Here is a 72089-nt window from a genome sequence, read left to right on the forward strand (position 1 = left end):
TGATGATCATATATACCTCCAGACAACACAGTACCTCACTAACTACTGACACTACACAAGAGAAGTTCCTATTTAGCAGAAATGGAAAATACTCCAATATATCCAAGAAAGACCTGATAGCTGTAGTAAATATATAACAAAACTAGATACCGGTTTTCGATTAGGATCTGATTTACCTTTATCTTATGCATGTGTGTTATATCGTTTTACTGTTTGGTCCTCTGTTGAGAGGTGTGCTCTCTCCCCCTTGTGGACTATTTATTTTAAAGAATATGGAAACCTCTCCAACATGTGTGAACCACAAGGGAAACAGGTGTTCACTTCAGAGAGAGGAAGAGGTCCAAGTGTCCCTCAGAGTAGTTGTAAACCGCCCTCTAGTGGGTGAAGTGGGTTCAATATTCTCAGGCTGTTCCTGTTTTTGTGAAACAATATCAGTATCATAAATCTCAACCGTATAAAAACCTGGTATGAATTAAAAATGTTATGCATGATATTAATCCATGTATTCTAGCCATCAAGCTAAGTAACTGTTGGATTGGCATGGATGTATTCCAGGTCAGGATTCGTAATCATATCAAGTGAACTAGTCTTTTTTGTTTTTGCATAATTACAGGAAAAAGCATCCACAACTGCAAAATGTGGTAAAACACTTCAATATAATAAAATTGACAACTATTGTGAAGGGGGTTTGCACTCTTGAATCCAGATTTTTCAAGCAGTAGTGTCACACAGGTGTGTACAATAAGATCAATAGTCAAATCTGATTTTAAAAAATGCACACTGACACAAAAAATGCACAAAAGAAAGACACAAAAACATCCCTTCAGATGCAAAACGTAGCAGTTTAAGTTCAAAAGGTAACAAAATGTGAAAGGACATGACAAATGTTTTTATTTTTTAACATTTTTTAACATTTTGTCAGTTTTTGCACATTTACTTAATTTGTTTTTGCAACTTTTTTGTCAATATGCATTTTGTTCTGACATGCGACCAAAATAAATGAATGAATTGTGGGGTCCATGCAAAAATATTTTTAGATTGCACAATTTGGTACGGTATATTGATTTCTGTAGTTGAGTTTTTATGATTCTCACACTTAATTGATATAAACTAACCTTGTGTCAAAATCAGCACAAAATTAAAGCTTTAATATAACGTAAAAAGGTAATCTCATTTTTGGTAGACAAACTATAAAAAAAACCTATTTTTTTCATCTATATTTTAGTTACAATTAAAGGGAAGAGAATATTATACTGTTGTTTTGGAACTAATTCTTGTGTGCCTGTAGGTGGCAGCAGAGGGCAACCAATTGCTACAAGGTTTGTTATTGCGTCCATCTAAGGATGAGGTCATCCTAGTGCACCACGCCAGCCTGGACCAGCCTGTCCTGACAACTACAGTCAGAACAGTGAGCAGCACCTACAGTATCCAAACCAAGAGTGTTACATAAGATACTGTGTTTGTACCAAGCAGCAAAAGTACAAAAACACCGGAGTAAATATAACCTCTCATTATTCTTAAGGAGAGAGAGTGTGTGTGTGTGTGTGTGTGTGTGTGTGTGTGTGTGTGTGTGTGTGTGTGTGTGTGTGTGTGTGTGTGTGTGTGTGTGTGTGTGTGTGTGTGTGTGTGTGTGTGTGTGTGTGTGTGTGTGTGTGTCATTAAAAAGCGTTTCAAGTCGGTAGCAAAGTCTATCCCACCATAACAGAAAAATCAATCACGCCCTATACCATGGTCCCTAATCCAATCAGAGCATTATGCTGTTTGGGGGAAACATCAGGCACAAACAGAGATGGCCGCCCCGCTTTGTGATTGTCTTAATTGGATGATTCCTGCTGGCTTAGAGAGGTGGTCGCAGTCTCCACCCTCTCTGGATCACAGTCTTGATACCCCATGCTGATGGAGAGAAGATGGGAAACCATTCACCTTTTGTCTCTTTCTCATTGTCTTATCAGTTAAAATAGGAACAGAAATGGAAAAAAAAAAAATAGCCAGGACTATTGTACGTTTTGCTTTTACATTAAATGTAGGCGTAAACACTGATGAAATCAAGTTTTGAGAGAGCAAAGTTGACAATACCAGTATGTTAAATACTTGAATGGAACTCTTATGTTATGTTGCTCCAAGCTGAAAGAGGTTTTAGAGTGTTGGGATGAATGTGTCCTATTTGAAGAAAAAAAAAAGAGTGTGAATGTACATGAATGAATGTAATCTTGTGCAACACTATTGTGGCCCTCAAAGGCACATCTAGGGTGAAGCAGGCTTATCTTGGTGCAGAATAAATTGACCAAATGCCAGACATAGGTAGGGTATTGCGGGGACACTTATTTAGTGCCACATGACATAGATAAACACATGTTAAACTTTGTCATGCAAGTCAATGTTGTGGTCTATACAAAGAAACTTAAAAGCATCCAAACAGTCTATAGTGTTCAGAAAAAAATAATGGTGTGCTCATTGGGGATGCACTCAATAAACAAATGCTAGTGTTCTTGAAGAAAATGGGTTGAAATTTTCAAAAACCCTAAACCAAAGCAATTTACTTGAGACTGAAGCAATGTGGATTTTTTTAAGCTGTTATGAGTTACATGGCTTGGTCATGAGACAATTAAATTAACAGTTTCAACCTTTGCAGGTCATCTAATAATGGGTTAAACCAAAACAAATGCAATGCTTTACTGAATGATGACCAATAGCAAAATATCAAATACACTTAAATGTATCTTTAATTGTACTAAGAATGTACTCAATTCAGATATTCTAAAGGTTTAGCATTATTTAAAGTAATTTGAAGATAGAAAAATATCTCTGTCTAATACAATTGGCTTCATACAGTATTTCACACACTCAGACACCTTAACCTTCCTCTGTACATCCAGTGAGCAGTTAACTCTATAGTTCTCTGCAGGAGGCAAACTGCTGCATCAGGTATTCTCTTTGATGTGAAGGGAACAAAAACCATCACACAATATGTGGTACGTGTACAGACTATCTGCCTGTAATCCTTTACAGTACAGACTCCAGACTGCTGCTGTAAATGAGGGTGTGTGTATGTGCTGTACCAACCTGCCTGGTTAAATGTGTCAATGAACAAACACAGTTAAACAATAATGTCTGACCTTTTTAGAGAGCATGTGTGTCAGCTTGGTGACTGTGAGTACTGTGATGAAGATCCTCCCCCCCCCCAAAAAAAAACCAAAACAAACAAACAACACAGGCATAATATACACATATTTAGTTATGTTTTAGCAGGGAATAAACTACAATACAAGACATGTAATTCTTGCCCAAAACAATAACAATATCCTATATATAGAATACTATATTATTGTGATGTCAAATCAAAAATAAAATATGCATTTAAGTGCCATTATATACACACAATAAATCCATGCAGTAAAATTGAAGTGATATCTTGTTATGGTCAGCTGTGAACGCGCATTCCTGCACAGAAATCGCGAGCACGCGCAGCTGGAAGCGCACCTTGCACGGCAGTGAGCCCTCGAAACAAAGAAGACGTGGACGAGGCTGTTTTGATCCAGAGGAGGAAGGTGGGGGAGAAGGAGAAGGTGGAGGAAGAGGATGGAGGTCCAGAACATCACTTACAGGATGAAGAACCATCTAGGAATTCTCCCCTTATCTCTAATAAACGGGATGACGTCATCCTGAATGAGGTGGAACAGGCTCCAGAAAGGGGCGTGGCCTGAGCGCTGTGACAGACGTGATTGACAACCTGGTCTGCTGATTAAAGGCACAATCGGCCGTTCCAATGAAGCAACAAGAGGATGATGTGAATAAAAAATATATATGGATGTTAAAGCTAAAATCAGAGCACATGATATTATGTTTCAAATGGTTTTATTGTGAAGCACCACGATGTCAATAACATAGCCTATAATGTCATATAACGCTTATTATGCTAAGTATAATTTCTATAGGCCTAAAACTACAATACAAAGTAAACATTTCGTACAAATAGACCAAATGTCATCATGAAACATAGATTAATATTGTATTGTAATATCTGTCAGTAAGTTTATGTTGATATTATGTTTTAACTCTTATTTACAATACTGTTATTTATAATATGTCTACAGTGGTTTCTACAGTGGTTTGAATTACTGAGGCAACACTTTTGATTAGATCTGCAAAAACCTTATTGCACACATTATTTCTTTAAAGGTTTTGGATGATGACCGTAGGTCTTTTTTGAAGCCACAATTTATTTTTCCAACACTGCATTAACTGTTAAAAAATCTGCTTTAGAGGTGAAACAATTACTATATGCTAGGTGATTAGTTGATTTGCACTATTTTGATAATCAGCTAATCATTTCAGTCATTTTTTAAGAAAAATGTCCAAAACTCAAACCCAAAGTCGTTGTTGCCTGTCAGATGTGTGTATTTGCTAGTTTTCTTTGTCTTCTATGATATTAAACTAAATATATTTTCATTTTGGACTGTTGGTCGGCAAAAAACAAGCAATTTGAATTGGTCAACTTTGGCTCTACAAAACTGTGATGGATTATTTTCTTAATACTTATAATGAAAGAAAATGTTAGTTACAGCCTTCAGCAGCTTCTTTTTTTTAAAGTCACAATTAATGGATTCTAACATAGTAGAAACCTGTAGCACACCTGTAGTGCCAGTTATACCAAGATGTGTCCTGCAAACACACATTTTACTTGGCTGTGACAGTAAAAAATATTTCTAAAATGAATGCACTACTCGACTTTAATGGTTCTGCCTTTCTTTTTCTGGTGTGTCCCTTTATATTTCTGTGCCTGGCTGTCACTAACATGCCAGGACGTGTCCCAGCTTCCACCTGCGCACAGACCGCTCCGTGCTGTTGGACTGTAGTGTCTCTTTAAAAGGCGATTCCATGCACAGGATCCAGGGGGCTGGTCCTTGATCTACTTGCATGCGCGTGTTTGTGTATAGTGTATGTGTGTAAGTGAGCGTGTGTGTGTTTGTGCAGCGCTGTGTGGAGAGCAAGTCGAGATACAGTAGTAACCCAGAGTGAGGTGGCAGTCTTATTCCACATCGACACTGACTTGACCTGCATACATCCTATCTTTCTCTATATCGCAGAGCGGACTTGAGGAGTGAAAGAGGAAAGAGTCAAGATGGCATCTGAAAGTGGCCGTGGACAATCCGGGATCTAGTCTATTCTTTTTTTTTTTGGTACCACAGAGCACAAGTGACTAGCCGTGCAAGGTATTTCATTTAAAGTGTTGAGAGCGGATTTCTTTCCCACAGAGATGAGGTTTGAGCACTTTCTCCTCAGTCATTGATCTCCAGTGGGTGGATTCAGACAAAGCCTTGCACCAAGACGGGATTTTGTGCAGAGCTCTTAATGATAAGCAAGTAGTGTTTATAATGAAGAACGCTCAGAGACGCGAATAGCTTCATTTAAAGGTTTTGTTATTTCTAAGAAGTAGGCTTGTGTATTGTTGCTTCATTAACAGAAATGGGTTAAACTACACACTCAGCCGCTGTATTGTATGTGTTAGGTTGTTATAACTTGGCTCTAACCGACGTGTTGTCTTTATTTTTTTCTGTCTTTATGTCCTCAACAGGCGTTAATAACTAAGTTGCTCGTGGCCCTGTTAGGATTTCGCTGGTGTGGAATAGCAACAAAGGAGGGGAGCGCGCATTAATGGGACGCGACTTTGACAGCTCCTCATTTCTTGTCTTGTAACTTTATTACCTGGCAGCGGGGGCGAGATTGTGACTGGAGTAGGAGATAATGGCTGAGGCTCCTCTTTCCGACTTGGATGTGGTCATCGACCCGGATTTCGAGCCCCAGAAGCGGCCCAGATCTTGCACCTGGCCGCTGCCACGACCAGACTCGAACGCGGTGAAACCGGAGAGCAATGACACAGATATTATACCTGAGGAAGAGGATGATGAAGAAGACGATAATGCCACCCAAACGGCCATCGGTGTCAATGGCTCTGGCTTGGCGACAGAGGACCAGAGCAGCAACAGCCCCGTGGCCGATGGAGCGCTCTCCTCCCCCGGCCAGGAGAGCGGAGGCTCCCCGCTCTCCGCACACTCCCCGACGGCCACCTCTGGCGCGGTGACCAGCAGCAGCTTGGCTGCCCAGCAGACCCCGAGGAAAGCATCATCTCGCCGTAACGCCTGGGGGAATCTCTCCTACGCCGACCTGATAACCAAAGCCATTGAGAGCGCGCCGGACAAGAGACTGACACTGTCTCAAATTTATGACTGGATGGTGAGATCCATCCCCTACTTCAAAGACAAAGGCGACAGCAACAGCTCTGCAGGATGGAAGGTAAGAGTCGCCCCACTCACCCACCCAGCCCCCCTCCTTCCTCTATCAAAACAAAAACAAAAAGCATGTGGCTTGTAAACCCACTGACTTACACACACAGACTGGCACACGCACACATTTAGCAGTCGCGTTTTTACGAGCGTCTATTTGGAAAGTCTGGCTCTCATTATACCTCTCATTATCATTCAATGGAAATTACAGATCAGTCTTAAAAACGTAGAGAAAATGAGAAAAAAATAATCACATCAGGGAGGCATTTAAGATCATTAATCTCTTTAAGCGTGGGGTTTGGTGACCTACACATAATTATCTCATAAATTGACCAAAACGTGACATTTTATTGCCAGACCTTTTTAAAGACAATACTGTTGCGGAGTTTTCATTGAAATCGCATCAGATGCATTTTCTTTATCTTTTTTATTTGACATTTCTGATCAGTTATGTGTATACTATTCCTCCACATGGCTGGAATTTATGCAACCATAAACGTTGTAACCGGTTTGTCTAGAAACACTGTGGCCTATTGTGAGTGACGCAACTCGTTTATGACTCTCTGAGAATGATAAAATTACATAACAGTTTACTGAACAGCAGCTAATCTGTTAATAGAACAAGGAGCTGGATGTAAACAAAACGATTTAACAATACTGATGTGTGGAAAAGTTTGAATCCTGAAACTTCTCCTAAAGGTATACAAAAAAAACTATGTGGTACACTCACAGTAGTCTTTTTGTGGTTGTGAATAGTGAGATTATAGTCATATAATGTTTTTTGTTTTTATATTTAGAGGCACAATTTGCATCATGCTACTGTAACCACAGTGGTATTGCCCTGTTTCCATTTGTTATGTAAACCTTGGCAGGGATCTATCTCTTGGGTCAGGTAGGCAACTGCCAACGTTGCTAATCCTGCCATGGGGGAATTACATAACTACTGGGTTGCCATGAGTTTAGGTGAGCTGTTAAAGGTAAATCTTTTTGCTAAAGGCAGCTATCTGGTCACCCATAAGACATATGGGACCCACGAAGAGATGGGGAAGGAGTTAGGCACAGAAGGTCAGAGAGCAGAGATTATCAATTTTTAGAGGCTGAGGGACCAGTCCCATGGTGCGTGGAGCCTGTAGGCCATATTTTGTCAGGGCTTCTCAAGTTTTGCTATGTGATATGCTTCAGTGAAGAGCAAAGAGGGAGGTTGTGTGTGTAGCCCCACCAAGTCAAGGCCAAGTTCACCATCAACATGCAGGGCTGTTACTCCTGGAATTTTGAGCATGAGGGCCAGGCTGTCTGTGGTTTAGTGTTACGCATGGCCTGTCAATAAATCTGCAGCTCACAGCCAATGCCTTTTTTAGTTTCTTACAAGAGACTCTTTTCATTACGGACTCTAGTTGTTTCTTCTTCAAACACAGAATTGTGGCAACACATATCACAAATAAGTAAATGGACTGTATTTATATAGCACTTTTCTAGTCTTAACGACTACTCAAAGCGCTTTACATTCACACAGATTCATACGTTGTGGCCGAGGCTGCCATACAAGGTGCCACCTGCTCATCAGATGAACATTCACACACATTTTCACTCCGATGGGAGCAATTCGGGGGTTCAGTGTCTTGCCCAAGGACACTTCAACATAGGAGATACAGTTTAGATAAAGCACATTTACGGAGACTTTTCTTTAGGATGATAGATCTCTGGAGGTCCGAACTGACAAATGGGTTCCTCAGCATTAAGGCCTGAACATGTCACAAGCTGCACTTAGGTTTTAGTAAAACACTGAAACCAAAGACAGCCTGCAGAGCCAGGTGTTCAGAAGACTACCTTGGTACAGGCCCTTTTTCAGAGCCCCTTCGCTCTCCATTTCACTCTCAGAGACTCTTAGGTTTCACCCCCACACAGAGCCGGGTTTGAACACCTACAGTTTCATGCAGCCAGTGCACCTTTGTTGAGGAGATTTGCTGAGCAAATCCTAGTAATCCCCCTGGGTTTCTCTCCCAGGTTCCCACTTACGTCATTCTATTTCATATATTTGTCAGTTAACCATTAGCCCTGGTAAAAGTAGGTTAAGACAGCCAAGCATACCACTAGGACATCTTTTATCACCGGAGATTGTCTTTAACCAAGAGAAGACACTGCACAAGCTTTTAATAGTAACAGAATGTTTGGTCATTTACTTGTTCTTACACAATGAAGAACTCAGTGTACACTATGTCAAAAATGGTTTAACCTTTGATTTTACTTTCTTAAAAATCATTTTAAGGGCTAAGTATTGAACATGCTGTCAACAATCATCAAATGTCTGCTCAGATTTAGGGCTGCAACTAATGATTTAGATCTGAAGCCCAAGATGACATCCTCAAATGTCCTGTTTTGTTCTCAGAGGAGTGAAGAAACCAGAAAATATTCACATTAAAGAAGCTGGAATCAGAGTATTTTTCAAACCGATTAATTGATTAGAAGAGAAGCTTTGGTATGGCGGGGTAGTGACGTGCATCTCAAAATAGCGCCTGTAAACACACCTATAACACTCTGAGTGTGTGTGTGTTTTTTCACCTGTGTGTCTTTGCATAATCGAAAGCTTAGGTGTGTGTGTGTGTGTGTGTGTGTGTGTGTGTGTGTGTGTGTGTGTGTGTGTGTGTTTGTGTGTGTGTGTGTGTGTGTGTGTGTGTGTGTGTGTGTGTGTGTGTGTGTGTGTGAATATTTCTGGCTGCAGTGAACCTTGTGCTCTAGTGTTACTTAACCCTGCTGTAACCAGCTCCCTGTTCCCAGCAGCTGCCCTTTACAGGCCCAGACCTGGTTATGTCACAATGACACTCCACATAAACACACACACAAGTCTGATATTCTCATTTAAGGTCATTATGTTTTAACGGCCTGACACACATTCACAGTACATACAGTTCTTTCTATCTCCAATTTAAGGTGATCCTTAAAGTTTTTAAACTTGGTACACATTCCCACACAGAAAGACATGCTTAGACATATATAGTGCATTCGCCCAGTCATGTTCAGGCTTATCACCAGGGTACATGACCGTGAGCCTCTCCTGAAGGTCTTAATGTATATGTGGGTCTGAAATTAGCTTAACTCATTAGAATTCATTCATGAGATTACTTACTTACGGGTTGCAACGATTCGTGATTGTCAACAGGAAGTTGTTGTTTAACATGTACATTAGTCATTATGTCCTTGTTTACTTGATGGCTATTTGCAGCAGCTCAACCCACGAACCAGTGAGTCACACTAGTGTTAAACACACCTTTTCTCATTTGATCTACCGCTTTACAAAGAGACCAAGGGCAGAGGTTCATACATGGCACAACCATCACACGCACAGATACATACAAAGAGGCTACTGTGCTACTCTACGCACATTCCACCATCTTACTTTGTCTAGACGCGTATAGAAAGCAGGCCCCCATAAGCCCGCTGGGCATGTTGATTATCATTTTAATGGCCTAGCATTCTGAAAGTGTTGATTCTTTTAGGCTGAAATAATGTATTCTTCCAATCAGAGCAGGACGGGGTTGACGAAAGAGAAGGGGCTGCGAAAGATAACAAAAAAACATTCATCCTTTCATTGGCTGTCCATCAATGCAGAGTGGGGTGAGCTTTATGTGTGATAAGATCCTGCTGTCAGTTATGAATATCCCTGCATGGGACATGGCTACTGGTGGCTGGAAATTAAACTTGTAATCATTACCAAAGGTTTACACAAGATGACTGGCCAGAAAGGAAATTCTTATAATACTGAAGAAAATAAAAATAAATAAAAATAAGCTGGAAAAAATGGGCTGTTTGTGTGAATTTGTGTGTGCACTCAGGTACTCAGAACACAATCAGGAGGCCCCTCAGATGGAGCTGGCACTTTGCCAAGCTGAAGGAACTGAAGCAAAAAGGCAATAAAAAGGGGAGTGGAGGAGGGGGGGGGACAGTAGAAGGAGGAGCTGAGGGAGTAAATTAACAAGCTTTGCTCTAAATTTGGTGTATTACAACTGCCCTCGGGCTGTGATTCCCAATGGAGGGGATTGTGGGTGTGTGAGGCTAAAAGGTCGATGGGTTATGGGAACACACCAGCTCCAGACACCCCTCCAAGTCTGAATAGTGTCACCCTGAGCAGTCAGCCTCTGTGTGGAGGCAAACCCCTAGGCTCTGTTCTAGTTCTATTTCCAATCAATGAACACATTTTTCTTTAGATGCCTGAGGAGTTTCATTGTATCAAGATTTTAAATCTGAAAATTGCCTCATAAAACCTCAAACCTGAGCATTACACCTATATGTGATTGTTGAGCATTTCATTCTGAAACATTTTACATTAATGTTCAGCTATAACAGCCTCCACTCTTCTTTGAAGGCGTTCCACGTGATTTTGTGAACCTGGCTGCAGAGATTTGCTCCCAAGAGCATTAGTGATTAGCATTAGATCAATACAACTCTCAGGGACGTGCACAGACATTTGGAGGAGCTATTGCTCTAATCTGGAAAAAAGGCAAAAGTCTCCTAGAGAAACATTAGATTTCTGAATAAGTTCTATAATGTACCTTTAAATTAAGAATACTATTGGACGCAGCATCTATCTTTTTCCTTATCCCGCTTTTACTGACATGGCCCTTTTATAGGAACACTCACCACCCTCATTATGTAGCCTTCTGATTTGTTGAGTGATGCTCCGCATGCTCTCCCTCACTCTCTGGTCTGGAGCCTTGTGGTAGGCCTCATCTTGAATAGAATTATTAGAATCTGAATAAAGTATACTGCACTTTTCACTGCTAAAAAACTGAACACTGACACTAGTGCTGCCAGTTGACATTTAGACTGTGGCTGCACTCAATGATTCTGGTTGAGATAACTAATGTTATGATTTGGCACCATAAATAATATTTAGTAAAAGTATTTTACTCGATCCCCAGGTTCTCAAATGCTCTGTGAACTGGAGCTTTTGATATACATAAAATAATAACTAATTCACAATGCTATACACAGCACAAACACAATTTACTGTGTATTTATTATTAAATGAAACATTTGTTTTTAATGAGTTATTTCCCTACTCCAACTTAAAGAAAATGCTTCTGATAAAATAGGTCTACATCACATGAAATGAATAATGTAGGATGGTTGCTTGACATTATCAAATGCTTCTCTCACAGCTGGCCTGCTGGCAGTTTTAATCCAGCTCTGCAAAGTTGCAGATCTTTTAGCTGCTTCTTTGAGCTTCAGTCATCTTTGTTGTGAAAGCATGCTTAAGCACACAAAACTAACATTAGGCTATACATTTTTTTTTAATGGAAAGTTTATTACATTAACCAATTGGGACATTAATTTATCATCTCATAACAAAATAAGGCGCCTTTCACTTTCACTAACGTCACATCTGATTGTTGGTTGAAAACTCATGTAACATATTGACTGTAAACAACTTATTACCTAGTATGATTCCAGAGCCCAAACCATCCCATCCCTGAGCTTCTCTCTTCTCTACAGAACGCACACTAATGTAACAGACGTAACGTTGTTACGTAAGCCTGCGGCTGCAACATAGGCTGTCATTAGCTTTGGTTGATAACGTAGCATTTTACGTTAATATAAGGCCATGCTGCGCAACGTGATGCAAACGTTACAAGCTGAAGCTGCAGCTGGAGCTGTATTTTTTGATTACTATTCACAAGGCATTTGTCATAATCTCCATAACTCTAAAAACTCATGTGAAGGCAGAAGGGCTTGGCTGTCCATCTTTCATATGCGGTGCTCTGTGTGAGAATATAAACAAAGTCACGTGACTGGGCCAGAGGGCATCGCTGAGGGCAAGATTGGATGATATAGCGATTTAATTTCATTTAACTTTAGTAATGATGGGAGTATTATCATATTGATGCAGCCACCACAGCAAAAAAAAAGAAAGAAAGAAAAGTTTATTTAGGCTCTTTCACCAGAGGGGCAGCTAAGCCAATCAGGGCAAACGGGCAGTTGCCCAGGCAACAATAGCCCGTACCTGTGCACGTCCCTGACAACTCTCATGTCTCTATGGTAACTATGAAGCCAGCAGCCAGTTAGCTTAGCTTAGCACAAAGACTGTAAATAGGGGGAACTAGCTAGCCTGCTCTGTCTGAAGATGAAAACATCTGCCTGCCAGCACCTCCAAAGCTCACTAATGAACACACCATATCTCTTTGTGTAATCTGCACAATAACAGAAGTGTAAAAACTACATTGGCCATAGTGTCAGCACATTCTCTCTTTTTTTCTTTATACCCCTCTATCTCCTTTCTCTCTTTTTCACTATCCTACGGTCTGTCCATCTGTTTATGTGTGAAGTGGACACATAATTTGTCAAATTTTCTGTCCTAAGTAGTCCAGGCATTGGAACGTGCAGACATACAATGATCTAGATGACTAATCTGTTTTAAAGTCTCCTGTGTGTTTGTATTTGTATCTACAAGTAAGAAAAGCATATTTGTGTCTCTCTCATTAGTTTTCCAAGCATTTCCTGCATCCTCACCATCCCAACCATGTCACACTCCCTCCGCACGATCTGTTCTCCTCAAAGACACTTCTCAATTATTCAATGCGTTCGGGATGAATTCAGATCACAGTATTAATTTTAAAGAGCCAGTTCTTGGCTAAAGGCTAACCCTCTTTTACTGTTTCTGTCTCTCTTTCATCACTCTAATTCCTCTTTTTTACTCCCCTCTCTTCCAATCTCTCCCTCTCACATCATCCCTCATTATTTTCCTGCCAGCTCCCTCATTTGTCTAGATGTAAAACACTGTTGTGAGCAAAAAACAAGCTGTCCCCCTGTAGCTTGCGCCTGCTCCTCTGAAGCACAACTCTTGAAATCGGTTGTGGGCTCTAATTAATGGAGATCAATCTTGGGCCTCTGCTCTTGTTACACTCCATACTCCCTTGACTCCTTGTCTTTTTGTGGCCATCATGGCAACACTGCAGCATTGAGACATTATGCCAAGCTGTTGTTGTTGTTGTTGTTGTTGTTGTTGTTGTTAAAATATGCAGATTGTAAAAGAAATCAATGGTCTCAAAACCTTGATGTGGTCCAGCTGGGCTGAGCTGTTTGCAGAAATCCCAGAGTTCGAGGCAGATCTTAGAAATGACTTACAATTGCTCTACTGTACATGATGATGATAGTTAAGACCATACGGGTCACAGGATTTATATGTTGTGTTTTGTGTGTGTCTGAATGTGACAGACACACGCACACAGCAAAAGAGAAACCAGGTGCCTGCACATGCCTCGTCCTTAATAGCATTTTAAAATACAAACAATTATGTCTCACACACTGATAACACACTAATCTTGGGGGCTAGATTTAAACTGGCCTCAAGGACAGTGAGTGTATGCTTTTGAAAGACATACAGTAACTTAAATGAATAGTTTGAAAATTTTAAAAATGTGCTTTTCTGCTTTCTTGCAGAGAGTTAGATGAGAAGATACCAATCTCATGTCATTATGGTCAATATGAAGTGATAGCCTGGGGGGGGTAGCTTAGCACAAAGACTGGAAACAGGTCTGTTCAAAGGTATGTGCCCTCATAAAACCACATGTTGATTTTGTTACATTTGGATAGAGTTAGAATAGTTGTTTCCCTCTGTGTCCAGTCTTTATGCAATATTATGCTAAGCTAACTGGCTGCAGGCAGTAGCTTTATATTAACTATTAACTAAACATAATTCATATTGTATTTTGAGGCAGTAGTGGAGAGGCATATCAGCTACTTTAATAGTCACTGTGCTTCATTTCAAATCCAGTAAGCAAAAATTCTGCAGGAATAATATTACATTTTGTAATATTCAGTTTATCAGTGATAGTGAGCCTGACTGCTTATGCTGAGGCTGTAATTTTCCGCAGCCCGCATGATAAAAAAATTATAGGTGGACTTTTCCCAGAAGATGGACTTTAACTTCATTAGGGGTTTTCCGACCGGAGGGATTTTTGCAGTTCTTAGAACTAAACGTTCCTAGAACACTTTTTTCGTCGTGTTCGAACAGGAAAAGTTTGGGGATTTTTAAGTTCCTTTGGCCGCAGTAGCATACTTCTTTAGCTCCTACTTCAGAGCAGGGTCTTTTCCCTTTTCCAAGGTGTACTTGATTGGTCGAACTTATAAGTCACGCCCACTGCCAACTCAGAACTTGCAGACAGAGCAACAACCAACAACGGGACATTTTTTCACCATCTTATTCATCATTAAATTCACTTCTGACAACGTTTTAGGCGAGAAATTAACTGTTTAGATTTCGAATATAGGCAGTCTTGCGAAAATTGATGCCGAATTGACAATTTGCTTCAAAGTTTTTGGAGTTGAGAAGCTCCATGAAGTGAGGCGACAGCCAGCAAGCGCCTGCCCCGGCCTCTAGCTCGTCGCTCGGCCAGTCATGCTCAGACACCTCACTGTAAGCTGGAAGTCTCTCAGACCGCTCTTGTAAATAAGAGGCTTTTATTTAGCCGTTGACGGTTCGTCGACTGTTGTTTAAATATCACAACACATGTTCATCATAAGATTAACTTTTTAGTCTTTTCGGAGTTAAACTCCACAAGCGTGTCCTGCGGCTCGCCGGCCTTCACACACACACACACACACACACACACACACACACACACACACACACACACACACACACACACACACACACACACACACACACGTCCACAGCGCAGCAGGCAGAGGCGGAGTCTGTTCCGAGTATAATAAAGCCACGTCCGTGTTGAGAAAAACATTACATGAATTACTACGAGGCACAACAGGAACATTCCGACGGCCTCCTCCATGCTGCTGCGTTGTTGTTGTATGTGGCGCTAAGGTCTAGTGACGATGCTATAAAGACCGTTGCCGTGCTTGCGTCACTCCCTTACCCCTCCTACCAGTCCCTATGGCCACTTGGCCAGTGGGAATGCAAACAGAAAAAAAGATTTTGGGGGAGAATAGTTCTTAGAACTGCTTAGAAGTGTACTTTTCCTCTAAAAAGTACAAGTACTATCCGGTCGGAAAGCACCCGTTACTGTACAAAACTAGAGCAGAACTATCATGTTTCAGTATCTTTTCAGAGCCTGTTGAATCACCAACATTTCTGATCCTCAAAGCACCCTCACACTGCAAAACAATTGCTTAGTAGTTTACACAACATGAGATTACACTCATCTTTTCCAACTGATGCTGCATGAAACTAGTGTTCGAGCCAGATAACCGCATCAAAGCACACTGCTGAATTTGCAAGAATTCATCAAGAGCTGGTGGATGGAAATACTGGTAGGTAGGCAAGAAATGCATTGTATTTCCCTAGAAACACAAAACAAAAAAGAAAATGTACAGGAAGTAGAAGTCTCTTTTTAACATCAAGGACAAACCCATAACATACCAGCTCAGTATGGGAGAGCAGAGGACTATGGTGGTTTGTCTTGTAGGTAGAACCAGTCTTTGACTGGAGCACCAGGGCTAATCCTCCCGGCTCCAGGCTTGCTGTTCTGTAGTTGACCCTGAACTTTGACCTCACTGGAGAAAGATAAAGCAAAGAACGGTTTTCTATAGTAGGTTCAAACAAATTACAAGAGGCAGAAAGTTTAAGTGACAGGGAGACTACAGAAATACCAGTCTGACTGGAAAATCATGTTGTGGACATGTCGCTCTGCCACTGGAAAAATAAAGAAAGCATCTATGAAACCTGCAATTGCACAAAAAGTGGGGTCAAAGTGGGAGGCTCTGTGGTTTCAGGGTTGCTGGTTACCAAAGATTGGAGGCAAACTATCTTGCGTTAAAGTTATACTGAGGTCACTGATCTATTGATCTCTAACACTACTGTATGTAAGATATTTTATGAGTTACGAGCAGCTTTAACAGTAAAGGGACTGATGAATTACCAGCATTATGTCTATAGTATGTTGTACCATCAGTGATCACGTGGCCCTGAGTTCTAGGGACTTTCTTATACAATAAATATGTAGATTGTCAAAGAATAGTTTGACATTTTGGGAAACAGGCTTATGTGTTTTCCTGTAAAGAATTAGATGAGCAGATAGATGCAACTCTCACGTGTGCCATAAATATGTGGCTGCAGCCAGCAGCCGGTTAGCTTAGCTTAGTATAAAGATTGGAAACAGGGAAACAGTTAGCTTAGCTCTGGTCAAAGATAACAAACTCCACCCAGCAGCCCCTCTAGAGCTCACATGTTATATCTTATTTGTTTAATCCATACAAAAACTGAAGTGTAAAACCAACAAGCTGTGGTTTTACAGAAGGTTATGTACCTGTCATCCAGCAACTAGCCGATACTCCAGGAAGTTATTGGTCCCTAAAGTGTGTGTGTGTGTGTGTGTGTGTGTGTGTGTGTGTGTGTGTGTGTGTGTGTGTGTTCATATGGCATAGAGGCATGCAAACTTGTGTTAACAGGGCAAGGGAGGGGGGTTGTTACCATAGACTGTGAAAGAAATGGACACAGCGACGCCATACACTTTGACAGAGACCAGTGAAGTCAATTAGAAGCACTTTTCCGGTGATGGCTGAGTGTACTGCGCAGCTGCTGCGCAGCCTCAAACTGAGCTTGATGATGTAGATGTGACATGAGCAACCTGTCTGAAATTTGTCTTCTGGTAGCTGTGCCAAGAGAAATCTGAATCATTCTGAATCTTGCAGAGACAGAGAGCGTGAGTAGGAGCTGTCCATGAGCGTAGGAGTAGGAGCAAAACGTTGCTGAAATATTTTGTTCCGATGCTTTCATGGACTCTCCATGCGCTTCTCCCTTGACTGTATGCCTCCACGTCCCCACGATTGTCTGCGAGCTTCTCCTGACTATATGTAAATTTCTCTACTGTGCGACAGAAAGTCGCGTGGTTATGACACAATCGTTAGCCTATTTTTACAAAAACAGCTGCTACGGGGCCATAATGTGAGATACAAGGTAATGGAGCCTTTTATACATTGTCTTGTTTCTTTAGAAAACAATGGACAAATAGAGTCTTTAAACGTAAAAGTTATTTGCTGTCAAAGTGATGCTAAAATGAATGGCAGTCAATGGAATGCTAGCAGGGGGGGGGGGCTCACAGTTTGGGTGACAGCTGATAATGGAGCGACCCACTGAACAGATCTCTCCTCCCCCTTTCCTTACACACACACACGTACACACTTAAGCACACACATACAATCAGACTGCACATAACCGTTCTGGCCTTGCTTCTCAGTTTCTCAGATAACCACATTGCTGAAGTGGGCCCCTTGCCTCTCTGCCACCTCCTCCTCTGTAATCGACTCTGCACCACCATACACACCATCATACCATACACACCCGCTGTGTGTGTTTCTCAGCCATATTTTCACAAGTCATTAATAGTGTGTATATTTTATGAGGCAGGAGTTATTAAATAAATATGCTTTTGTTTATTTTGGGAGATGTAGAAGCAGGTGAAGATCTGAGCATCTCCCTCTCTGTCCTCTGTCATCATCCGAACTCTGTCAACAGTCAACAGCGCGTGGCAAATTTGAAGAGATTGTCACTGAATTTGGCTCACCAATGCGACTCTTGGCTTTTAAACTTTAATTTGTTTTCTTCTGAGCCTGTCTCTTTAAATTACACCACTCCACCTATCTGGCAACTCTGCAAAGGACAGCCTGAGCTATTGTTCCTGATTAACATTTAATTGACTACAATAAAGCTTTCTTTGTCAGAGGAGGGAGGCAGAAGAAGAGAGGTGGGGGGCGGGGGTGAAAGTGATGTGCTACTGACATATGATGGAGGAAATGTAAATCATAAAGGCTTTTTTTGGGGCTTTTTTGGCTAATTCAAAGTAGAGATAAATGGGGCGACCTCTGGCGCCCCATGTATGCGTAGTCCTTCGCAAAGGCCTGGTTTGAATAAATGCTTAATAGTTTTGTCAATAAGTAAAATACTGAATGCCCATCTCAGTTTCCCACAGTCCAAGGGGGACCTCATCAAATGTCCAACCAACAATCCAAAATCCAAAAATATTCAGTTTACAATGATACAAGAAAGCAGAGACAAGCAGCACATCCTAACATTTCTGGAATTAACAAATATTAAAACAATTAATCAATTATATTTTTTTTGTTCAAACAACAATGTTAAACCTAAAGATACTTTTTACAGTTCAGAGGCTAGAACCATCAAATTACTTACTTATTACTTAAACCATTCATTGATTATCAAAGATTTCATGTTCATGGTTTTAACCTGATTTCCATAGTTGTTTTGCAAAAAGCTCGAAGAGTTTTTACATACTCTTTAGACTCCAGAGTTACAGGTGGAAGCTCTTCAACCACAGAGATGACACTCCCAGATTTGATAAGCAAAGATTGAGAGTGCCATCAAGCAGCCAGCCTGTCAGCCACCTGTTCAACCCACAGGCTTTCTATCTGGACACACAGGATTCTCTTTGTCTCTGTGAAATCCTATAGGTCAGAGTCACACATACAAAGCATGTCAGTTTCTGGTATGAATTACACAGCTCGAGATGTGTTGCTGTACACATGCTGGGCTCCAATGTTCCACATCCTCCATGCATCATTAAAACTAAGGAATTCTGTTTTTAGTTCCTTCTGGGAATCTGATAAGAGTTCCCATAATTTTCCTATGGCGATTTGTCTGCACAAAATACAGTCTCCTACTCAGATGTTTGCATGTAGCTGGCGTTTCGCAGTCCATTGTGTTAGTCGGCATCAAGGTCCCACACACACACCAGCCTCTTAGCACTAATCCCACGCTTCATGGCCCACAACTGGCCCTGGACTTCTAAGATTGTATGTATGTGTGTGTGTGTACGTGTGTGTGTGCGTGCGTGTGCATGTGTGGAGGCGGGTTACTGTGGGATGAAGGCAAGCCATTGTTGAGCCTGCTTTAGCCACTAAACACCGAAACAGAAAGTCGAGGCTGATGGAAGAAGCTACATCAAAGAGCGTGTGTGTCTTTATGTGTTCATTTCTGGGAAAAATCCCTTTTTTTTATCTTGTGCGATTTATGATTTCCACATGTATCAAATGTGAAAATGTCACTGCTTGCACAGAGGCTAACTGCGAGGGTACAGTGAAAACACACGAAGGGGTGGAATTTCAATTAGACTATTTTTCTTTCTCAAATCACTCTTTAAAAGCTGGCAACCATCTGCTCTGGGGCGCTGCAAGTTGAAAACAAGATCTGAGATCCATTGCATGCACTCATCATCTTTTATCTTTTGGTTCAGTCATGCGATACACTTTTCATACCTTATACTTTTCACATAAAGTCAACGTCATGTAAAATATCTCAACATCTACTTGATAGATTGGTAAATATTTTTGTACTGACATTTGTGCCAGACGATGAATCCTAATGATTTAGGTGACTTTCCCTCTAGTGTTACCATGATGTTGACATTGTGGTTTTGAGTTAAACGTCTCAACAACTATTGGATGGATGGCCATGAAATTTGGTACTACATTCATGTTCCCTACAGCATGAATTATAATAACTTTGGTAAGCGATTTATGTCTAATCTAGAACCATCATAAGGTCAAAATTTCAGCATTGGCATTTAGCTTAAAGCACCACTGTTCTTACAGTTTTTCTCAATCACTTTGGCACATTTACTGAAACAAACTTACAATTGTCAAAACTCTAAGTACAATCCTCACACCACGTGGTATATTGAGCACATCACTATGTGACCTGCAAAAGGTGATTATCAAAAAAATGAACTCCTGTTTCAAATGTAAATTAATCCATCAATGAATAAATCATTGCCATCAAAACAAAAGGTTCCTTTATCATTGCTTAGATCAAGACAGTCAAAATCCAAAGACATCTTGTCAAATGATACTGTACTTTATAAGTGTGATAGTTACCCACTCTGTAATATTGTCCAATTGCCAACATTGTATATTTCGGCAGCTAAATAGTATTGATGTCCGCCATGGCACACACTATACTTGCTCAATGTATGTACACATAAGCCAACCAAGAATACAGACAGGGAGCTTGTACATAAAAAAAGATATACAACAGAAAAATGATCAGGAATTGTTGTGCAAGATGTGCAAAAAAAAATTGCCAATTGTATCGCCATCACACCTGATATCCTCCCTTGCAATGCAACGAGGGAAAAACTTTTTGCATGACGCAGCCACCCAATGACAAATGACTACAGTCATGTGAACAACTGACCTAATGTTCCTATAAATAGTCATATAGTTTGACGAAGATTAATAATCATTCAACGATTGTCCCAAAGCGATTGAGAAAAACTGTAAGAACAGCCTCACAGAGCCACAAGCACATGTGGACAGCTGAGACACATCACCATCATCACCAGCTGACCACTTGCGTAACTGCCAACGTCACTTTCTGTTAATACTTCCACACTCTCACCAGTCATGTTAGCGGTTGTGTCTGTACTGCTGGAGATATTGCTGTCAGCAAAATCCAACACATATCCGTCCATAGGGTAAAACGATGGACGGTGACGCAACACTTCGTCCAACTCGTCATAAAATGTGCTTTTATTTTAAGTTATAGAGCGTTGGCCCGCTGTCACCAAAACAACTACAACGTCCTGCATTGATGACATATTTTCCTGTCACATCCTTGTTGGGGATGCATCAGGATGCATTAGTTTTTACACTACAGAAGAAATGTGTCCCAGAACAAAACTGGTTTAAATGATCAGATTACAATGCGTCTTGGTGGTTGTTTACACTTTAGCACTGTCTACTTGTGATCCAATCGCCCAAGATGCATTTTAAAACCAAGTGTGAGACATCCCTCAGATCTGTAGATACTAGATGGAAGTCACCTCTTTTAACAGATTTGGTTCTTAACTTATGAGAGGATGAGGCCTTGTATCAGTGGAAGAACTTCCAGATTTTCTGTGTCTTGTCATTTTGGGATGAAAATGCTAGGCCAAGTCACAACCCAGATTAGGAGGTCACTGTTGATCTGAGGAGCTGGGCCTCCTTTCCTTTTCATTTCTCCTTTCCTTTCTTCTTATCTGTTATCGTTTATGAGGCCTTGGTAAACCTTTGTGTTTGCACACCTGGGTTTTATAAGAGACGCTGGGGGTTGATAAGGGTCAGCAGATATGCCTGCAGAGCGCAGCAGCAGCAGATACAGGTCGATCTAATAAGCATGCCACTACGTGTTTGCTGACAGTGCACAAACTGACTTGACCTTTAGCCAAAAACCAAAAGTTTGTTTTATTGGGAAAACCCTGAGAGATGAAGAGCTGACAGAAGAATCTTGCACATGAATCTGAGGTTGAGTCTGTGGAGTTAGTTACAAAATTATAAAGGAGAGACATATTCAATTTAAAATTAGAATGGACGAAAACGGTATAACTACTTATGTTGCGCAAACATGTCAGCTTTCAATTGTGCGTAAGAGTGCTCTTGAGTGTGCATAGATTCTATTTTTACCTAAGAACAAATCCCAAATAAGAAAACATTGGTGAATGCCAGAATCTTCGTGAAAACTGCGTAAGTGGGGTAAGAACGTTTGGTGAATGAGGCCCACTGAAAGGAAAATGCTGTATGAATAGTTAGAGCACTCTGCTGCAACCATTAGTGGACGCATATTTCGCTCTTTGCTTTTCTATGTTCTTCTGTCCCTCTCCGTCTATCACCACGTGCTGTGTGTGTGTGTGTGTGTGTGTGTGTGTGTGTGTGTGTGTGTGTGTGTGTGTGTGTGTGTTATTGCTTATGGGGGCATGAAATCGGTCTAAATGGCACAATGGGCACCGCTCTACCCAGACATAGAGCCTTCCTCTTTGTTTTAGACACTCTTCCTTAGCCCTTCCTTCATATTCACCCTGTGTGGCAGTGTGTTTGTAGGCATTACGGATGTATGCATGTGTGATTTCTCTCAACTTGTAGCTCATCCCACAGCGACCTTCATCCCAACCAGCGAGCCATCTGTCCATCAATCACTTAGTCCCTCTGTTCTGCTGAGGAGAGTAACCAATACCCAGATACACTGACCTTAAGACCTGGAGGGTCTCAAAATGGCTCCACGGCCAGAACAGAATATAGAACTGAATACACACATAAACACAAATACACATTTGGAAGGAAGCAAGCATGCAGCAGTATACATATGTAACATGCATTTACACACAATAAACTAAATAACTAAACCCAGCCATGCAGACCTTCTCTAGTGCACGTTTTGTTTTTTAATATGGAGGGGCCCTGATAGTAGTGTGTAGTATAGTGTAGATAGTAGTGAAGGCTTTGTGTATACTACTATACACAGAGGGGGCTGGGCTAATGCAGGGGAAAGCCCTGGCTTCAGCTGTTGTACATTTTCCCCCAGAGAGATCCTCACTTTCCCTGCACAGCCAACTTTCTCTCCTGCTTTCCTTTCTGGAAGAAGCCTTCAGGTCACCGTGACATGTGAGCTCTCAAAGCAACAGAGTTCTTCTCTATCTACCTCCATTTCTTGTGTCATTCCCTCAGCATATTGGTGGTGGGGGATGGGTACGTACAGTGTTGGAGCTCATGTGATCATGCTGGAAAGTCAAGCAAGCAGACAGTATGTGGAGTCCCTCCATATTACAGTTACTATCTATGTAAAATACTACACATACAGGCAACTGTAGCCTAGGATAATTAAAGGGATAAAAGAAATCTTCCCTTCAACACGTTGTTTAGTGGTGTTTTTTGAAGCATCAGTGCTTCATAATCTTGAGTATAAGCATACAGAAGGAGATCATTGTAGACAGCTCAGTGGAACAAAAGGCATTGCAGCCAGAAAACATCATGCATTTTGAGCAAAGGTCACCTTCTAACAACTCTTTTTGCTTTATCACTATCAACAATACAGTACTATCTACACCTGCAGTGGAAAGAGACAAGTTCAGACACACTCTTTTTTTACGATTGTCCAAATGCATCATGGGAAATTTAGGAAATAACTAACTCAAACAGAAGTAGCAATATCTGCAATAAGCTGATATCGGTCATTATATTGACTTTGATGATTTACTCAAGTGCATTGTCAGCAGCTGCCACTCTGATATGCAGAGTGCATTATTTTTGCCCCGATACATTCTCAGCATGATCTGTTAAGGCCTGGGTATCCTTGAAAATTACCTGTTTGTATGAAGTGTTGTCCGACCCAGTGTTTATAGCTGTTTCAAATGGCGACACGTGAAGGCAGGGTGAAAAGTCTGCCACATAAAGAAGTGAGACACTGAACACTATAACATGCTTCTGTAAGGTCCCACATCCTTGTATCACTGTAAGAGCGCTCTGTAATGGTGCCGTGCTCAGGCTGGAGGGTCACAGCACCCCACCACCCCTCTCACTTTCACAGTACAGTCTAATTATCCTGGACACCTCACTCTGGAGAGACCTTAGCGGGTTAAGTGCAGTTCATTTTTTTTGTTTCAAATAGATGGGTCAATATTGGTCAGGAATCCATTTTCATATGAGCCCTTGAGTCAATGCGTGCATTATTCATGAAGACCCATCACCCCTGATAGGCTCAGCTGTCCACTGAAAAGGAGGAGGGGGGGGTGTAAGCCAGACCTGTGCTGACCACTGTATCCTCGGGGATGGATTATCATTGTGCAGTGACATCACTGTGTGGTTGGAAGGCTTTTAGTCTGATTAATGAACTCTGTGTGTGTGTGTGTGTGTGTGTGTGTGTGTGTGTGTGTGTGTGTGTGTACCAGATACAGATCTGATGTGTGAGAGTGTTTTTGAATGTGAATATATGTACGCTCCAACTTAGTGCAAGCATGTTTAAATGTGTTTGTCTCTGCACACCCAATGATTCAATTCCCATCTTGACATATTTTAGCTTTTTGTCTTCCCTCTACTTCCCATAATCCATCATTTCCAGAGTGTTGGCTCTGTTGTAGGAGCTGTTCAAGCCTCTATCTCTTTAAATATGGGTTAGTGTGCCTCACGGTGCACCTCCCCGCTGCCCCCTCTTTTTCCTTCAGTTTACCTTTCTTGGCTTTTTTATTGTCTCGCTTTTGAGACTCTTTCCCTCCTTCCCTTTTGTTGCCACCACAGCAATATGATGGCACATAGAACAGAATAGAAAAGAATAGAAATGCATTATCTGTATTAGACTTAAATAAAAATGCTTATGTAAGGTTTTCTCTTAGTGCCTGCAGTTAGTTGGCTGCAGGTTTAACTTTCCATTGTGCTTGGTGCCAGGGATGCCCTCATCCTCTCTGTGTTGGTATTATGCTGTCAAAGGTGTGGGTTTGTGTATAAGAGTTGTGCGCATGTAGAATGTTCACATTATGTGTAGTTTGGTGTCTGTGTGTTTGGACAAGAGTTATCTCAGTATCTCTGTCTTCAGGCTGTGTTTAGATGAGCTCAGTGTTTCTCTCATCAGTCTCAGTCACTGACATCTACAGTAAAGTTTTATTGGTAGTTTTATTTGGCACAAAGTCCACCTACATGTGTGGTTTATTTATTTATTTATTTATTAAGTACATATAATAAGAAAACATCTAATGCAGTAACAGCTCCTATATATATCATGGAATTATGAGGTTTAGCAGCTAATGTATGATTAGTCACGAGGTGGATAACTGCTAAAAATGGACAGCAGAGCAAGTCATTTCAATGGTGCTGAATAAAAACCACAAAGCCTCAAAAAGTTGACCGTTGAGGAATTCTGCATATTTAAAGTTTAATTACAGCTTTTGACTGACTGGCACCTGGCATTAGAATGCATCTCCACATGCGTCTTGAGTGACCACTTGTGATCGGATGTTTTTAACCGGCGGGAGCAGCAATGCATTTCCCATGCGTTGTCTGCCAGAAATTAAAAGAAGAAGAAATCAAAACAATACAGACTGGGTCTATTTCTTGGCATGTTCCAGGCAAACCAAATCACCCAACATGTTTGATGCACTTGTAATATATCTCTTTGGGCTTTTCGACATCGTGGCAAAAAGCCAGTTTACGTAATTTGAGAACGCTACACTTTTGCAGATTATGTAATTTGAGTAGGTGGTCCTTCAATGTGGCCCAGGACACATTCACGCACACACTGCTAAAAGAATGTGGCACAGTCCTCAGTGTGTCTTGGGTGCATTGACACCTGTACTTAGAGCTGTCCACCTGTGATCGAATCACCCAAGACACATGTTTATGCAAGGTGTGAACAGGGCCTCTAAGAGGTAAATGTTGATGTTGATGATTATCTGTCAGCTGCAAATGGGGGCGCACAGTCGTGACGCAATTGTCACAGGTCGCCGTAGCTCATAAACAAGCAATGACAACAGGAATGTTTTCAGCTACATTGGAGATGAATGACTGACGATTTGAAAAAGATGGATATGTGGCAAGACTTCGAGGTGCGGGAGCTTATGGCTGTCCATAGTGAGGTAAAAAATAAGTGGCAGATGACTGGGACAGTAAGGGAAAACATAGCGTATGCAAGCATAACAAGGCTAACGTTATTGAATGAGAGAGGCATTCGCCGTACCCAGAAACAGGTCACAAACAAATTGAAGGCACTGAAAGAGCAGTACACAAAAGTTCATGACCACAACAAAAAATGGAGTGGTGTTGGGCGAGTGGACTGGCAGTACTACAATCTGTGCAACAGTATTTTCAGACACACTGCTCTCGCTAATCTGGTCCAGCTCAGGTCAACAACTTTTACATAAAATTGCATGATTTTTTTTTGCTGTATAATTTTGATGCTACTGTCTAAATGTTACAACCACAGTCCAACAGTACAAATAAAAAAATATATAGTTCTGGTGGTGTACAGTTAGAGTGGAATATGCGAGATTAGCTGTTTACTGACTATGAAGTGTAAATCCCCCACCCCTTTCCAGCATGTGAGTAATTGGTATGCATTGTCCCAGGTTGTGACCCAGGTCGTATCTGAATGGTCATGACCAGGGATCAACCTGTGTTAACTAGCTTGGTTTGAATTGACAAAAGAAGAGTTGAACACGGGTCAGATAACCCTCGACTGACCCTGGTCATTGTTGTCAAAGAGATAAATAGAGAGCGAGAAGTTGGGGCACAGACTTCTCAGGCTCAGAAAAGGCTAGCCTGGGCCTTGGGCTGGGAAAGGAGCAAGGACAAATATGGAGCACTAATCCACTCTTTAACATTAGCCAGTATTAGCCTTCATCCGTCTGTAGTTGTAGTGCCATAAGACACTGAGGCCGAGAGCAAACGAGGAAGGGAAAAACGTTTATTTTTGTGTCTGAGCCACATTTTGCCTCCACGCATTGCCTTTCTATTTTTTGTCTCTCAGCCTCACTCCCTTCTGTCTCTTTCTTTCGCTCATTTTCTGTGAATCTCATCTGTCAAGCTCACCCTTTCTCTCTCTGTCTCTCTCATTCTCTCTGCCCCTGTAGGATTACTGAAAACTGTATGGAGACAGTGCAAGAGCTCTGCGGAGAGCGGCCAATGCCATTGGCTGACTGGCACTCCACCCCCACTCTTGATTGGCCGTAGGCCTTAACTTAAGATTCAATCAGCTGGGTGGAAGTGTATGTAGGTCAGTGTGTAGCGATGTGAGCCTTTACTCTCTATCTGTTCCCCTCCTCCACCACCTCAACCGGCTGTGTTAATTGGCCACGTTCCAACTTTCAAACCCAGAGAGACTTGAGGCAAGAGAGGAAAGGGGGAATAAAGCAGGGAGGTTAAAAGAGGAAGGGAAGTTGAAGAGGCGACGGGGAGGAAAAGGAAGAGGGCAGAGGAGCGTAGGTGGGGGAAGGGAATGATTTAACATGGGGTGCCCTGTTGCACTCAACAGTGCAATAGTACAGTGTGTTAGTCAGTCAAACACACACACACTATTCAAACAGACGACTCCTGGTGAACATCGCAGCGCATTATATTTATTTTCTCTCTGTTTGAATGTGAGAAGAGATGAGGGAGAGAGGGAAAGGGACAATACAGTATTATGAATAAAGGGTGGCATGAAAGAAGGAAAAGAGATAAGGATGCTGGCTTGATTATGCTACCCAGTTTAGCCTGTGAGTTTCCCCGCTGCTGGCTCCTCACCCAGACAATCAGACTAGACTGATCACAGGGCATCCTCACAGACTTGTGGACCACAAATGACTTAGATAGAGGATCGTTTGGTTATCTAATCTGCTGGGTTGTGACTTTGTGGACACTGTACACCCATTAATACAGAGTACACAGCAATCCTGCCACAGCTACCCTACACGTCCTATTCTAGCTTTTAAAGTGTGTGTGCTGTCCAAAGATAAACTTGCTTGGCTACACCAGTGAATAATTCACGGTAACCCAAATTCTTCTACAGTGCTTACTCTACCCCTAAGTGCTCCCACGCAGACACAGAAACACACACATACAAGCACCCCCTGTAAGTGATGGTCCCTAGGCGTTGCCTATAGTAGTCTAACCCAGATAAGCAGACTGTGAAAAGCAGACAAAATAAAGTCTTGTACACTTCACTTTACTACTCCCTCTGCAGCTGTGTCTGTCTGCATACTTCACATTAAAAGCACCCAGCAGCAGTTTCTGTTCTCTGTAGCCCTCCCTTTCCACGTCTGTCTGTATCTCTATCTACACATCACGCCCTTTTACACCCGTATGCATTTTCTTTTATTAGGAACCCATCATTTCGTACAGTAGCACTCATTGCATTTTAGATGTAGCCCTGCCCACGCAAAGTAATTCCTGCCTGTCTGGCTTTCTCGATTTCCTTTTTTAAATCTCGTCTCTGTCTTCTTCTCACTCTGCCCTAGCTTTGAACTTATGGTGGATGTAGCCGACTCTTCCCCACCCACCCACAATTATGCACATGCACGCGCACGCACACACACACACACACACACACACACACACACACACACCCTAACCTGACTTTACTCTCTTACTCACCCAGCTACTGACCCACTTACTGTGGAATAGAGCACCAGACAGACGGCAGGCTTTTAACTCCAGGGCACTCTGGGAAAACTAAGCTAAAAACACCAAAAGATGCATACACACTCAGATACACACACACACACACACACACACACAGTGGACAAGCTTGCTCAGAGTCTGATGATGCAGACGATGGAACGTACAGTCTACTTTGGCGCCATCAAGTAGTCCCATACTGGTTGGCCCAGTGATGTCATCACTTGACACATCAGCATACCTGGAAATGCAGACAGTCACATCTGCTTTATTATATTTGTGAGGACCTTCATTGAACATACTCTAGTCTCTGCTTTCTGCTATTTGAATAGTTCAACATTTTTGGAAATACACTCATTTGCTTTCTTGCGGAGAGTTAGATGAGAAGACAATCTCATTCACTCCATTCGTTATAGAGCTGGAACCAGCACAAAGTTAGCTTAGCTCAGCATAAAAACTGGAAATGGGGGAAATAGCTAGCCTAGCTCTGTCCAAAAGTAACAAGATCCACCTATCAGCATCTCTTAAGTTCACTAAAAACTATATCTTGTTGTTTAATCCGTACACAAACCAAATTGTAAAAAAGCCAGTTTGTGGTTGGATATGTTATATGATGATGATGATATGTTTGTTATCAATGTGATTTTGCCAGGCAAAAAAAAGTCTGGCACATAACCCCTCCATAAAATCTATTTTTTTTGTTTTTGTATAGATTAAACAAACATGAAATAACATGTTAATTAGTGAGCTTTAGAGATGCTGGTTGACAGATGTTATTACTATGTGCAGAGCCAGGCTAGCTGTTTCCAGTCTACAGTATATGCAAAGCTAAGCTAACCAGCTGCTGGTTTCAGCTCTATATTAAACAGACAGATATGAGAGTGGTATCAATCTTCTCATCTAATTCTCTGCAAGAAAGCAACTGAGAGTAGTTCTCAAATTGTCAAACTATTTGTTTAATGTCTAGCTACTACTTTAGCCCTAAAAGTGTAAAGGATATTGTTCAGTATATAGCAACAGTCATAGAAACACACACACACACACACACACAATGTAATATATAGACTGTGGCCACACCTTAAAACTTAAACACACATTTTGGCTGCTGACTGCTCGTGCCGCACCATAGTGACTGGGGCGAGGTCAGCACGTGAAATCAGAGGGGTAAAAGTCAAGTCAAGTCAAGTTGGATTTTGCTCTGACATTGCACATCGGACACCTGAAACCACTTTTCTTGTACAGGCTGCAGCATGTTCTGTGTTGCAGTTCATTTATGTTGTCTGAAGCAATGTAAACTTGTTGCATGAACAAGCCGTGCGTTTGGGTCTAAGTGCTCAATCAGCTTTGAGGTGAGGTTTAACCAGAAGCGTTTGTGTGTTTGCTTTTATCAGCATGTGGAAGTTGTGGTTCTGAGGCCTGCTGGGGTGATCTCTAGCTCACCAAGTAAGAGCGTGCACCCCATGTAGGCTGAGTCCTTTACAGCGGCCCAGGTTCGAGTCCGACCTGTGGCCCTTTGCTGCGTCTTATCCCCCATCTCTCTCCCACCTTTCCTGTCTATCCACTGTCACTAAAGGGAAAAAAAATGCCCCAAAAAATAATCTTAGTCTGTCTTAGTCAGCTCTTTCTATTTCTCTCGTTTTTTTCCTCCACTCTTCCTTTCTTCTTCCCCTTTTTTCCCCTCTTCGGTTTACAAGGCCTTCGCACACAAGCTGCAAAGGCTTACCAGACACACCCCTTTCAGAAGCACTGAGCCCTACTGCTCCTCAATCACCCCACTGTGTGTGTGTGTGTGTGTGTGTGTGTGTGTGTGTGTGTGTGTGTGTGTGTGTGTGAACATTTGAGCATTCAAAATCTCACACTTACTACCCACTCTGCCTCCTCAGAGAAAAGAAAGTGGAGTAGGAAAAACAAAAAGAAAGGTGGAAAGAGGAGCGTGGGGTGGAAAGGAGAGGCAGATTGAGTGATTGCTGCTCACACAGAGAGGGAGAAAGACCCAGAGAGCAGGGTTTTGGCCTGCAGCCAGCTAGTGCCACCATACAGCTTTTGTGCAGAGAGTTGACTTAGAAAGGACCTTTCAGAGAGGGAGAGAAAAGAGTGGTAGATGACAGAAAAATACTGAAATGGGGCAATGAGAGGACGTCAGAGCAAGAGGAGAAGGGGCAAAATAGGAGGAGAAATAATCACAAAAGACAGCTGTAAGGAGAGGACAGACAGATAATGAGAAAGGAGAAAAATGAGGAATGGGAGGAGGGTTTAAAACAGATGATAGAGACTCATTTATGAGTCTGTACTGTAGATTAAAGAGATCAGGCCACAGATACACCATTCTATCCCTGCCTTGATCCCTCTTTACCCTCCCACAAACTCAGTCTAGCCTCGCAAAGAAACTATTTACATGCAGGCATCACACTCTGCAGTTTATTTTAATTCCCCAGGTGAGGTCAGGGGAAGTGCACTGATGTCACTGTGTCACAGACTGGTAATTCTGGGCAATTCCACCAGCCGCATCTTAGATTTGGCGATTACCTATGGGACCATTGTTTCCTTTGGTGCCAACACAAATGCATGCACGTACTTCTCAAAATGAGGACCCTTCAGAACAAAACTAAAACATAGCAGGGGCTGAAAAGAAACAATACTTTTGGTTGCTACACATGCAAAAAATACACACACAGGAGACAGAAGGGGTAGCTGTGCGGGCGAAGTGGTCTATTAATAGCGGGGTCATATAAATACAAAGTGCTGCGTATGGGGAAAAGAGCTCTACTGGAAGCAGGATGAGGTGACGTGGTGAGGGGAGGGGACACTGCGATTCAAAAGAGGCCACTGTTCACCTGACTGTGTATGTGTGTGTGTGTGTGTGTGTGTGTGTGTGTGTTTTGACATGTATGAAGCAAAACACTAAGCTGTGAGCACCTCAAAGAGCAGAGACAAAGCGAAAGATGTAGTAAGGGAGAGGAGGGCCTCTCGTGTCCCTGTATAGCCCTCTCTGCTTCGGGTAAACGGGGGCCCAGATGCCCATACTCGTACCCCCAAATAACCCCCTACAGTATGGGGGTATTTAAGTTCACGCCGCCCTTGGGCCCAAAATAAATACTGAGACATGATAACAATAAGTCTGCTTGGCTAATGACATTCCAACACAGTCACCATGGCATTGAAGTTCACTTCAAGCAGCTGGGACAGAAAGGTGGTGTGGAGTTTGAATTTAGCCAGGCAATGAAAATGAATAACAACCTTCAGTATATGAACATAAATATGGATATTAATTTGTTTCCTGAAAGAAACAGCTTGGCTTCCAAGTAGTGAAGAATGTTATTGGCTGTACATTCTGCAAAGTGGAAGAAAGAAAGCTAAAGAGTGGGCAAATAAGAAATTAGGTTTGGTACTAGGTCCCTTTGGACAAAGATGCATATTTGAAAATCATGCAATCTGGCTCCTAACTTTTCCAGGATCATCTCTCTCTCTCCTAGACTTCCTGTCATTCTCCTTTGAGTACTTTTTTGATAAAAAAAAAAAAAAGAATGGCACAAAATGCCATAAATGAGTAGCATTACTGTGAAAAATGAACTATCCTGGCAGAACAGTTGTCACATTCTTGATGTGTCATAAAGTCAACAGGCAACAATTGATACACATTTATTGCACACTACAAAAATCTTAATGACAGGTGCAGACAGATTTAAAAATTAAAAATGTGGGACAGTGAATAATCTAAAAGAGCAGATAATCAAAAGATCTAGGACCTTTCTATTCTTTAACAGGGAGATGTGAGAGAAAGTAAAGTAGAAAAACAGCTAAGAAGCACAAAAGAAAGTGGGCTTGTGCTCAGCGCACCCTCCTACAGCTGTGGTTTAATGTCTTTGTTTTGAGTTCAAGTCCTGTGTGTCAAACATCCACACGGATATGATATCAGAGTTTAGTTTTTAGTCACTCACATTTTCAGTCAATGAAGGAGATTGAGATTTAATACCTGATTTAATACTGTAAAAGCGTTTGGTATGAAAACAAAAACAAGCCTTTGAACTGCAGCTTCAGTTTACATTAAGAGTGAATTGATTGTAAACGTGGAAAGACACTGAGATGAAAAGTCATACATTGTGAGCAGAGACCTTGTAAACAGACAACAATGCATGCAGACATTTACAACAATGGCAGAATTAAGGCAAGGAGGACGTGCAGATTCAAGCTGACACTGCATAGTGGAGGCACCACAGCTACGTCGTCATTATCTCCTTTGGCAATGAATAATAAGCTTAACAGAAACATGCTCCTCACACGCAAGTCAAACTGTATAAACAAAAGCTGGGGCGCACACGTTTGCTCACGCACACACAAGCTCCAATGATGTACACATGTAATCAAGCATAATCATACTGGACACACAAGCATATGCACGCACTGAGAACCGGTGAAGTAGGTTATGCGGTCATGAAACAATAGCTTTGCTCTAGAAACCGGGATTTCCAAGAATCCTCTGAGATCAGTTTTGCAGGAATTGATGTAATAATAATAGAAGACCGGGGAGATCACACCAGTCCTGGGACAAACTATGAAATGCATGTCCCAGACCCAGGTCAGAATAAGAGAAGAAGAGCAGAGAGTGAAGGCAAAATGTCCTTGCTTTTGTCTCAAAGCAGGAAGTGAGTCCTTAGAGGGGCGGACTCTAGAGGGGCTCAGGAAGAGGTTCACTGTTGCTGGGAGAAAACTCACCCAAGGGGTGGGTGGGTGGGTGTGTGTGTGTGTGTGTGTGTGTGTGTGTGTGTGTGTGTGTGTGTGTGTGTGTGTGTGTGTGTGTGTGTGTGTGTGTGTGTGTGTGTGTGTGTGTGTGTGTGTGTGTGTGTCAGCCAACCATTGGGTGTTTGGCTTGCAAAGGTTAGGATCTCGCCCCGTGTTAAAACATACACATAAAATACACACTCAAGGACACAGATGCACTGTGAGCATATGTGTGTCTCCACCACCACCTCCCTTCTCTTTCTCCAGCTGCTCAGCTGGTGTGTAGGAGGAAGAGGGCTGACGGGCCTGGAAGTGCTGACATCAGCAGAGAATGAGGCACACACACACAAATACACACGGTTAAACAGAAACACTTTCTAGTGTAGAGGTGCTGGGTAGTTGGGGTCAGGCAAGTGAAACTGACCTATAGATTCTGAGCCTGAGAGATAGATTGAAAGAAAGTATTAAACCAGTGGGTTTAGCAGTCAAACTGGTATAAATCTTGAAAATAAAACTCAAAGACTAAAGACCAGCAACTTCCATTCTAGTTTACAACTAAAAGGAACATTTCTGGTTTATTGCAACTTAATCTTCTCTAATCTAGATTATCTAAACTACATTAATTTAGATGTACAGAAAGGGTGTGCACAAACTACAGTGGGTGTGGTGGGTCAAATTCTGTCTGTCAACTGAGATGGTGATGATGTTTACAGTGGACAGTTAGTGGACAGTTTGTGGTGAAACATCATTATGTCTTCAAAATAAGTTTGGTTAACTTGGAGGTATATTTATAAAAAATTCAGATTTTGTTTCCTGCCGTGTCTGACATCTCAGAAATTAACCTGGTGAGTACAATGTTACTATTACAGCTAGAAATGATGGCCAAAAGTAAATATATAATGTAGCCCAAGTTGTATTAAACAGGAATTACCCTTGAAGTGTGTGTCATGGTACAGCATACGGTAAGAATCAGTTTGTGTGTGTGTGTGTGTGTGTGTGTGTGTGTGTGGTGTGTGGTGTGTGTGTGTGTGTGTGTGTGTGTGTGTGTATATGTGTGTGTTGTGTGTACTGTATCTGTTTTTAGCACTATTAGAGCGAAGAGCCCCATGAACACCAGCGGGGCCCCGACACTAATCCGGCCCAGATGTGAACTCCACCACTGCACCAAAACCAAAACATATACACACACACACACACACACACATAACACGCACAAATGCACACATTAAAAACAACAAACAGCACGTCATTGGTTCCAAACACGCAAATCTCAAACTAGATTTGCAGCCCACAGTTTAGTTAGCCGACATTATTATGTGTAATGCTATTATCGCTATAATCTGTCTCAATGAGATCATAGCTCACCTTCAGCTGAGTTAATTGAAGGTTTGAGAGGTAGGTAGAAGAAGAACAGAAGAAAATGAGTCAACCCAAAGTAAGTACTGTTCTTGTGACCTGGATTCAGCCACAAGGCATTAAGCAGGCTGTGTTGTGGAAACACCGGGTCAAAGGGACAGCACACCTCTGGGTCACACACATACCAGAGCAAAGGTAGATCAAGTAGACAAGTGTAATGATAAATTACATGTGGACATATTGGAATGCACAGAGGGAAAGTAAGTGCCAAAGGTTTGTGCGTGTGCGTGTGTGTGTGTGTGTGTGTGTGTGTCAAATATAATTGATAAATTACTGTATGTCTTTAATTCTACTAGGAGGTTACTTTAGGAACCACTAATGTAAGGGGAAGGCATTGCTTTTCACACTTCAGGGATCTCAATGTCTTCTTCCATTTATGTTGAATATTGCAAAAGTTGAATTTTGATTTTGATATTATACAAGTTAGAATGACACCAGTCAGGAGGATGTGGATTTGTCATTTCCTGTGTGAGTAAAACCAGAAATGAATTTGGGTTAATAAGAAAACTCCCCATTCTCAGGTTAGAAAGGCTGATACCTGAATCTCCGCAGAAAAATCTCAGGTAGCACAGCTCTTCAATAAGTCTATTCCATATTCCCAGTGCAATCCATAATTCTACCATTTTGTTCTGTGTAGAACTCAAGCTGGTCCTCAGTGGAAATACTAGTATGCACAGAGTGGTGTTAAGGCAGACAATAAACCTCAGTCAACCCCTCACCCAAGCTATGCACATAAAAACACTTCTCTTTCTTCTGACCTGGACAGCTCTTCTTCTCCTAATTTTTTCTTTCACTATTGAAATAAATCGTCTTACTCTCCATTAGAGCTGGGCGATATATCGATTTTATATCAATATCGTGATATGAGACTAGATATCGTCTTAGATTTTGATATCGTAATATGACATAAGTGGTGTCTCTTCCTGGTTTTAAAGGCTGCATTACAGTAAAGTGATGTCATTTTCTGAACTTGTTGACTGCTGTAACTGTTCTATTATTTGCCTTTACCCACTTAGTAATTATATCCACATTACTGATAATTGTTTATCAAAAATCTCATTGTGTAAATATTTTGTGAAAGCACCAATACTCAACACTACAATATCGTTGTGGTATCGATATTGAGGCATTTGGTCAAAAATATCGTGATATGTGATTTTCTCCATATCGCCCAGAGACTACTCTCCATGAATTTTTTTCATTTTTGCTTCCCATCAATAGAGTAGAGAAATGGGAAATTCGCCTTTAAAATTTCTTCCAAATAGAAACTAGAAAATAAAAAGAAAGTAAATTATTTACCATTAATAACTCTGTGAGATACTCCCTTCTAAACTTTTAACAAATGGTGCTCTATCAGGGAGTGGCACCAGGTTATGTTTTGGCCATCACTTGTGGCACATCAACTAGACTACAGTACCCATGAGCCTCAGTGGCTATTGCTATAGAGAACATGCCGGCATGCACGTCAGAAAATGCCACGTAATAGTTACGCTGTTGATCCAAAATTGATCCAGAATCCAAAAGTAAATTAATTAAACAGGTACATCATACTGGTGTTGAGCTCATTGATGGCAATTTCTACTGGTTAAAGTAAGAATCAACCAATCAGAGCTTTGTAGGCAGGAGTAAGAATGGAGATGTCAGGCAACTACATTAGCTATACTCATGAAAAACTGTGACAAGTGTGAATTAGATCAATTTATATTTTTGCATATTTTATCATTGAGCCAGTTCTTTCACCACAGTTGCTCTGTGGTTTAACCAGGAGATTTTCATGCCCATTCAAGCCTAGGAAGTACTCCAACTGCCAGTCACTTGGCATTGTAAATGAACAGGACTTTACTTTCAAACCCTGAATGCCAAAAATAAATCCTCCCACTTCTCTACTCCATTGCCCTTGAAATAGGTCTGTGTGTTGAGGTGTAGATGGCAGGCTCATTTCCCAAATGTTTTCCTTGTCACCCGCACCATATCTTCCCACAGGAATAGCAACATTCCCCTTCCTGATAATTATGAATGATTCTGCCCTTCCCCCCTTCTCCCTCTATCCCTGCACTTCTTAGGTCTAATCGCATCACGTAGAGATGTAATTAATCATGTAGACACTGTGATAGTCTTAATAGTAAGGGTGCCCTCTTCTTCTCTCTCTGTCTTCCCCCTATACTCTTTATCTAGCTCTGTCTCCCTCAATGCCTCTCGTTCTCCCTCACACACAGTTTGAAGGTCTCATTAATCACCTGCTCACATAGAAAAGCTCTGTAATGCATACCAGTGGGATCATTTGGTGGTTGGCCTCCCCTCCCCTTGGTCTTTTTATCCTTGTCTCTATGTACTTTATGCACCACCACAACACTGTGCTTTCAGTCTCAGTGTGTGTATTAGAGTGTGTTTGTCATCAGCTCGCTCATAGGCCAGGATAAATACGATAATCATCACTTGCAGACATGCCCTCTGGTCCCTCTATATTTTTAGACATCAGATGTTGAAATAGTTCAAGTTCTTAAAAAGGGCAGGCTGCGAGTCACTGCGGTATCCTCATAAAGCCGGGGCAGAGGATCTGCCAACCAAACCCCACAGACAAACCCAAACAACATTCATTTCACACAGCAAATGCAATATTTTAAATCCACCCGCTGCTTTATTACCAAAAATATTAAGAGCATGTTCCCTCTGGTTGTATTTATTGACTGGCAGATGGCTTATAGTTCCCTTCAGTTATGCCTTGAGTGTATTATGTTGTGTGTTACAAGTGTTATTTTCATATCAGATCGAAAGAGTTTGACAGATGAAATTTAAATTTTTCTTTCAAAGGAGCTCCTGTTATAATTTGTGTAGGATATACGTAGGACATTATGATGATATATACAGTACCATGAAGCAATTGAAATTTCTCAGTAGTAGGGTTGGGTACCGTTCACATTTTTACCGAACATTTTGTTATTTATTTAGAACATTTTACACTCAAAACAAAATAAACAAAAATAAAAATAAAAACCCTCCCTCTCTCCTCCCAAACCCGTCTCTACATCCTTTTAAATCAAATAATTATTAATTTCTTACACTGCACTGTAACTTTTATTCTTGTATTTGTATATTATTCCATTTTAGCCTGTTTTATTTTCATGACCGTTTTTAATTGCTCTTATGTTTTATGTAAAGCTCTTTGAATTGCCTGAAGTGTAAATGCACCGCGACCGCTTTCGGCTCTCCATTATTAATATCATATTGCAGCTAACGCCATCTGCGTGAAGTTCTGAAAAGTGTAACCAAACTTGCAACCGCTTTACTGGCATTGCCGGGACTCACTGTGACTTAAACAAAACTGCAGAGCTGACGTAGTTTGCTCGACTTTGCTCCGTCCGCACCTGCGTGTGTGTCGGAGCTCCACTCTCTGTCAACATGCAGAGAGGACAGATAAGCTCACGCTACTCGCTCTCAGGTACCGAAATTTGGCAGCGTTTGATTTAGAGTAGTACCGACGTAATTCGGTCGGTACCCAAAAAAGTACAAAGTTCAGTATTAACGTTTATACCAAAGTAATCTCTATAAACAGATATCTTCATATGAATACAGAATGTCATAAAAAATATTGGTATTGATCTTTAGTATCGAAAGCATTCTGGTTTTCAGTTGTAGTCCGTTTTTTAGCACTAGTAGTATTGACCAATCACTTTTGAGCGGGCTTTGGTCGCATGCAGGTACACAGTTCGCATAGAGAGCAAAGGAGGCGAAATGCATTGGCCGAAATGCTATCCCGGAACCCATCGGTTATCTTTTTTTTTTTTTAAATGTGTTATTTGTAACTTAAACTTTTTATAGAGATTAGCCGAAATGTCCTCTAGACCTGGATCTGGTTGCTTATCAGACTGTAAACAATTACGGTGCATGGAAGAGGAAGTCTTGGGCCAGATTTCCGCTGGCTACACCGGAACACCAGAAATATTGGCCGTTGTCCGCAGAGGCTTAATTGTTGTCAGAGCGATAGCTGATGGATTCCGAGATTGAGACCAAAGTAACTATCCTGTTAAGTCCCTGGTTGTACCATCAATGTGGGAGAAGGCTCCTTTATTACAGTGTAAGTATGGGGTATGCAGGCTATAAAATAAAATGTGGACGCATTCAGTTACTTTCCTTACTGCTGCTTTACGCTCTGCTGGTTTCTCCTTCTGTATCTCGGTCTGAGCAGTCTTTGTCTTTGCTGAGATGTGTGCGTGTGTGCGTGTGCATTCTTGGCAGGCACAGTTGCTTCGTAGCTTAAGGACGGCGTGTCCTGGAACTTGGGTTGATAAAACCCAGCAGGGATGTCCTGTGTTGTCCCAAAGCAAAGTATACAAGCATGTACATACTGAGCTGTAATGAACAGTATGTTTGTGAACAACCACCGAATGCATCGTGAGCTCATACATTTTTTTTCCATGGATGACAGAAATTAGATTCGTTTTTGTTGTTTTTTCAGTATCCTAATCATGAAAATATTTTGTGATAGATTTCCCTGCTGCTTTCTGCTCTTCATATCTTTGATTTTCTTTCCAGTTTGTGTGTGCTTAACTTTCCACTGTGAACGTATGCCAATGACTGAGAAACTGAGATGACTGTCAGCACTGATCAAAACACGCCGACTTGGGCTGCACGATGTGAGGAAAATATGCGATATTCAATAACGTTGCTGAATATCGCGACAACGATATTATTTGCGATAAATAAACAGATATTAAAGTGTTCTCATTTCCAAATTTCTGTTACTGAACAAATTGAACATTTAATTGAATATAAACAGGCAGCACTAAAAAAGAATGAGTGCAGTTTTCTGCTGATATTTTCTGTCAACTAACACAAAAGATATCTGAGTGCCTTTTGCGATGTGTTTATTGCACAAGTTGATATTGGGATGATAATATATTGTGCAGCCCTAATACTGACCCAATGAATCCTTACTCTGGTAACGTGACTAACCATGCCTTTGTACTGGCCTGCACTGATTGGCTGTTTGAGGTGGGCTGGGTTGGCTAACTCTCCTACCTGATTGGAGGAAATGTAAGAGTAAACAAGGAGTTCTTTGAGCATGTGGCCTTACACAACACCAGACACACTGCATGCAGGCAAAGAATGATAGAAGAGAGGGAGAGGCAGACAGATAAGAATGATAGAAAGAGAGAGAGAGAGGTTGACATTGCAGTAGTAAAGTCTCGGGATGACAAGAGCGGGCTTTTTCCTATTTTAACAAGGCTCTTGAAGTGTGTGTGTGTGTGTGTGTGTGTGTGTGACCTTAAAAAGTAGAAAAATATAAGCGGAATGAGATGTAACAAGAAGCTCCAGATCCCCGTCCAGTGTGCGCACACACATCAATACAGCTTAAACACACACAAGCTGAAGAGACACCCCAGCCACTGGCTGGGAAACGCACATATGATTGAAGAGAATGGAATGTTCTGTCTGCAGTCCAGAGCTCAGGGCAGCTGGAACCTGCACCCTCTGTGTGTGTGTGTGTGTGTGTGTGTGTGTGTGTGTGTGTGTGTGTGTGTGTGTGTGTGTTTCTGAGTGTGCATTTCTGTGTTAGTGTAGGGTCACAGTATAAATAACCGTCCTCTCTCAGTAGTGTTAGCGCAGACCAGCCATGCTGTTTATTTATAAACCGCCTTATACGTGTCAAAGACCTGCATGTCATCGATGCCTTTACCTCACACCACCTCGCTACACTTTCACTGCTCTCCTCTGCGACCTGAGGCCAATTCATGGTTTCCGTGTCCACGTGTCTGCAAGGGATCAATTTGTGACCGCATTATAAGCTATGCGTATGTAGCCTGGTCCTACCAGACTCTCGTACATTTCATTTGTACAGAGAGTCTGGCCACTCTCCATTGACAAGTGTTAACTTCCTTGAAGGCAGGTACTCTGTTGAAGTTTAAAATTATTGGATCTGCCCAGAGCCACCAAAGATTTGGCCGGAGAAAACCCAAGAATATACCGCAAACCCAGACGGTGTACTGAAGGAAAATGAAAATTGAGCGGAAGTACGTAGGAGGGCGGAGCCAGGCTACTGCGTATGCACATGCGCTAGAAAAGTAAACTGGAAAAACAATATAAAGACAATCAAATGTGGAGGACAATTGGCCTGAGTTTGGGAAAAGAAGAAAGTGTGTGTGGAACACTTCCTCTAAGCGGACAGAAAGTAGTATAGTATTAAAGTATATAGCAGAAGAACTACTAAGTGTCCGTGGTGTCCATAATGTCAATTATAATTAGGCTACTTTTTCAATTAGAAAATCATTGAATTTTTACAGTTCTGTTGTTGACTGTTTTCCAAGTAAGAGTTACACTTACAATATGACATGTATTTGTGGCTAAAAAAATGTTAGGCCTAGGTTCTTGTTTGTCTCTTTATTTATTTATTTATTGATTAATTGGCTTATTTAAGGGGGACAGTGCAAATTCCTAAACATAAATGTGCTAGTTGGGGCTTCCGGTTATGGCGTCTACCTGAGAGGTGGCAGGTTTTTGAGCTCCGATCCTGTGTGTTCTATTTAGCACTTCCATTTTGCCAAATCGACCCTCAACCAACTAGTTTGGTTTAATAATAGCGTCTTGTTCATGTTGTGAATAAAAATGCCAAGAAAGAAAACAGTCAACCAGATTAAAATGACAACGGGTGGCGATGATGATGATGACGATGATGCTAGCATGGACCACACCTCGGTGGATGGCGAGGTAGACTCCGAGGATGCTAAGGCAGGCCACCAAGCCGATGGGGCTAACATTTTAGCCGCCATTCATTTAATGAGAGCTGACTTCTCTGTTCAGTTGCGTGAAGTCGTCTCGTCTAACCAAGACATAAAAGAAGCAATTGGTGCTTTTTCAGAGAGGCTAACGTCGGCATAGTCCCGCATTGGCAAAGCTGAAGATGACATTTCAGCGCTAACTGGCAAGGAAAAGTCCCTTCAAAAGAAAGTTCAAGAGCTAACACTAAAACTTGATGACCTCGAAAACAGACACCGGAGATCAAACCTACGGCTGATTGGATTGCCCGAGAAAATTGAAGAGGGTGACGCGATTGCATTCCTTCAAACCTGGCTGCCGGAAATCTTCGGACCGGACACGTTTCCGAGTCCTGTTATTATCGAACGTGCCCACCGGCTACCCGGACGACAGGGCCCAAGCAGCCCCTCGCGTACACTCATCATTAAGTTTCTTAACTATCAAGACAAAGTTCGAGTAATGAGAGCAGCTCGACAAAAAGGAAAAGTGCTGTATCGGGAGCACCAAGTCATGTTCTTTCCAGACCTTTCTGTGGAGGTACAGAAACAACGGAGACAATATAACGGTGTGAAGCAGAAACTCCGGGAATTAGACCTGGACGTTGGACTTATATTTCCAGCAAAGATGAGGATCTTTCACGAGGGCAGCAGACACCTGTTCCACACGCCAGAGGAGGTGGAAGTCTTCATTCAGCGCGTTCATCAGCAGAAAGACGGGTAAACAACAGCCGGCATTATCGACATTATCACGATACTAAACACACATATTTCTTAGAGGGACAATTAAGAGCATTGCCACAGTGTTTAAAGACTTTGTATCCTGAATACAAGTAAATCTGATTTGGATGTTTACACTTGTACATTTGACACGAGGGTGAGCTGGGTGACATATTAATATTCACCGGGTCGGAGCGATTGAACTATATAGTTTAGTGAGAATGTTTTGTTGCTTTTTTTTCTGGCTCCTTTTTAAAGGATCAGTGAACATAACCAAGTCACTACAAGTGGGGAGGGGTATCCCCTTATAATCCCAATAAGGATTAAAGACATTAACACATAATCCCTTTGTTAAAAACTCGATTATGGTATGAGGTTCATAAACATACTGGTGAGTTACCTGTGTTATCTCAATTTACACCAATCTGGGGTAACACCTGCTTTTACACCTGGCAAACATGATATGGGCTTCAAAATTTGGGTAAACAAAGGCCTAACTAAAATTGCTGATTTATTTAACAATAACATTCTCATATCGTTTGAAGATTTGAGGCAAAAGTATGACACCCAACCAATAAGAACTATGAGAAGCTATATATTTAAGATACAGAAATCTTTATCTCTACCTACTCTTAGCTGTATAGAAGAAATAGCAACAAATCAACACCCTAAGAGGGGATTGACGTCAAGTTTTTATGCAATAATCATGGATGGATCAAAGGTGTCCTCAGAGAGTAAGAGATTGGCATAGTGTGAGGATTTAAACTCTGCAATCTCAACTGAGGAATGGCAGAAGATTTGCTTAAAATCTCAAACACAAACAACAAATACCCATTTTAAATTACTTCAGTATAAGTGGATAATGAGAACATATGTAACACCAACTCAGCTAAATAAATTCAGCCCCAATAATCCAGACACGTGCTACAAATGTGGTAGAAAGAGCACATTATATCACTGCCTATGGGACTGCCCACAAATCCAGGCTTTTTGGAGGGAAGTAATGGATATGATTTTGCATGTCACAGGTATAAAGCTATTATTAGACGCCAAACTGTGTATCTTTGGCATTTTTCCCGTAAATCATAATCTCAGCAAGGCAAATAAATATATGATTACTTTCTGCATCTTACAAGCTAAATATACCATAGCCAAATCTTGGAAATCCACTATCAAACCAAATGTTAATGTCTGGCTTGCAGGACTGTCAGACTGTCTTGCACTGGAAAAACTCACTTTTACGTTAAAGGGTAAATATAATGTCTTTGACAATATGTGGAGATCCTTTATAGTGTTCTTAGAGGGGAGGAAAGCATTGGAGGCATGCTCTCCGTGTGTGTCAACCATCAACAAATGAGTATTGCTATGTATTTAGTATGCGTCTGTTTGTCTTTGCTTAATTTTATTTGAAGTGCTTTTCTCTTCGAGATAACGTCGGGATAAGTTAACATTTGGACCACCGGTGATTCTTAAGGATGACTTATGCTGACTTACTGTGCCAAATATCGCATGTTACAGCCCTGTCATGTTTATGTTTATTTTATTGAAGATGAGCCTTACTGTGACAGTTCTGATTTGCACCTGTATTATTTGTTGTAGTGTGATTATTTTCTGAAAATTAATAAACACACTTGTTGAAAAAAAATGTGCTAGTTAGCCAGACTCTCTCTCTTTCTTTAGCTTTTTCTCATTTCTAAAAACATGAGCTCCTTTATCCCTATCCGTCTATTATATTTTCGTAATGCATTTGTGGTTCTTTTGCTAGGATGCTACTTGTCACCCATTTGCACAAAGTTAATCTAGTTTCCATTCTCTAAAGAAAGAACACTTCAGGACAAGACAAGCATTATTTTCACCACAGCCCATTGTCAATCCCTCGTCTTTATGTTGCGCAACTTGTCCGCTTGATCCAGCAGTGGTCACTATTGACATTAGACTCAGATTAGTGCTGGTTTACATAATGGCTGATAAAGTGTGGTTATGTTTGGCGAGGACTCATACACACATACACACTGTGTCAGAGGGTGGTAAAGTACACCAGAGGTGTGAGGCTCAGGTCACTGAGTTGGTCCAATCACAGCAGTGGTAGCAGGGTCAAGGGGACGGAGCTTTTGTGTGAGGCGAAAGCTACAACCTCAAAGCTGTGGCTGTGTGTGTGTGTGTGTGTGTGTGTGTGTGTGTCTGTCCCAGTTCATATATATTTGAGTTTAGATATGTGCTGTAGCTGGGTGATGAAATACACTTGCAACACCATGCAGACCCTCCCTTTTCTGTACTGCCTGGCTACGCAAGCCATTTTCACTCCACCAATCACCAGTGCTGAAGCTAGGATGGCTACAACCAACTAGAAAGCACTCTTAGAATCATTGGCACCAATCAGAGGAACATGCTTCCCAAGTAACCTCAGGGGTCTGAGGTTTTCATTTCTATACATTTACAACATGCATCTATGGTAATAAAATGATCTAATTCCCTCATAGTAGACATAAAATCTCCTTAAAATGCCTACTTAAAAATGCAATGTAGACACACCTTCTACATTCACATTGACATAATTTCAAATATTTGAGTTCCCACCTACGCACCTTCAAAAATCTGAATAATGAGGGAAAGGAGAGCGAGATTCCTAGCGTGGTTGCTGACAGTGATTAATTGTTCCCACATGTTGCTGACAGACAAAAAGGCCTCTGTGTTCCTAAGCTTTGGCTGCAGCTGGTGCACACACACACACACACACACACACACACACACACACACACACACACACACACAGCTGGGGCCTGTCTCACGAAGCAAGTTCAGGTTCGTCAGGCTATCTTTGGGTCAGTTTGCTTCAAAAATGTAACACTGGTGAATCTGGATAACCGTAATAATATTATATAATAATCTGTTGACCAAGTGTTTCGTAGACCAGTTTAGACCAGCTAAAACAAATTTACTTTGGTTAAAGGAATAGTTTGAAATTTTGGGAAATAGATGTATTTGCTTTCATGTCGAGAGCTAGATGAAAAGATCACTCTATGATACACTAAATATGAGGCTACAGCTAGCAGCAAGTAAAGTCATGATCTGGCACAAAACAACGATTAAAAACTCAAATTCCCACTGTAATTTTTTTTTATATATATATATAAATAAATGAATTCAAATGATCCATGCGTGTTAGTTGAATAGATATCCAGAAGATTGCAGTACACATCCCATACATTAATCATGACTTTACACAGACTATGAGGTTAAAAACAATGGAGAAAAAAAAACTGAGAAATGTGTGCGAACCGGGACCCAATTGGGTTCAGGCAGAGAATCAAAGCTAGCAGCGACTTAGCTTAGCTAAGCACAACATTTTGAAACTGGGGGAAACAAATAACTTGGTTCTTTCTAAAGGTTAAATATCAAACATCCAGCTGTTTCGATTATTAATGGGCATTGGGAATACCCCAGAGGAGCTACAGTAGTAAGTATACAGTATCCCGCTCACACTGTGATGTGACATATACACTGAAAACATGGAGTGCATACATTCTGCAAATAACAATACATGAAATAGTCATGTTTATTTAATCACACTTGAAGCGCTGCTACAGATAATGCCGTATTGATTTTAGCTATTGCATCTTTTTAGTTATGAAGATGCACATGTTAGGGAGGGGATGCGATTTAGATTGCACAAAAGAAGAAACTCCCCTGTGTGTATTATAAAACATTTCCTAATATTTTGTACACACAGAGCGTTTGGAGACTTTTTTTTCACATCTGCCCCCCCCCGGGTTCAGTAACGTTTAGTGAAGTATTAAGGCTGTTATCAAACTCAGGTGTGATTTAAGAGTAGTTTAATGAACTCCTGGGAAGTTAAATAATATGATTTGCTTCTGCTCCATCCCAATACCTTTGAGGTGAATACAATTTAGTTCGTGGTGCTTTGAGCTATGGAAAATTACATTTTAAAAATGTATGTTTGCATAAAATATATATTGGAAATCTTGGAAATGATCCAGAATAACAGGAATAATCAGTGCAGGGTCTGTGAGGAGAGTATGTGGGAGGGTCTACTACTACTATGTACTACACATACATCACATGTAGCACTGATACATAGCAGGCACAGTTTTCTCTCTTTCATCTTGAAATCATTCTCTCTCGCCCTCTTTCTCATCATCACTCATACATTTTTTACTTGGCACCTTTTTTCCTTTTTATCACCGTCCGTGCTTCTGTTGAAGATGCCCTGTTTCCTTTTATTGCTGCTCCATCAGACAGTTAGAAATATCTCACCTGACATTTGAAGGATACGAGCAGTTGCACGGAAAAGAGAAACATTAAACAAGTGGCTTTGTTAGGTGGAGGAAGTGGGGAGTTGCAGGGATAAAGCTAGTGTAGGAAGAAGGATTGATGAAGTGTAAGGTGCTGGCAGGTAAATGTTTACAGCAGCGGCAGAAGAAAACTCACATTCCATTCATTCATCCGTCCAAATGTTCTCCTTTTCCTTTACAAAGTCTATTTTCTGCTAGTATTTACATCTCCTCGGCAGCTGGAAACATTTAGTGTGTGTGTGTGTGTGTGTGTGAGAAATGTTTTGTAAAAAAGCAGCATTATGTCATGCCTCGAGAGATGCTGGCAGAGGATAAACACTGGTCTCCCTGGTATCTCTTCTCATCTTACCTCATTGCACAGTATACACACACACACACACACATACACGCTTGGGAAACGGGCCTTCACATTCACATACACACACCATTCATGATTAAACTTTTTTATGGGATTGCTAATGCACAGCAGTCTTCACAAAAAGCATACAGTCCAGCAGAAAGAACGTTTGCATTTCCATTTGCAAAACACTCAAGGGCCTGCAAATGCAAAACCGGGCATTTCCATACAACTAGCACAAACACACACATACATGCTCAAATACACACACACACACACATGCATAGGGTCATAGGTTCAGTTTAGGCCCCAGAGATCAAACTTACTTTGCCAACATAGCATTTAGAACGGTAACTTAAGCTTCTCTTTCTCCTCTCTGATTGAACTGCCTTTGACCAGAATAACAATCCAAACCAAACTGTCTGTAAACTGTTGCCCAGGAAAGACGGGACTGCTTCATGGAAAACAATATTGTGATTCCCACAAAAACTTGAAGATTTTGGCCCTCGCCTTTTGGAACCCAGAAATCTGTTCTGTTTTAGGGAGTAAAAATATACACGGGAGGAAAACAGAGAGGTATGTGTATGTTGTGGATGGTGGTTGGGTTGTTTATATGAGAGGATATAACATAGCCCCAGAATCCCTCAGGACCCATAAGAAGTGTGTTTGTGAAACAACAGAAACTGCGGAAAAGGAAGGGGGTATGGACAGAGACGGAGACTGAGGCAAAAAAATTAATTCAACGAGGCCTTCAGTAGGTTGCGGGGTACAAAACGAGGAGGAAAAAGGGGAAGAACCAAAAGTCGAATCAAAAGGTCATTACCATAAATACTAATTGCTTGAAATGCAAAAGGTTTATAGTTATGTCTTGATACTCTGAGTTGATATTTGAGAATGTGACTGAACGTATGAGCACTTTTGTTTCTACATTTGTGTATCATTATATGCTGTCATACAAGAACCATGAAATTATGTCTTTTTTAAGTAACCAGATGGCTGAGAGTACGAGTTTTATTTTTAAACTGCATTATCATATTATTTTAGTGAGGACTCAAATAACTACAAATAACTAATGTTAGGGAAATCTGTTTCTGTTTTGTTACGCGTTTCTGGATTTTGTTTTTTAAAATATATATCGGCCGATATATATCGGAATATCGGATTTTTAAATCACCAAATATTTGTATCGATATTGGCCTTAAAAATCCTTTATCGGTCGAGCTCTACAATGTACGCATATTTACATTCAAAAGAATTGTATATGGAAATTTGGCCTTTTAGAAATTGTTTGCCCATCATAACTAATCAACCCTAAGAGACTTGAGAGCTCTGTGAGGCTGTACTAAGACATGCTTTGAGCTTAATGCTAAATTCAGAATAGAGGAAAAGTCAGTAGGCTTCATCCACTGAGAACAATGAATGTCTGTCTGTACAAAACTGCAAAGAAATCCATCCAATAGATGTTAAGTTCTATCTGTCTGCACCAAAGTGGTGGACGGACCAACAGACATTGTCATCTCTAGAGCCATGCTTTCTCTTGAGGCTAAAAATGTGTGTTCAACCGCTACAACATCAGTGTAAAATAACAAAGAATGTCTTCCTGATAATGTAAACAAAGCCAGCAGTGAAGCAAAATTTTATTCAACGGGTGGGATATGGCAGTTTGGGCCTTTTAATGTGTACATACATCTCCGTTGTGAATAAAACTCTTGATCATTAGCAGGGGCTGTCATTTACACCAGTTCCATCACAATGAGCCTTTAGGGCTTGAGTTGATCAATATAACACAGACAAGACTCACACACAGGAACGCACAAACACACATGATCTGACATAAAATAAGCTCCTTCAGCAACACAGTGTGTGTCATTCATAAATGAGGAGATGCTTGATTATAGACCACTGTCTCTGTTTTGTCCTTTATACCCACAACATAAAAGCTACAGGGGAACAATGCAGACATCAGCGCTAAGTGCTGCTGCATGGTAATGTGCTAATTCGTGTCTATATTTAGTGGATGAACAACTGAAACAATAGAATTTTTGCTTTGTTGTGTGTCTAGTCACCAGAGCAACTATTTACATTGTTGCAGAATCAGTAGTAGTGGGTGGTTTATGGATCAGTGTTGTTGGACTTAAAGAGAGGTATTCATTAAATGTTGTATTGGTAAAAGCAAAGAAAGAATACAACAACTCAATATTGATGCCAGTCATTGTTTGAGTAATTGTTTCAAAGGGATTTTACACACATTACTCAACACAGTCTCTTCTCTTTCTTTCCTTTGTGTTACAGAACTCCATCCGGCACAATCTTTCCCTCCACAGCCGCTTTATCCGTGTCCAGAATGAGGGAACAGGGAAGAGTTCCTGGTGGATGATCAACCCAGAGGGAGGAAAGGGTGGCAAGGCTCCTCGCCGCCGTGCAGTCTCCATGGACAACAGTAACAAGTACACTAAGTCAGCCCGTGGCCGTGCTGCCAAGAAGAAGGCAGCTCTGCAGGCAGCAGCCGCTGCAGGTGGAGAAGGTGGCGGAGACAGTCCTTCAGGTCTTTCCAAGTGGCCTGGAAGTCCAACGTCACGCAGCAGCGAGGAGCTGGACGCCTGGACAGACTTCCGCTCCCGCACTAATTCCAATGCCAGCACACTGAGCGGTCGCCTCTCACCCATTCTGGCCAACCCTGAGCTGGACGAGGTGCCCGATGACGAGCCTCCTCTGTCGCCTATGCTCTACTCCAGCCCTGGCAGAGCGCTGTCTCCCAGCAACGCCACAACCAACGGGAAGGCTGTGCCGCCTGAGCTGCCCCGCCTGGCAGACCTGGCAGGTACAATGAACCTGAATGATGGACTCACAGATGACCTGATGGATGAGTTGCTGGATAACATCAACCTGCTGCCAACCGTCTCAGTACCCACTGCTCCAAATGGTTCCTTAGGGTTCAATTTTGGGTCCAAACCCAACGGGCTATGCTCACCTTCCTCCACCTCTTCTCCCTCCACTAACACATCTTCTAACGGTGGAGTTAATGGTTACAGTAACTCCATCTTTGGCCCCCACACGACGGTCTCCTCTCTGCGTCCATCCCCCATGCAGACTATCCAGGAGAACAAGCAGACCTCTTTCTCCACTATCAGTCTGTCTCGCTTTGGCAGCCAGACACTACAAGACCTGCTCAACTCTGACAGCCACAGCCACAGTGATGTCATGATGACCCAGTCTGACCCACTGATGTCACAGGCCAGCGCCGCAGCCGTCATTTCCAAGAACTCTCGCCGTGGACTCATGCTCCGTAATGATCCCGTAATGACTTTTGGGACCGCTGGAGGACTTCAGGGCAGCCAAGGGGAGATACTGCAAAGTAACAACCACAACCAGAGCTCCCTAAGGCCTTTAAACGGAGGCCTGAACCTAGCCAACGAGGCTAACGCTCTGGCTAATGCCAAGCAGCAGCTCCTACTCTCACCCTTGGGAGGAAATGGTTCCTCTTCCATGCAGATTGACACCTCGATCTTCCTAAATGGAACAGTTAGTGGCAGCGGAGGGATCTGCCAGGACCGTTTTCCTACAGATCTGGACCTGGACATGTTCAACAGCAGCCTGGAGTGTGATATGGACTCCATCATCAGGAATGAACTGATGGACGCAGATGGCCTGGACTTTAACTTTGACTCTCTGGCCAACATGAACGGGGTCGGCAACTTCAAGAGCACCAAGCAGAACTCTCAGAGCTGGGTACCTGGATGAGAGGGTCAGGAGAGAGGAGCAGAGCAGGTGTGTATGTTTGAGTGTTTTGTACATGGGTGTAAATCATGTAGCATTTAAGCAAAGTGATCATATTTAGATGAAGGAAATAAGGATGCACTGATCCAACCTTTTCTCTCCCGATTCTGACACCTGAACTCAGGGTACAGCCAATTGCCAAGGACGGATCCGATACTACTGCTCTTTTTTTTTTTTTTATCTGTAAAGGTCTCTGTGCAGAACCAATTAAAATCTCTGTAAGCTAACATGACAGTGTACTATAAGTATAAACATTCATACACCAAGATGCTTTCTAGGCTTGTGAAAATCATCTATATCATCATTGTTATCTATATTGTTTTGAAGGTTTATCTTGCTGTACAATGACTGATGTTAACAGATACAGACATGAAGGAAAAGCACTGAGCTGTTGTTATAAATAGAGTCCATGCTGCACTTGTTGTCCTGTAAATCACACTGAAATTGCATGCCTCTGCATCTTCACACTGACCAACTACAACTGTTCTCCACTATTCTTTATTTTTTTCCAACTCAAAGCTTGTTTTTGATTAAGTATATCATATACAGTATATATATATTTATGACCTTTGTTCGCAATTTACCACAATACATTGTCAAATTTAAAACATTTATTAACAACAAACTTGACAATTTGTCAATAAAGTAAAAAAGAAAAAAAAAAGTTTGCCGACAATGCTGAGGGAAGACGCTTCGCAGCAACAGCGGTGTTTGGTGTTTTAAGCCCCCAACATTGTCTTCCAGGCAGCGCTGCCTGGAAGGCACTAGGATTAGGCATGGTTATCGTTAGGTGCCTTGAAGACGACGATCGCAGCGCTGCCTTGAAGGCTTGGTTGGGGGCTTAAAACACCATCGAGCCAGCACAGCGGTCTTAAGGCAGCTACACACAGGGCCAATAATAGGCCTTTGGACAGTCTGGCGAGGTCAGTGACTCGAGTCTGTTTGGTGTGTTGTGTGCCGTTGTCTGTTGGAGGAGCTGTCGGCCTTCATTTTAGCCAACCTGACATGCTCAGTCGGAGACAGGGCAGTCGGGACTCACACGGTAATGGCAAGCGGGATGACCGTGACTAGAGCCTCTCAAAATCTGACAAAAATCTTTTAAACTGACCTCTGTCGATCTGAAATGAAGACAGATTCAGCAACTGCATGGCCTTTTTCTCGCTTAAAATGTTTTCAGAAACATGTTTCGGTGAACTATTTTAGTACAATATGAGATCGTATTCTGAATGAGTCGCCATTAATGGCCAGTTGAAAAACCCAAAATCCGGAAGCAGCAGCCAGACCCACGTGACGCGTTCATCCAATCAGTTGCCGGTTTTCATTTTTTGGGCGACAATACAGATTAGCGCCGCCTGCTGTTATTTAGACGTATTACGTGTCGTCGCTTTGATGTGTTCTGAGGCATTTTTTTGACCACTCGGGGTGACAGATCAGTCCAACTGCCTTTTCTGCCAACAGTCGGCCATCTGGTTGGTCTGTAACGGCCTTTAGCAGACAGAGAGCAGAGAGGGCGACGGCAGTCCGCTAACTTGTCGCTCTCTCTAACATATAACCAATATAAGCTGCTCTGTTTAGGCTACAAAACGTGCATGCATGCTGAAATTCAACCGTGCGGTTTTGTCGGGATTAAGCTATAAACAGAGGAAAACTCTGCTAACTGCTAGGCTAATGTGCAATGGTAAACACACAGAATATGGTACACACACATAGCAGAGCTTGCAAACTATGTTTTTTTTTGTCAACAACGCAAACATTGTCAACATAATTCACTGGAAATCCAAAATACTTCAACACGTGTTTTTTTTTCAGCTTGACAAGCCGACTGGACGTGACATGGGGCGTGGCAGCATCGACAATTCAATTTTTTTATTCGAAATTCAAGATTGTGACGGTCGATTTCGATCATAAATCATTAAATTATTTAACAAGATTGTTCAACATTTATTAAAATGTATTATATCCATGGAAAGTTTCAAAACGATGTCCCCACAAAAAGTGCAAAAAAAGTCTTTATTTTCTCTGTTTATGGAGTAAATCTTTGGAACGTTAGCTAACTTCAAAAGTTACTGTCAACACTTCTGGTTTCACAGCAAAGGTCTACCTCTGCCTTGACATTAAAATGCATTTATTGTGAAGCAAATACAGGCAGTACCAGTGTTAACTCTAAGCAGTCTACTGCTGCAAATGAGCATGGAACAATAAAAGGTGGATTGGTGAACAATACCCGATCTGCTCGGTGCATCCATAGTAGAAACATTTGACTTCAGAACAGAAGAGATTTTTCCTTGCTTTTAGTACAGCACTGATACATAATCATCTCGTCCTTTATCTCTCCAGGTCTGAACTGTGTAGTGCAAGAGAAGATCAGACACACATCATCCTTTTTGCCAAACCTGCCATCAGCACAACGTAAAATACGAACCCTGTGTTTACAGAAGAAGACTTCCTCTCAAGAGCTTTACCTTCGCTCCCACACTGAGGAACCATGAACAATCCGACAGACTGTAGAGATACTGCACATCAGCCCTCAAAGCATCCTATCAACAACAAAAAAAGAAAGCTATGTCAAACTCACAAATCTTAGAATTATGCAATTTTCCTTTGACACCCAGTCTGTTGATATCAAAGAAACACTGCTTTATCAGAAGGGGTTTCAGGTGGAATACAACGACTAAATATCACGCAAAGATTGAAGGAGTGCACGGTGCAGTTGTTCCCGTTGAAGACAAAAGAAAAAGACTAAAGTGAAAAAATCAAGATGTGTTGTAAATCTGATTCAGGGGTTTCCTGGGATGTTATGTTGAAAAAAGAATTTCCCTCTGTTCTCACTTAGTGATTTTATATGTTCAATGTTTGTTTTTTTGGAATTCCTGTTTTATCATAATTATTTCTGCATCATACATGTCTTTACAAAAAGAATTGGTGTATTGATGAAATGAAAAGATGGAAATGGAGTATCTTACTGGCTGAGTGGCCATGCATACAGTACAGTACACACAAACAGACAAACCTACCCTTTGCCCCAGTTTGCAAAACTTCCGAACCCTTAGAAATGAGATATTCTCAATTTAATGCCATACACTTCCAGTTTTATTCTTATGAACTGCTTGAAATCAATTAAACGCTGCATAATGAGGGTTATATTACAATTAGCTGAATATTACAAAAAAATTTGCTATCTTGTGTGTATATCTAACTATAATCAAAAATATGAAAAAAGACTAGAGGAAGTACATCTCTGTTACGGATATTTGTACAGTGCAGGGCAGTGTAAAGTTCCAGAGGAGGAGGTAAGATCTTGTCTGTCTTTTCTTAGATTTCTTAACTTCTGGTGACTTCTGTTGAGGTCGTTTATCACTGCATATATGTAGCCAAAATGGATACCTGTGTCCTAGGGTTGTGAATATGTCCACACCATTACAGGTGCTATGTAAACAGTGTTGAATCCTGCCCTGAGAGCAAGCCGTGCATTTTGTTTGTTCGTATTGTTTTCCGTTTTTACCCACGACCTGCAGAAACCCAAAGCTGCAGCCACTTGTAGCACAGCAAGGTTGAACCTGTAGACGGCAGCGGCGGCGGGGGGTGAGAGGAGCAGGGTTTTAGGCTCATTCCTCTAGAAGCCATTTGTTTCTCAAATAAAAACAATAAGCTATCTCTGTATATTGCCAAATTACTTGAAACAAATAGTAGGATATGCTGGCAGCCAAATCACAGCACATACTGTACACACACATGCACACACATAGATAGAAGAAATAATACCAGGGATTTGTGTTAAGCTCTGCTGTTTTCTTGTCATGAGCTTATGGGGCTTCTTATGCATATATAGAATCACTCAGGGGGGGAAAAGGGAGGCTTCCCTTTTAAGTAACATCAAGTCACATTCTAATGGTATTTTAACATTTCTTGATAAAAACAGTAATATTTTGTGTTCGTGAACTTGTAACCTGTGAACTTTTGGCCGTCAAGATGAAGAAGATAGATACATTTCAGGATTAAGACTTCACGCGGTCTGTTATTTTTAGTTTTTGCTGTCATTGTTTTGTTTTCTTTCTCTTGTTGGACTTGTGACACACACATACACACATCCCCTCATGGACACGCCTCGTGCTCCTGCAGGTGACTTCCTGTATCTCCTGAGTGTGTGTGCGTGAGTGCTTATCTGTGGAGTTTATTTCTGTTGAATTAATCTCACAAGAACGTGTAATCCCTCACTAACCCATCATGGTGCATACAGCACAGCAGACTGTATGCATGTTTGTATTTATGCATTATGAATTGTGTGAAATGCATATATACTCGCTGTTTGTACTTATATACTCATGTAGTACTTGACCCTTGACCCTTGGATTTTGTGATACCTCTGAAGGTAAAGTTGAAGAAATAATGAACAACATTACACACCCGGTGGGAGGGAACACTGTTACCAGCTAATTAATTGTTGAACCAGATTTGGAAAATGGTGGAAAGCACCATTGTTGTAGCATCTGGACACCCTGGTATCTCTTCTCTGTCTAGGGTAGCGATATGAAGTGTATGCCCCGCTGTGTATAATAGTGTACAGATGTGTGTATATCACTTTGAGGCCAAGGCAGAAGAATATGTGCATGGTTGGCTAGAATGATCTACTGTGCTATCTAAGGTTTAGTGCATGACCTAGCTGTACCCTTAGACCCTTCCAATGGTGCCGTCCTGCGACAGAAATTGTAATACAGAGAGAAACCCTGTGTCTTCAGCACTCAAACACACACACACACACACTTTCTATTTTTAAAATCAGGGCTTTACAGAGCATTAATGGGTTAATTATTAGGAGTGTGTGTACACATTGTGGAAGACACAGGGAAAGCCTCTTTAACGGACGTTCCTCAGCTTCACACTTGTTTTATTCCATGTGGAGTACAGCAGGTTCACGTCCTGGTGCTCTCAGTGAGCGTTTGGTCATAACTTTGATGTGGTTAAAGTCATTGTTTTGGTCATCTGACAATAAGCTGGAATTTCCTACACACTTGTCTAAAAATGTCCAGAGCATTTTCACATGTCTTTTGGCAGGGGGAATCCTGAGCCATCACCTGAATTGCTAAGCATTTGAATTCATCTACACTGACATACTAAGTATTATGAGCGCTTTACTCCTGTGAAGAAGACTGACAAGGTAAATCCAGGGAACCCTGTAATCCTTTTTTATTTAAAGAGGGGTTATTGATCCTTGATCAACTGCAAATCTCAATCGCAGGAAGGTGTTCCTTACATTTTGTACAGTTTTGTTCAGTGTAAAATGTTTTGGCTCTTTGGGGAGATAGTTTACACTTTGTCATAGTGGAGCAGGCCTTCCACACAACCACTCAGTGCTACTGCTTCATTCAGGCACAGATTATCTCCTCTTGTGCCCCACACACACACACACCTGCAGCACAACACGTGCAACTTTAAAGCTAAGAAAAGCAAAAAAATAGAAGAAACATACCACTAGATACCTTAATCATCTCTTGGGCGTTTCCTTTTCATTATCTTCGCTTGGACCCTTTCCATCCTTGTTTAGAGGCCCAGGCCAGCTCCCATCCAAACGCCCTCTGAACTTTGCCCTTTGAATTTTGCCCTTTATTAATCTTGCTTCTTCTCGACTTGATGTTAGTGGGTATTTTTCCTGTGTATTCCATTTTGAATTGTAATCTAGTTTGTATAAGAAATGGTGCGCATGTAAATAAAGCTTGGTGAGGCTCTACACCCTTTCCATGTCCTTGTCTTAAATGGTTTTATTGCTGTAAAAGTATGAAAGTATTAGAGGTACATACATTTCACGAGTGCTGTGGCAGCACAGGGCCGCTGTTAACAGCTCATATAGCCATGAGAGGAATTTTTAGCCCAGCGGGGAAAATGTTACAGCTCTCGCGTGCCTTACATGTGATGTTAATTCACAAGTTATCCTGCCAAGGTTTTCCAAAACCCTGTGTGTGTGAGCGCTTGTGCATGAACAAATTAAACCTTGGACTCCCTCCAGGGGATAAATCTCTTTCTCATGTCAGTCTGGAGGGATCTAAACAGCAAAACAACTCTGCGTTCCTCTCAAGTTCCTGGAAGTCCTCTTGCACAATGTTTGTTTTCTTTACAGCTGCATTAAATGAGAGCTGACTACAGAAACCCTCTGATACCTGACACTGGGCTGGGTGCTTTTCCTCAGTTGTTGCGAAACATAAAAGGGAGTGGGGGAAAGTCAGAGATGGGGGTCACTTGCATGTCTAAATCTGTGCCAAATATTAACACAGACCCTGGCAAGCCCTCTCTGCTGATACTCTTCTTACTCCCTTTCTTGCCACTTTCCTCCTCTGCTAGGGGTCAAGCCTGTTATCATAAAATATTATTCCAGATTATCCTATGAACGTAAGTATGTGTGTGTTTCTGTGTGTGGATGAGTGTATCTTAAGAGTTAGTTGACAGGAGACCTGAAAGATGTTTAAGGACCCTTCAGACTGCAGCATTTCATGGGAACATTAATATCTTTTTATCACAAAAACACATACAAATGTGTAAACACCTACACAATAATGCATTAGTGTGGCTGATTGTTAACTTTGAGTAATTCTATCATTTTTCATCTGTTATCTTTAAATAATGCTACTTAATCAGCAGGAGAGCTATCATTTAGAACACTGATGTCATGTTGTGGTTTTCTTCCTAGTGATTTTTACAACCTAAGGAGTTAATCTCCTTCAATTACAGACAAACTACCGGTGGAGAGCCGTGTATTTTACACCTAGGCCTTTAGTACTGTCCTACAGCAATTAAACCACCTTATATACTAATATACACTAATAACCTCACCATGACACTAGGACAATATTGTGTGGAATAAAGTGATTTAACGCAAAGTTCAAAACCTAGAGAGTGTCAATACACTTTTGCAGAGACATGAATACACACTGACTGAAGACATCACTTTTACGCAGTATGGCAGGATGCTGCATCACATATAGTCCAAATTAATGTAATTACCAAAGAAACTAAAACAAACCCACAACAACCGGTCATATTTACTCATAAGACGACCACAAAGCGATCAAAAACACAAATAGCACAATTAGGAATCAACAGGCCTCCCCACAAATTCCAGCTATAAGCTGCTGGGGCTCAACAACACACATGCTACCACGCATACACAACTTTACATTTAAAACTCCAAACGAACTTGAACTAACGATACTGCTACGGTTATGTGATGCTAGCTAGTTTTGCTTCTCGGCCACCGTATACTAAATGGTCCGAAAAATACCGACGTAGGTGGCTGAGCCAACTAGAAGGCTCTGTCCTGTCAAAAAATACGCTCAACAGGCCAAACTCAAAATTTGATTGGCTAAAGTATATGACAATCAACAACATTGTCAATATTTGCTTAAACAGCAGAGGGATATATATATATATATATATATAAAAATAAAATTTTCTGATTCTGACAACCTCTTGGTCAGCAGAGAAGGCCTTGCTGGCCCTGACAGCCCACCTCTGCAAACTACTAGGGCTGTCAATCGATTCAAAAATTAAACTAATTAATTACATACTCTGTGATTAATTAATCGAAATGAATCGCATACATAATTAACGGTGCCTGAACCGATACTTTTTAAGAAAGTAAAAAAGAAAAGAAAAAAAAGGGTACTAAACAACAGTTGGTGACATTAAAGAACGGCTTGTTTATTGCTAAGGCCATATGGTCAAAATTAAATGATTTAATAATAATGTACAACAATAACAATAACTTATTTCACTAGTAAATTGCTGTTGAACGACAAAAACAACAACCAGATAGGAAAAGGACATTTACAATAACTTCAAATGCACCACAAGGCTGTAGTTTACCAGTTTCATTGAACCGTCTGTGTTGTTTCTCCGACGGCAGCTGCAGATTGTTACATCCCGGTGTTGAATCCTCTACAGTAAAACACAGTCAAACTTTACACCGTTTAGCGTTAGCTGTCAGCATTTTAACCGTGTTTAATCCAGCTACTAGCTAGCGGTAGGCTAACGTTAGCTGCTGTCGAGTATAGTGTTAACTAGCGTCACATGCAGCGGGGTTTGTGTTTCCTGTAACGTCTGTTTCAGAGCAGCAGAGAGAAGCGCAGACATATCAGTGGCACCAGATTTTCGTCTGTATGCAAACGTCAATATGGAATGCATTAATCTGCGTTAATTTTTCTCAAATTAATCGAAATTAATGCGTTATTAGGACAGCCCTACAAACTACACATGGTGGCTGAAACTGATCTACCTTGTCGTCAATGTGACTCTTTAAATGCAAACAAAATAGGTTTGAATTTCTCCACCAGAATTATATTCCTGGCCATGTAAAGAATTCTTTGAAATATTGCAATTAGACCATCGGGTAGGAGTGCTTCATAGGCATACCGTTGTAATAATAACCTGTTACGGAAATAAGAAATGTGCTGAAAATATATCTGAACAGTTAAATGAAAAAACAACAACAACAACAACAACAACAACATGAAAAACATTCAAATGTAGAGAGTTTTTGGTGTCCAGTCAGTCTGGTTATTTCAGGGGTTGCACTGGGGGAATTTGGTTTGACTTCAGTATTTCTTAAATCCTGCCTACAGCACTGCTAGCTAATCATTTTTACTAATGAAGTTATTTGATGTCACAAAACTTCACACAATACGTGGCATGGTTAGCTTAGTTGGTAGAGCGGGTGCACATATGTAAAGGTATATTCCTCGATGCAGAAGATCCAGGGTTTGAGTCCGACCTGTGACTGTTTCCTGCATGCTCTCTCCCCTTTCATATCTCAGCTTTCCTATCCATTAAAAGGTGGAAATGCCCCAAAAAAAATTATCTTAAATAAAAACTTCACACAATATTATAAATGTTGACACCAAAGTGGGAAAATACATTAACATATTTAAAAGTTTAATTAGAGCCTGCCGCCACCCTATGCTCCATATTACATACATACAGTTACAGACCACTTCTTCAAAGTACTGTATATTCAGCACTTCAGTCAAGAGTAAAAACCAGCCTGAATGATTTGTGAAACCCAAGCTGTGTAGTCATATACAGTAAGGCACATTCATAACAACACTGTTTGTCATTGTTGCCAAACCCAGGACATGCATCAGGTACTTTAGGTCTACCAATGTGGCCCTTTCATTTTGTACTCAAATATACAAAAGAACCTCAAACAAACACAAAGTCCTTTCGGTTTGCTTGGTATCTTCAAGCACTCTTTCATGAAGAGGAGACGTTTTAGAAAGGATCAAATAATTGGGGAAAAAATCCACTGCTCTTCCAAACAGACATTGCTAAAGCTCAGGGTTGACTGCAAACTCCAAAATACTCAAACATGCTTTATGACGGAGAGAGCAGGACTCACCACAACTACAAATACCAAACCCACATTTCAATAGCAGTTCCCAGTCAGCTGGTGGCCTGACTGACTGCATGCCTGGCGATACAGTTACACCGTACGAGGTCAATGAGGTTACTAGATGGCTGGAAACTCTTCTGAAGTCGTCTGTGTTTTTTCGATTTATTGTACAGTAACTACATCCAAATTCAAGATTCAATGATTTTCAGCCTTACCCTTGCATAATGATGGCCATTATTTGTAGCTTTAAATTGACAGGAAACTAAGGTGGCTTTCAAATGTTCACTTTGAGTTTACATTTTGTATAGTTAGAGCATTTCAAAGCTATCTACTTATGTCGCTTTACGCACAGCAACATAAGCACCAAGTCTGTTTCTTGTTTCTGCTGGTTGTGTCGCCAGCTGGTTTCAGGCCATGTCATAACTGACTGACTGAGTCTATTTGTTTGCCTTCAGTCTTCATCTCCAACCACATTTTGGGGTTTTATTCGCCTTGCTCCATGTCAGTGGGCTTCTATTTTGTAATTGTCATCTTTGTTTAAATACAGTAAAGAATTAACCTGTGTACTCACTCACTGTACTCAAGGTTGATTCAACTGAGATGTGTTTTCATCGTGATGAACAAATGACTGGGTGTACAGTGTACGCTAATGTACTGGGAATTAACATCCATCACATAGAGACAGCACGTCCACAGGAGGGGAAACATTGGCACCACAATATGCAACCAAGGGCTGAAGTGCTAACAAAATGACTGTAGCTAGCTAAAAACATGTAAGCATGTCAAAGGATTATTTTAGCACCTTATGGCCAGAGAGGACAAATTAGCTGTTAAAAGCTAATGTTATCTATGTATTAGCAAGCTAAGGCACTCACAAGCATAATACTGCATAGCTTTCGGATTTATCCACATTCCATTATAACACAAGTTGCATACTTTCAAAATAATTTAGCATACTTACAAAAATATAGTTAGCCTAAAAATGACATTTGGATATTTGGCTTAGTAACAAAATGTTTGCTGCATTTGTAAAGTTAGGTATTTACCTGCGAGTAAGCAGACTCTCAGTGTCAGATTGGAATGTAATTCTACCTAAAAAGGGAGGGGTGTGATCCTTTAAGTACATCCTTTGAGTGCCATGCGAGTCTTCCCATACACACTTGTTTTTTTTGTTTATTTATTGTTCATAGTGTGTAGTATCAGTAGTCAGCACTCCATGTAACATGCCTGTAGCTGACTCACACTAAAAGCCTTTAAACCCTTGAAACCATGAAGCAAGGACACTAGCAAGCTTCTGTGGGTATTCAATACATGATGTTGTTTTGGTCAAACATTTAATGCTATGAACCATATCATAAACTGTAGCCTATAAGACTTTATTAATTCATGATGTCCCCATTGTTAACCCTGCCTGCTAACCTCTAATTAGTCAGTTGTTTCTCTAACCTGTAACCTATTTGACTCGCTGAGCAAACCTGAGATATGGGCAGTGATTCAGAGGTTCTGGAATCAGGCTAACAATATCCTGCGCTGTAGCTTGCCAGGTGATGTATTATATAATGTCATCCAGGACTGTGAGTCATAGTTTCATCTGTTGTGACAACTACAAGGCCACAGAAGAAGACATGCTATCACCTGACAAGAGAAGAAGTCACAGTACACAGCAGTTGGGATAATAATACAGATTTTCTGAAACTTTGACAGTTAGTGCATTGCTTTACAAAGAAAATAGTATATATTTGCTGATTATGCAGAAACCCAATTATGGTATATGTCAGCCGATGAGTAACAATTGCAGTACAGTACAGTTTATGCGTTACGTTAGATTTTTTTTTTTTAAACGCTCAAATATTGATATTGGTGTCAGCCTTCAGTAAATCAAGTATTGATTGGGTCTAGTCAGCAGATGGCATTGGCTTGTTTGGAACTTTTTGTGTCACTCAATCGAGTAAAATTGTTCCGCATTTAGATGTGTGCACCATTTCTTTGTCAGCTTCATCACAGAATAGAATCTGGCAGTTCATTAAAACATGCACATGCAGCGCAATAAAAAGAAAAAAACAGATGACATTTTGATCTCTTAGCTACTGTGCCGCCATATTAAGCATTATAATATCTTGTTATATGTCTACCTCTAATCCTCTCTCAAACCTCATGACCTATTCCATTCACTGATGGACCACATCTTTGAGTTTAGCCCTTTATAATAGGTATGACCAACCTGAGAGCAAACTTTGTTTGAACCATTTAAAAAAGCTTTGGGCATTAATAACTTTGAACAAACATAGTAATTTGAACAAACAAAAAAACAGACTGGACCAGACTGGAGGGTAAGAAGTCATGGTGGCTTCTCGTTTCTAGTGCTATTAGTCATAATGACAGGTTGGCAGTAAAGTTGGTCCTGACATGAAAATAAAACAGCTAAATACAGAGTAATAATAAGTGACATGCAGGATGTGTGTGCACTCATGCCAGGCGTTCACAACACCCTGTCAGTCCGTCTGTCTGTCTATGGCTTGTTAATCTCTGTCTTTTCTCTCCACATACACATACAGTGTGCAAACAAAGACACACGATGCCATGCACAAATGCACTGACTGGCTAATGAGAAGTGAGTCATCAATGTGTGGTGTGGGATTCAAAGTGTAAACAAGATGGAGATGTGATGGATCTGTTGAGATATGGCCATTAGTGGGCTTCTCATCCTCCTGCACTGACACTGCCCTGTGGATGGAAGTGGTAGGGCTTCTCTTAATCTCAATAGCTCGCCTGATCTCTATACCTTATCTGAACCCCCTGCTCTGCACACACACGCGCACAAACATGCACAAACACACATACTAATTGCTGCTGGCCACACAAGGACGTATCCAAGACGGGGCGGGGGAGGAGAGACCTGAGAACTGAGCAGTCGTAAATGATACTTGTGTGTGTGTGTGTGTGTGTGTGTGTGTGTGTGTGTGTGTGTGTGTGTGCATGCTAAGTGCTGCAGTGGAATGATGTCATCTCTGTAATGGCACACCAGTACAGAGCATTTGAGCATTGTCCCGCAACACCTCCATTCACAGGCTGTGATCAGCGTCATCACAGCAGATTATAGCTCAAACTCACAGCCTGTGGTATTGGAGCGACAGATCGCTTCACACTGTACAGACCTTTTGTAATCACACACACACACACACACACACACACACACACACACACGCCTTTCAATTCCTTCTCTTCCTTTTCCTTTTGAGATTCACAGTATGTGCATCCATATGGGCACATCACAAGTACTAACGTGTGAGGATGTGATGCACAGTGTCGTGTAATAAGTGATAGGCAGAGGTGCAATAAAATGACTGAAATAGAGAGGAAGTGAGAAGAAATGGTTGGATTAGTAGAAAGAAGCGAAAGAGTCAGAGGTGGCAAAATGTTGAAACTGGCATATTTTAAAATATCTACAAAATTAGAAGTGCTGTAGTAAAGTATATACAACAACTGAGCGTTGTTTCCTATACCTGCCCTACGTCATCAGAGCCCTTCAGTTGCTCCAAACAACAAAATACTAGGACAGCAGCATCACCTTGGTCTGTGGCATACTTCCCCTCCTTTTCTTTTATCTTCACTGACCTCTATAATGCTCTTACATTTACATGTGATCCCCCTCATTGCTTCTCTAGCTGTCCATACCAAAAGTCTCAGTCTTTTTCATTCTTTTGATTGATTGTGCGATTGTTTTTATAGGGCTTGTATACTCTTTGCTAGGTTAATTATGTGTTCTTGTTGGTTCACTATGTTTTGTGTTCGGAAATTAAACTAACTTTCTGAACATTTCTGAACAATAGAGCTGATTTTGACAATTATTTAAAACAATAAATAGCCACATGTTGCAGCAAATTGAACAAATTGAGAATATTAATGTAGCAGGTTAAAGTCTCAGAATGACAGACATGTACTTACAATAGTTTCATAAAGGAAGCAAGTGTTCTTTTATGTCTCATTATGGAATGTAACATCAAATACAGAAAAGGTTTTTTAAGCCTGTGTAAATGGATGACGTCACTATTGCAATACAATACTACAACACTACTTTCCACATCTTTCATCTTTGCTTTGTTTTGTTGAATCACTCGCTGATCTCTTTGGTTTGCCACTTTCTCTTTCTCCCACACTGATATATGAAGGTGAAAAAACCTTTCACTTCGCAGAGATGTTTTGAGGAAAAACGTGAAGGGAAAAGTGTGAGTGAAACTCGTAGGATGTGGATGAGGATAAGACGATAAGATTAAAAACATGGAACAGCAGTAGAGGCTAATGGATGTTCCCGCTCTTTCTTATTATCTACCTTGGTGAAGCATCACAATGGATTCAAAATGATTTTGTTCTGTCTCAATCGATGGGGGCTTTGACCATTGATGGGATTGAACTGGATAACCTCACACACCATCAGTGCAGGAGTGAGCTGTTAAGAGGGGAAATGATTGATGCTTTTCATTTGTCACATTGATTTGTTTTGAACTTGTGAGGGGATTGAGTATGTGATGTAATCTTGAGTTATACATGATAAACCTATTTTGTTTCATTGTATCTGTTGATTTATTCAGTAATATAACCAAATAGAAAATGAAAGCATGTATAAAACACGATAAAATCTGATTAAAATCTCAATCTCAAAACTTCATTTCCTCAGCTTCTGCTCCCCCTCCTGCACTTTTTTCTCACCTTCCCTTCATTCATTCTCACACCTCTATCCTATATTATTCTCATATTTTTTTTCTCCTCTTATTTCTCCACTGTCAACCCCACTTTTCCTCAATAACAGCCCCACACAGAGAAAGAGAGGATGATGCTGGGCTGAGTGCAGGGAGGGAGATGAGGTGGAATAATCATGCAAGAAACAGAAAAGCTGCCTGTCAGACCTTCATCTCCACCTCCTTATCAAGCCAGTAGATGTAGAGTTCATCACACAAACACACCCCACACCCACACAAACACACCCAACCACCCACACCCCCCTCACCCCCCACACACACACACTGTGTCATTTCCCCATGTGAGGGGGCATCATGCTCGGCTTGCTCTCAATCCCGTTGCCGTATAAGCCTACTAACCCCCATCGTGTTCCCATCCCCCACCAACCTCTGGGTTGAGAGCATTTCCTCCCACTGTAGCATGTGGCTGCATATGACTGCATTACATGTGTATGCACTGGGTCATAGGGCACAATATACTGCACTGTACTCTACCATTCTGCCTTTTTATGGTGGAGGACTCTTTATGAGAAGTCACTCTATGGAACAGCTGAAGATGAAGACAGTGAGAAATGTCTTTGTATCATACTGTATTGGTGTGTGAACATGTCTTGCACCATCCACCACTGATCTACATGGAAACATGTTATCTTGCAGATTGTGTGCTCATTACTCTGTTTTTGTGTGGCTGAAACTTCTTTTTCCTTGTTGGTTAGCCTCCGACTACAATGCCAGAATTGGTGTCCTCAATATGAGCGTCATTGTGAGCTTCATGACTTTCTGCAACCGAGACAGACAGAAGAATGCATATAGTATATTTAGACGGTATTGAAGTTGATTAGGTGTGATTTATGTGGTAGACACTAAGTTACACAATGACTTATCTTTTGGTAATGATGTCCTTAAATGTGTAGAATTGTTGTGGTATTATGGCATTTAACAAATAATCTTATTTTTTATTTCAGAATAACAAACTAATCCCAGTGACAACTGCCACAATGCTGTCAACTGCAATGTCTTGTTTGATTCCACCATTAGGGGTCGCCAAAGTTAGACATTTTTAAAACCTACGCACGAGGCAAGCCAATCGAGCTAAGGGGGCAACTGCCCTGGGGCCCACAGTCCTCTAGGGGTCCCAAAAACCTCGGGTTTACTGTGCATCAGTTGGTTTAAATACTTTGATTGCATCCAAATTTGCACCACTAAAATATGATAGCAATTGGGTCTTAGTAGCATTGGCAATCTTGTAGGAGGTCCCTGTGTCAAAATCTAAAATCGTAATTATATTCAGAATACAACAAAATAATTGACATACAGAAAACCTAGGGCTTGGTAGTATGGAGCAGTGGTTGGTCTAGTCTGCCGTGTGCATTGTACTTGGCCTCAACAGGTGCCCGACAGCAAATTTTGCACCAGGGCTCCCAAAACCGATCCGGCCATGCACGCATTTTGTATTGTTTTTACAATTAAGCATGTTAAACTGAACTGAATGTATCTGAATTAAAGTCAATTTGAGAATACATGTGTTTCATTCTGTATTTAAGACCTCAAAGGTTGTTATGACAAATTACTTAAAAAAGAGTTATACTTAAACAAAATAACACAATTATACAAATCGCCTAATTTATCAAATGGTAGATATTTAAATATGCCAAATATCAGTTCAATAAAATTGCTGTGGCAGGCAAGTTACTGTATTCATTTCATGCTTTGTTGATTTATTTTGAAAATTGATGTACTGGTGCACCATTATAATGATTCATAGATGGGTGTATTGGTGCACAGTCAGTGTAGACCCTCACCCACCCCCAACACACACACACACACACACACACACACACACACACACACACACACACACGGTCAAGGTCACTGTTTCACACATCCATATATCTTTCTCTGCACTGGCATAAATGGAGAGTAGGGGACACACAAAGACACAAAGAGAGATTTGAAAGTATGTGCATGTGCACATGTGTATGTGTGTGCGTTGAGGTGAATTATGGCCTGCACTCACCATTAAAACCACCAGGGAAAGCACATACATAGCTTCATTACTCCCTTTCTCCATCTTTACCTCCCTCCCTTCATCTGTCCTGTTTTCTCCATGCGTTAAGTAATATTGGTGATGGTGTGAAGGCTGGCGTGACAAAGAGGAGCTAATCTACCATAAAGAATGAGCCGATAGGGAAGAGAAAATTCTTTTGTATCACTGTTTTTTCCCCAAACATTTCCAAAATGTCCATTAAGCAATACTCCTACATGAAAAGGAATGTGCACCAACATGGCTAAAGCTAATATACCACATGTGACCAGTGACCACTTTATTGACCAGACTCTGCCTGTCTCTAATCAGTCTGGTTAAATGTGGAAAAATTGTCTTTAATGACTCTAATTTGCATCTTGTGTCTTTTTTATCTTGCGTCCCTATGTCTCTTTGTCCTCATCATATGTTAGACTGCATGCACACACACACGTGTTTATGTGTGCTATGCTTATGTGACGGTCAATAATTCCCCCCACCCTTCTCTTAAAGGAGAATTCCGGTCGATTTCAACACGTAGCTCTGTTGTTTGTACATTTGGAGTGCTGTCAGTAGTGAGAAAAACGAAAACAATCGGTGTTGCCTACACTGTGTTATCCTCCTGATAGCGTTAGCACCCAGGAGGCTGCAACCGGGCAAGTTTTAAACGTGCTTTTAGCCTCTTAACATGTTCGAAATGTCATTACAAGTGCCTACCCATGTGAAGTGATTCCTTCTGAGTGAACACAGTGAATCTGACTGCAGTAGATGTGAAAGAAATGCATACAATTTGTGCTAATTCAGCTCTGTTTAGTTCCGGTGTTGAGACAGCGAGACAAGTTCTTAGGGACCGTCTACAAACTACAACAACGAAAAGAGATACAAAAATATTTTCAAAAATAGGCATATGCTTATTTTTTTAAAGTAAGTGCTGTAGTACAACTAGCAGGAGACAAGTTATAACTGAGGTAAGTTTGGAGACTCTACCTTATTTAATCATTAAATTAATAAATATTTTTGTATCTCTTTTTGGTGTTGTACTTTGTAGATGGTCCCAAAGCACTCGTCTTGCCGTCTCAACACCGGAACTAAACAAAGCTGAATTAGCACGAATTTTATGCATTTCTTTCACATCTACTGCAGTCAGATTCACTGTGTTCACTCAGAAGGAATCACTTCACATGGGTAGGCACTTTGTAATGACATTTCGAACATGTTAAGAGGCTAAAAGCACGCTAGCAGGAGGATAACACGGTGTAGGCAACACCGATTGTTTTCGTTTTTTTCACTACTGACAGCACTCCAAATTTACAAACAACTGAGTTACGTGTTGAAATCGACCAGAATTCTCCTTTAAAGGCCTCTTTCTCATCTGTGTTATGTGTTTATGAGTGTGTGTTCTGGCTTTGACGTGTACATCTGTGTGCATGAGTCCATGTACAGTAAAACTTGTGGCTTCGGTCTCTGACTTTGTTTATTAAAACTGCAAAACCCCTTGCATGAGAGCAAACCTGCACATGGACACATGATGATCACCTCCATGCTTTGTTGTTTCTGTGCGTATTTATACTTGTCAATAAATAAAGTTGTTTTTCATTAAGAGATGTTAACAAATTGTTAGCTGATTAAATGTGTGATTCTTTGTTTGTGCTTGTGTTTGCATGTGCGTGCAAGATCCAAGCAAATCCAGACACAGAAAAGCCCATCACCATTAATCACGGGGAGATCATGGCAGGATTTAGGAAAGAGAGAAAAGCAGCAGGAAGAAACCGAGGGAGAGAAAGAAATGCTAGAAGGACAGTTATTACCGTGTGGTCGTTTACTGGCATATATCACCCAAGAGGGATGGATGGAGCCTCACTGTGGAACAAAGGCGATCAGGTCCGGGGGAGGAGGAGGGCTGGACAAGAAGACCTCACCGATGATAAAATGATCTGCAGAATGTCCTGCTATAGAAACACAGGAGGTCATCTGGTGCACGTGGGTTCAGTCCCTTCAGTCGGTTAGATAGTTTTACCATTTTAGAATTTGTTGACAGTGTTTGTGGATGTTAAAAAAATGTGGTTTGGGCTCGAGTCAACACGTGCTTTCATTGGAAATGCTCAGTATGAGCAACTGTGTCCTGCATTCTTTTTTTTGTGTTCCACTTGGCTCAGTCTTTGTGTGTGTGTCTGCAAGTACAGCAGGGGTCAAAGGGGATGTTTTCCCATGTGATAAGCAGAGAAACGATGTGACACCCTCTTGTCAGCATGCACCAGTACACTTTTAAAGGCAACTCTATATTGGCATTTGTCTCATTTGTTGCCCTAAGTCTTGTATGCACCTATGTAGCCAATGTGTTTCCACTACGTTCCACAATTCCAGCAACAGCGACCAAGCATGCACAGTGCAGCTCACAGGCCAATTTCCACATTGTGTAATCATAACAGTTTCTTCTCTTGTTTATCTAAGTGTATGTTGTTCTTAAAATGCATAGTTTCCAAATTGCAATCCTTTTTTTATTGTGCTTTTTTTATCTGTCTATGATAGATGTGTAAAAGACCAAACAAATGGCTTGTGAATAAAGATTCTCCAGGTGAATCAAAGGCAACTGGGCAGCAAATACAGTTCTTGTTTAACTCTTTCAAGAGAAAAGCAGCAGCTTGAAACTAAAATAGCAAATCCAGTAGCCTTTGACCACTACATCTATACAAAATAACCCTTTGTTTAGTTGAAATTTGCTTTACTTCCTCATTGTTAAGCGTCCCATAGACCTCACTGCTTACACCCCAGAGAAGCCTATCTCCCTCTGATGAGCAAACTGTTATTAATGCCAATAATAATGTGTCTGAGACACCAATGAAAGTAAAGCGCAATTTTTCTTTCATTATCTTCTGAAACATGTCATCATTTGAAATTCATGTTTATACGAAATTATTTCTCATAAAAGTAGGAAGAGTACTAACGTCTCAAGGTGATAAAACAATATTAAGTAGGATTATGAAAGCTAACAAACCATTTCTTATTTTGAGTGTATCTGCACTATTGGTTGTGCAAAATAAATGAGCAAAAGACATTCAAGTAAAAGGAGAAGGTTAGTTATTGTCTGGCATGTGCAAAAAGACACTCAAATGCACTTAAAGCCTAAAAAAGAAAAGAATCTGTAAAAGAGCACCGATGGCCTTCACCAGCCCCAGTGTGTGCTTGTTGAGAAAAGCCTATTGTAAGAGGACCGAACACAGACCTTGATGCTCACTTTACAAACGGAATCTTTTTTTTCAGGCCTAACAACATGAAGAGGGAGCAAACTCACTCGGCATTAGCATTTCAGCATCCGTAAATGCTTCACAAAGACATTAATACCAATGACTAATACTGAATGTGTGAAACTGCCATGTCCTTAGTGAAAAATGCTGTGAGGACCAATGCAGGCGAGGAACACGGTGAAACACACAGACAGGTCAGCACCCACACACCCGCATATCTATTCATAGAAGCAGACATAAGCTCCATCAAGATAGGGCTGAGTCGTCTACATTTTGATTAGCATACAAAATGAGATGGACATGCCTCACTGGGATCTGCAATCTCAGAGGGAAACAAAGACCAGTTCCTATCTGGCCCTATATCAAAATTGTACTCCTCACAAAGAGGGTTTTAATAAATATCTCAAAATAAATAGTTCTACATTTTGGAAAATATGCTCATTTGCTTTATTGCCAAGAGTTAGATGAGAAGATTGATACCACTCTCCTATTTGTAGAATAAATGTGAGCCGGTTTAGTTTAGCATTAAGACTAGAAGCAGGGTGAAACAGCTGGCCTGGCTCTGTAAAAAAAAAGGTCTGTCACACAACCACCCAGTTAACCTAACTGGCTACTAACTGTAGCTGTTACTGCGTCTTGCTATTTATTTTATCTACCTTCTTCTAGGTAGATACTCCACTACACTTGTTGATATGCATTAGAGAGTACTTTTAGAATATTCTCGTGCTGTACTGTGCACCTGCATGCCCATATGTTCAAGTGTTTGTGTATCTTCTTTATGCCTGAATAAGGCACTTCAAAAGCTCATCTGTGCATAACATTAACGTGTGCATGTGAGATATTTTATTTTCCATGGACACAATGAGAGATGAGTGATAAGACAGCGACTGTCTGCCTGGCATGTCTGCTTTATTTGAATGTCTGTGTACAGGGTCAGTTCACTATTCATCCTAACAGTCAGCAGGAGACTGGCTTTCTGCCCACCTCTGACTAAACAGTGTGGAAAGACGCTTCAATCTCATGACATGAATGTGGACAGCCTAACAATTACAACATCAAAATACTGCTAAGGAAAATTACTGCATGAATACAATGTACTGACTCTACAAGATTAAGTGATTCCTATTTTTATTTTGTGCCTTTTCCTCCCTAATAAAACTGACAGTCAGCACTGATCAAGTGAAAAAAGTGCTTGTTGTCAAGTTAGAGAAGTTACTGTAGCATCTTTTTATCTCCACAAAATATGCAAAATACGCACTGTTCTGCCCTGTCCTTCCTGTATGAGACAGCTCTCATTATTACCGACTTCCCTTGAAGTACCTAATTCATCTTACATTTTCTGACTAAGCACAAAACCTGAATATGTAATATTGCACAAGCAACAGCACTGAAAAGTTAGAACTTAGATTTTTCGTGTCAGAGCACACAAACCACTCTGTCAGAAATGAGCAAGCTGCTGAACAACTCACTGCTCATTTCTGTCATGTTCTAACGTCAACCTGCTGGCTCATTAAAACTTTACTCAGGCGGTTACTTACATCACTGCTAGAAAAGCAGAGTAAAGAATTACAAAAAGACTAAATATTAAAAAGAGAGAGATAACAAAAGATCTGGGGTAAAACAGAATGACCTCTGTCCCATCAGGAGTCTAACAGCCTTCTGAGTCAACAGACAAAACAGGAACCATAAGTGAGCACTTTATTTTACTGTAAAAAGAAACGTCACATATGCCTATATGAAAGGGAAAACTCACCATATCAAAGTAACTGTTTCCATTTCTAAACAGCAGCTTTTCAACAGGTAGAATCTGTATGTATTTCCATGGAGATCTTGAAAATAAGTGGAATTTGAAGTTCAGATGTGTCAAACTGCTATTTCCTTTCCAAGGTGATACTCAACATATCAAATGCTTTAGAATTACGTATACTGTTTGTCATAGTTTGAAATTAAAGTCTTATATATATAAAAAATTATACATCAATCTTGTGAGTTCTTGAAATATTATATATATATATATATATATATTCATGGAAGTATGGACTGCACTAAATAATGGCCAATTATATAAGTATTAGTAGTAGTATTTTTAGTACCTCTGTACCGGATGTATATAGCCAATTTGGGCTTGAAACATACTTATACATTCTTCGATTTAATAAATATATAAGGGAGGATTCTACAGTGTTGTGAAGATAAATCACAATAACAGTTTTAGACTGACCTGACTGCAAAGATATATTATATTATATACCGGTAAATGCCAAAATTCAAGTTTTACAAGTTTCAGCATCCCATATGCTAGGATTTTCTACTGTTTTCAGAAAATAAATATCTCTGGACCGACTGTTCCGACAAAACAGCCGCCACAACAACGTATGATATTTTAAAGACCAAACAATGAACCGACTAATCAAGAAAATAATTAGTAGATAAATGGATAATGTATATAATACACAATCGATTCTCTAGTACAAACAGATATATGAGGGGGTTTTGGGAGGGATGAAGGACAAAAAACACAATACTGAGGAAA

General features: G+C 41.0%; 2 protein-coding genes across 4 annotated transcripts in view; both read left to right on the forward strand.

Annotated features, from left to right (window-relative positions):
- The window catches only part of afg1lb (AFG1 like ATPase b), a 28294-nt gene extending 27608 nt beyond the window's left edge, over positions 1-686 (forward strand). For all 3 annotated transcript variants that reach the window (XM_078274241.1, XM_078274242.1, XM_078274243.1), the window contains one exon: positions 1-686. This exon is cut by the window's left edge and continues 165 nt beyond it. The gene's annotated coding sequence lies outside the window, so the exon portion shown is untranslated.
- A 4226-nt stretch (positions 687-4912) lies between these two features.
- On the forward strand, positions 4913-55901 carry foxo3b (forkhead box O3b). The gene is made up of 4 exons (XM_078274173.1): positions 4913-5213; positions 5576-6294; positions 48692-50167; positions 52514-55901. Exons 2-3 carry the CDS (start codon positions 5746-5748, stop codon positions 50138-50140), a joined length of 1998 nt encoding a protein of 665 aa, XP_078130299.1. The 5' UTR covers positions 4913-5213; positions 5576-5745; the 3' UTR covers positions 50141-50167; positions 52514-55901.
- The last annotated feature ends 16188 nt before the right edge of the window (positions 55902-72089 follow it).

This window comes from Sander vitreus, chromosome 18 (assembly GCF_031162955.1).
Source record: "Sander vitreus isolate 19-12246 chromosome 18, sanVit1, whole genome shotgun sequence".
NCBI lineage: Eukaryota > Metazoa > Chordata > Actinopteri > Perciformes > Percidae > Sander > Sander vitreus.

Bases quoted from the DNA above. Each gene is read 5' to 3' on its own strand.
- foxo3b (XM_078274173.1), top strand. From the start codon at position 5,746: ATGGCTGAGGCTCCTCTTTCCGACTTGGATGTGGTCATCGACCCGGAT. The intron at 6,295-48,691 runs GTAAGAGTCGCC...TTTGTGTTACAG, and splicing joins ACAGCTCTGCAGGATGGAAG to AACTCCATCCGGCACAATCT.